The sequence below is a fragment of the Spinacia oleracea genome, chromosome 4 (assembly GCF_020520425.1).
Source record: "Spinacia oleracea cultivar Varoflay chromosome 4, BTI_SOV_V1, whole genome shotgun sequence".
Taxonomy (NCBI): Eukaryota; Viridiplantae; Streptophyta; class Magnoliopsida; order Caryophyllales; family Amaranthaceae; genus Spinacia; species Spinacia oleracea.
In genome coordinates, this window is record NC_079490.1 from 3157848 (window position 1) to 3216577 (window position 58730).

General features: G+C 35.9%; 8 protein-coding genes across 9 annotated transcripts; 4 read left to right on the forward strand and 4 right to left on the reverse strand.

Annotated features, from left to right (window-relative positions):
• Nucleotides 1-4833: 4833 nt before the first annotated feature.
• Nucleotides 4834-8729, reverse strand: LOC110783345 (early nodulin-like protein 18). The gene is made up of 2 exons (XM_021987675.2): nucleotides 8428-8729; nucleotides 4834-5953 (listed from the first exon to the last, which is right to left on the reverse strand). The coding sequence occupies exons 1-2, from the start codon at nucleotides 8609-8611 to the stop codon at nucleotides 5358-5360; spliced, it is 780 nt and encodes a 259-aa protein (XP_021843367.1). The 5' UTR covers nucleotides 8612-8729; the 3' UTR covers nucleotides 4834-5357.
• Nucleotides 8730-12915: 4186 nt separating this feature from the next.
• On the reverse strand, nucleotides 12916-17340 carry LOC110783347 (tubulin beta-5 chain). Its single transcript, XM_021987677.2, has 4 exons — nucleotides 17184-17340; nucleotides 15645-16045; nucleotides 14852-15121; nucleotides 12916-13947 (listed from the first exon to the last, which is right to left on the reverse strand). Exons 2-4 carry the CDS (start codon nucleotides 16036-16038, stop codon nucleotides 13271-13273), a joined length of 1341 nt encoding a protein of 446 aa, XP_021843369.1. The 5' UTR covers nucleotides 16039-16045; nucleotides 17184-17340; the 3' UTR covers nucleotides 12916-13270.
• A 10533-nt stretch (nucleotides 17341-27873) lies between these two features.
• On the forward strand, nucleotides 27874-31111 carry LOC110783348 (putative pentatricopeptide repeat-containing protein At1g69350, mitochondrial). Its single transcript, XM_021987678.2, has one exon. The coding sequence runs from the start codon at nucleotides 27971-27973 to the stop codon at nucleotides 30386-30388; it is 2418 nt and encodes an 805-aa protein (XP_021843370.1). The 5' UTR covers nucleotides 27874-27970; the 3' UTR covers nucleotides 30389-31111.
• A 179-nt stretch (nucleotides 31112-31290) lies between these two features.
• Nucleotides 31291-35876, reverse strand: LOC110783349 (uncharacterized). The gene is made up of 3 exons (XM_021987679.2): nucleotides 35181-35876; nucleotides 33129-33292; nucleotides 31291-32741 (listed from the first exon to the last, which is right to left on the reverse strand). Exons 1-3 carry the CDS (start codon nucleotides 35782-35784, stop codon nucleotides 31671-31673), a joined length of 1839 nt encoding a protein of 612 aa, XP_021843371.1. The 5' UTR covers nucleotides 35785-35876; the 3' UTR covers nucleotides 31291-31670.
• Nucleotides 35877-38906: 3030 nt separating this feature from the next.
• On the forward strand, nucleotides 38907-48039 carry LOC110783350 (stomatal closure-related actin-binding protein 1). Its single transcript, XM_021987681.2, has 13 exons — nucleotides 38907-39342; nucleotides 39837-40135; nucleotides 40366-40494; nucleotides 41909-42001; nucleotides 42223-42363; nucleotides 42757-42825; nucleotides 43889-43972; nucleotides 44312-44492; nucleotides 45034-45150; nucleotides 45288-45346; nucleotides 45977-46111; nucleotides 46582-46731; nucleotides 47597-48039. Exons 2-13 carry the CDS (start codon nucleotides 39857-39859, stop codon nucleotides 47630-47632), a joined length of 1473 nt encoding a protein of 490 aa, XP_021843373.1. The 5' UTR covers nucleotides 38907-39342; nucleotides 39837-39856; the 3' UTR covers nucleotides 47633-48039.
• A 506-nt stretch (nucleotides 48040-48545) lies between these two features.
• LOC110783351 (molybdopterin synthase catalytic subunit) lies at nucleotides 48546-50333 on the forward strand. 2 transcript variants are annotated; one of them, XM_056842948.1, is made up of 3 exons: nucleotides 48546-48639; nucleotides 48779-48813; nucleotides 49593-50333. In XM_056842948.1, exon 3 carries the CDS (start codon nucleotides 49622-49624, stop codon nucleotides 50249-50251), a length of 630 nt encoding a protein of 209 aa, XP_056698926.1. In that variant the 5' UTR covers nucleotides 48546-48639; nucleotides 48779-48813; nucleotides 49593-49621; the 3' UTR covers nucleotides 50252-50333. The 2 variants fall into 2 exon arrangements, with proteins under 2 accessions (XP_056698926.1, XP_021843374.1); XM_021987682.2 differs by lacking the exon at nucleotides 48546-48639 and having other exon boundaries at nucleotides 48654-48813.
• Nucleotides 50334-50475: 142 nt separating this feature from the next.
• Nucleotides 50476-51669, forward strand: LOC110783243 (molybdopterin synthase catalytic subunit-like). Its single transcript, XM_021987552.2, has one exon. It carries the CDS (start codon nucleotides 50860-50862, stop codon nucleotides 51538-51540), a length of 681 nt encoding a protein of 226 aa, XP_021843244.2. The 5' UTR covers nucleotides 50476-50859; the 3' UTR covers nucleotides 51541-51669.
• A 638-nt stretch (nucleotides 51670-52307) lies between these two features.
• Nucleotides 52308-56527, reverse strand: LOC110783352 (G2/mitotic-specific cyclin S13-7-like). The gene is made up of 7 exons (XM_021987683.2): nucleotides 56222-56527; nucleotides 55134-55224; nucleotides 54774-55044; nucleotides 53738-54112; nucleotides 53161-53322; nucleotides 52886-53067; nucleotides 52308-52779 (listed from the first exon to the last, which is right to left on the reverse strand). The coding sequence occupies exons 1-7, from the start codon at nucleotides 56268-56270 to the stop codon at nucleotides 52653-52655; spliced, it is 1257 nt and encodes a 418-aa protein (XP_021843375.1). The 5' UTR covers nucleotides 56271-56527; the 3' UTR covers nucleotides 52308-52652.
• Between the last annotated feature and the right edge of the window lie 2203 nt (nucleotides 56528-58730).

Below are 58730 nucleotides of genomic sequence, written 5' to 3' on the forward strand. Positions count from 1 at the left end.
AGCAAGCCAAGCGCGCCGCACAAACAGCCACGCCAGGCCCAGCGCAAGGCCAGGCCCAGCAGGCTGCGCAGCGCGCACAGCGCGCACAGCACGCGCAGCGCGCAGCGCGCGCGGGCGCTGCGTGGGCTGCTGCTCGCGCGCACGCATGGGGGCCCATCGTGGCTGCCGTGCGTGTGTGTGCAAGTGTTTGTGTTCGTGCACGTTTCCTAAAACATGCAGAGTTCGGTTAATGATTAAATTCCTAATTCTATTTGATAAATTAATTAAATTAGAGTTCTTGTAGGATTCTAGGTTTAATTAATTTGTATCTGAATAGGATTTCGATTCCCTTTCCATACCCCTATAAATATGAGGCTAGGGCTCACAATTTATAACAAGTTTCAAAGTATTCAAAAGTGAGTTTTTTGAGAGAAAATTAAAACACACATCTTGCTCATAAAGTGCCGAAATTTTCTAGTACCTTAAGGGCGATTCTAGTTGGTCAATCTTAAGGCGGATCCGGACGTGCTGTGGACTATCTACGGAGGGACGACACTTGGAGTCCTAAAGACTTGTTCTTGTTCGGTTCGGGCGCAGCTAGGGAGGGCACGCAACAAAGAGTATGCATCTAAATTATGCTATATGATTATGTGTAAATAATATGTTGTCCTGGGTTAATGGTTGTTTCCGCATGATCTATGTAATGTCATATGTATCATAACATAACAAAATAATGTTGCTACAAATTGTTGCTACAGATCGTTACTACATTTTGGTGGCCCAGTAGCCTCAAGGCCAAGTAAAGATGCTTTCCCACTCTCCCAGATCTGCAAACTCATTTTCAGAATAAAGAGGATTCATTTTGCTTGAGTACAGATTTTTGGAGCCAGTAACAGCTCACGCGTGAAAGTTATGAATTTGGAAATAAAGCAAGTTTCCACAACTCAGACTCAACTGAGCCCACAATCACCTTGCACGATTGGTAACAACAGCATACATTGGCATGATGGCACTACATCACTTCCGAAGTATAAATCCGAGCCGATTTTAGAAGCACGTTCTTGAACAGATCTTCGGATTTGAAGACCGAGGTTAAAAATCGCTCCGAGATTACAACTCGAACAGATGTTACAATCCGAGCCGATTTTAGAAGCACGTTCTTGAACAGATCTTCGGATTTGAAGAGCGAGGTTAAAAATCGCTCCGAGATTACAACTCGAATCGACGTTACAATCCGAGCCGAAGTAAAGAAATCGCTCCGAGATTACAACTCGAACCGATGTTACAATCCGAGCCGATTTTAGAAGCACGTTCTTGAACAGATCTCCGGATTTGAAGAACGAGGTTAAAAATCGCTCCGAGATTACAACTCGAATCGACGTTACAATCCGAGCCGAGGTAAAGAAACCGCTCCGAGATTACAACTCGAACAGATGTTACAATCCGAGCCGATTTTAGAAGCACGTTCTTAAACAGATCTCCGGATTTGAAGAACGAGGTTAAAAATCGCTCAAAGATTACAACTCGAATCGATGTTACAATCCGAGCCGAAGGAAAAAAGCCGCTCCGAGATTACAACTCGAACCGATGTTACAATCCGAGCCGATTTTAGAAGCACGTTCTTGAACAGATCTTCGGATTTGAAGAGCGAGGTTAAAAATCGCTCCGAGATTACAACTCGAATCGACGTTACAATCCGAGCCGAAGTAAAGAAATCGCTCCGAGATTACAACTCGAATCGACGTTACAATCCGAGCCGAGGTAAAGAAACCGCTCCGAGATTACAACTCGAACAGATGTTACAATCCGAGCCGATTTTAGAAGCACGTTCTTAAACAGATCTCCGGATTTGAAGAACGAGGTTAAAAATCGCTCAAAGATTACAACTCGAATCGATGTTACAATCCGAGCCGAAGGAAAAAAGCCGCTCCGAGATTACAACTCGAACCGATGTTACAATCCGAGCCGATTTTAGAAGCACGTTCTTGAACAGATCTTCGGATTTGAAGAGCGAGGTTAAAAATCGCTCCGAGTTTACAACTCGAATCGACGTTACAATCCGAGCCGAAGTAAAGAAATCGCTCCGAGATTACAACTCGAACCGATGTTACAATCCGAGCCGATTTTAGAAGCACGTTCTTGAACAGATCTCCGGATTTGAAGAACGAGGTTAAAAATCGCTCCGAGATTACAACTCGAATCGACGTTACAATCCGAGCCGAGGTAAAGAAACCGCTCCGAGATTACAACTCGAACCGATGTTACAATCCGAGCCGATTTTAGAAGCACGTTCTTGAACAGATCTCCGGATTTGAAGAACGAGGTTAAAAATCGCTCCGAGATTACAACTCGAATCGACGTTACAATCCGAGCCGAGGTAAAGAAACCGCTCCGAGATTACAACTCGAATCGATGTTACAGTCCGAGCTGAAGGTAAAATCCGAAGGTAAAAATCCGAAGGACAAAACCGAGCCGAAGGTAAAAATCCGAAGGATAAAACCGAGCCGAAGGTAAAAATCCGAAGGATAAAACCGAGCCGAAGGTAAAAATCCGAAGGATAAAACCGAGCCGAAGGTAAAAATCCGAAGGATAAAACCGAGCCGAAGGTAAAAATCCGATGTTACAAAACCGAGCCGAAGGTAAAAATCCGAAGGATAAAACCGAGCCGAAGGTAAAAATCCGAAGGATAAAACCGATCCGAAGGTAAAAATCCGAAGGACAAAACCGAGCCGAAGGTAAAAATCCGATGGACAAAACCGAGCCGAAGGTAAAAATCCGAAGGATAAAACCGATCCGAAGGTAAAAATCCGAAGGACAAAACCGAGCCGAAGGTAAAAATCCGAAGGATAAAACCGAGCCGAAGGTAAAAATCCGAAGGATAAAACCGATCCGAAGGTAAAAATCCGAAGGACAAAACCGAGCCGAAGGTAAAAAATCTGAAGGACAAAACCGAGCCGAAGGTAAAAATCCGAAGGACAAAACCGAGCCGAAGGTAAAAATCCGAAGGATAAAACCGATCCGAAGGTAAAAATCCGAAGGACAAAACCGAGTCGAAGGTAAAAATCCAAAGGATAAAACCGAGCCGAAGGTAAAAATCCGAAGGATAAAACCGATCCGAAGGTAAAAATCCGAAGGACAAAACCGAGCCGAAGGTAAAAATCCGAAGGACAAAACCGAGCCGAAGGTAAAAATCCGAAGGACAAAAATCCGAAGGTAAAACCCGAGCCGAGATTACAACTCGAACCGATGTTACAATCCGAGCCGAGGTTAAAATTCTGAGCTGAAATCGACTTTCACTTGGAAGTGATCAAAATCAAAACCCAACCCATTTTTCAAATAGAATTGGGTCTGGGGGGCATTTGTTGGGGTGTTAAAATGGGCCCACCATTTTAACCTAAAAGCCAATAAAATCCACTCAAGCCCAATATCCCTTACAAGGCCTCAAAGGTCCAACAAAGGCACTATATATACCCCTCAAAGGGCAAGGTAAAGGGGTCATTCTCTAACCCTAGAGAAGCCACCCTACTCTCTCTCCCCTAAACACCTCATTTTATACATCAATTGTACTGACTTGAGCGTCGGAGGCTCCGCCTCGGGGACCCCCCCTTGGCCCGGAGTTCATCTTGCAGGCACCGTACGTGATCGGAACTCAAGACATCAAGGACGCTCCTTCCATCGTTTCAACCCCGTAACATTATGTATTTACCATTCATCGATTTTATAATTATGGTATTTATTGATTATTATATACGTAGTACATAATTATTTTAATTCTATGCTAATTTATTTCTTTTTTAGAGATCTCTACATAATAAGTGTGTATCTTACTATAGTTGTTTTGATTTTATGCTGATTTTTTCCATAGTAGGTTAATTTACAAACATATGGAATAAGTAAGAAACTCTACAAAAAAGGTAAAATGTCAATAATTACTTCGGGAATTATACAAAATATGGAGTACGTATTAAGGTGCGTTTTATTCACCCGATTTTCACTTATTTTTTTCTGAATTATATGAACTTATCCAAATTTATTAGAACTTACTTATTTTGGTTATAAAGTTATATTTGCTCAACCCTTGTTTTTTCTGAACTTATCTTATCTGAATTTATCTGAACTTAACTAAACTTGTCTGAACTAATTTTTCCTGAAATAAGTGAAAATAAGATGAACATAACATAGCCTAATTTGAAAAATCTTATGTGTACCCATATTGGCCAGATACAAGGATTGTGGGATAACTTGTTAGTTAGAGCTTTCCTCCCGATTTCAGGCGATTTTGTGATCGATTTTCATCCCCACCATTATAGCTCATTTGCATCAAAAATAAAATATGGGCCAGGTACACCCAATCAAAGTTAAAACATTTTTAGTAACTTGGTTCTCTTTAAATGAACAACCATTAAGTCGAAAATACGTACACCACATCACAATAATAAGGTTCAGAAAACCAATTGTTTGTTGGATCAGTGGTGATTGAGGCTGAACTTGGTAGGGAGAACTCCGTATTCGATCTCCCACAACCACAATTGGGAGGGGACTGTAACCTATCCACTCAGAACTCGTTCCAAATCCGTATTAGCTCTAAGGGTGAATCGATGGTACATCCCCCCCAGAAAAAAGATAGAGTTCAGAAACGTACGTTATGTTAGCCTTTATTTTCACTTTTTCGGGAATAATAAATTCAAATAGGTTCAAATTAAATAAGTTCGAGAAAATAAGAGTTACTTACATATATTTTATAACAAAATAAATTTTGATAAGTTTTAAGCTAAGTTTAATTATATTCAGAACGCACCAATGCTTCATACACAATATTACAATAATAATAATAATCAAGCTTTACAAGAAGAATTACAAGTAAACTAGTACACTACTATATTACATGTGAATCATGAACGTATGTGTACAAAAGATCCAAATACATATGAAGAGCTTTAAATAGTGTATGAGAATGTAGTAAAAGAAGGAAAAAAAAAAGTAGGAAAATTTGGTAATATTAATCCAACCTTTTGCCGATTTTCTTTTATTAAGCCCAGCTATGACATATTTTTTAATAATCCCACCTTTACCACCCAGCGTCTTTTATTGGGCCCAACACGTCATAAACCTATTGTCGGCGGTAATATATCCCTACGTGGAAGTACTCTCTCTAGATGTATTCAGTCATCATCATCAATTCATCACCATCTCGATGATTTTTTCACCAGTTATCGGTCACTTAAGCCCAATAAAAGTCGTTGGGTAGTAAAGGTGGGATTATTAAAAAATATGTCGTAGGTGGGATTAATAAAAGAAAACCGGCCAAAGGTTGGATTAATATTACCAAATTTTCCAAAAAAGTATGGCCAACACTAAACTAGCAATCTCCTTAATAACTAAAGAATTAGCAAAAGTACACCAATCAAACTAACAAAGAACATAGGCATAAATATAGCACCATTATTGGACTTTTTAGTATCATCATCCTCCTCATCACTACCACTAGTACTATCCTCGGGAATGTTCTTGGGGTGGTTAAAATCGGAAGATATGTTGGTATCTGGCACTGATTGATCATCCCCTGAGTCGGGATTTGCATCTGGGCCGGGAGCAGAGTCTTCCGCTGAGGTGGGAGTAGACCTGGTTATCGGGCGGGTCGGGTCAGGGTCGGGGCGGGTCAAAAGAGGGTCGGGAGTGGAGCCCACGGCGAAATCAGGGTTGTCTCTAAGGCTTGGGGGCAACCCTTGACCGTGAGTCACATTGATAGAAAACTTTTGACCATTCATACATTGCTCTCCATCATAATCCCCTGAGAAAAAGTATGAAACCCCTTCTTTCATTAGGGGAACGTGTACCGTTATAGGGCGTATAACGGTAGAGTTGGGGTCGATGCTCGACCATTGCACATTGTCGTCGCCTTGAGAGTCGCAGGAATTGTATGTAGTTGAGTTGAATGTTTGGATTACTGTATGGTTGCTATCGGTGTTGAAAACTGCATGGAAATAATAGTGTTATACAATATGATGAGTAAGTTATTGTGTAGCACCGCCTTATGCTCATAAGACTGCTAATGTAATAATGTCAACATAACTTAACTATTAACAAGAAAATCATAACTATTAACACAAAAAATTCATAATTGTTAATACGAAACCTTGAAATATCAAGGCGAAATTTAACTATAAATCCAAAATTATAACTATTAAAACGAGAATCTTATTATTTTTTGTTAACTAAGTATACACATTAGTATTAGTAAATATATCTTACATTATTCACATGTTTGTTTGTCGAATGAGTCGTGGGTAAAGATGGTTGTCCGGTCCGGGCACGAAGTCGTGGGGCGTGTCTGGGCCTTGCTTTTTTGGAAAAAGCGCGACAAGGCACGACACGACTCGACCCGACACGACAAAACACGCTAAGTTTAGTAAAATTAGACTTAGGCACGACAAACCGGCACGAAAGCATGTGGGCTCGGGCCGGCCATGGGCCTTGTTTTGAACTTTCCGGCCCGTCCAGACACGGCACAATGTGGGCCTATCGTGGGCCCGCCCTGGTTAGGCCCACGACCCGTGAGCTTAGCCCAAAGCACGGTCCGACCCAGGACCATCTTTAGTCATAGGGAAATTACAAGTACAAATTATGAATGCAGGAAAGAAAAATTGAAACTGTAGAGACTATATACAGTTACACTGTCATACAGATCATCACTCTTTGACATTAACCACTATGTCAAGACTTTATCGATTTGTGCTATTCACATGTGAGGGTTGCTTCATCCATCAATTTAGAACAATACTTTTAGGCTTTTTAATTTGTATGGTCGACAACTAACATGCAAGTTGTTGGTTAATATACTCTGTATTTGGTAATGCCGACATTGGCCCAAGTGCTTAAATGGCCAACGGGACTCACAAGATCAGTACTTTCTCTTTTCTTTTCAATTAATTAGGAGTACATGATAAGTAGGTATTTATTATATATTCACCAATTTCTCTTTTTAGCATTTTATGCCATCACTTTTGAATATTTTGAGAGAAATTTCTACAATAAGTTAAATGAGGTTATGCTCTTTTAACTTATTCTAATTCCTTTTATTTATTTTTATTAAAATCAACTATATCAGAAAAAACACAATATACTCGTATACTACCTCCGTTTTAAAATGATCTTTACTTTTTCCATTTTAGTTTGTTTTATAATATTTTTTACACTTTGTTTTATTGTATTTTTGAAATGAAATTTACTACCTTATTCTTCTTACCCTACACTATTTACAATTTCCACTTACTTTCTCTTATTTTTTATTTTATTTTTCTTTCTTACACCAATCCACTTTTTACACATTTCTCTTACTTTATCCATATTTTATTTATCATATTAAATCAACTTTTTTTACTTTCTCATAATATCATGCAAATAGTAACGGTAAATATCTTTATAAAACGAAGGTAGTATTTTATAAAATATTCAGACAAATAAACCAGTAAGAATTATACCAGACTGGATTAGGGGAGGAGAACAAAAGGGTACAAAATAATAATAATAAAAACTATATTTTTTATTTTATTAGTAGTAAGTTAAGACACTTTTTATTTTTAGTTAGCTTATGTCAAAAAAAAATAAAAAAAATAAAAAAAAAGACACTTTTTATTTTCTAAATTGTGGACCTTTGGTAAATTATTTTCCAAAGGGCTTGCAATTGGTTAAGTACATACAATAATATGCTTTGCTTGTGGATTGAAACATTGATGAATCTTCTACTACTACTTGGTACATGTACTAATATAATGATGTACTTTTTAGTTTAGACCCAAAAGTTGATGAGTAAAATGGCAACCTAGTATAACTTATTAATGAGGTAATCATAACTAAAAGGTGTAATAAAAACATGTAGATGTAATCAAATCTCGTCTGTATTATTATCTTTTGCAATTTTTTTATTCACAAAAATGCAAAATATAGGATTTTCCCTTTAGTCTAATTCATTCTCATATCATACATTAATCTATGATCTTTAATTTCTAAACTTTTAGGGAATATAATAATAGTATTTTAAACATCAAAGAAATCATGAAATGACAAGATTATAAGCTAATCTCACAATCAAACAAAATAAAACCCACTCAATTCACTTTTCTTTGAAATCTCATAATAAAAAATCAATCCTTCGTTCAATATCACTTAAAATTTCCAGTTTTTGGTTATGTGATTTTGAAAATCATACAGATTGAATCATGAATTAAAAAATAGTCATATTTATACTGATTGGGCTGATTATGAGATAATCACACAAAAATTGAAAACTCTTTTTTTTTTTTTTTTTTTTACATATTTTGGTTTTTAGTTTAAAGAAAATATAACAAAAAAACTTGCCTCAAGATTTCATTTATCTTTTAGTATAAACACTAAGAAACAGGGGAAAACAGGGGAATACAGAAAGAAAAGAAGAAAAGAGAAACTTACCAAGAAAATCACCCAAAGAGAAAGATTTACCAGAAACCCATTTTTGATAATCAAGATTAGATTTAGCAAACCAACCAGAAGAATCTCCAACTGTGTAGTTTTTATAACCTTCAACACTTGGAATTTCTTGTAAAATTAAACACATTAAAGAAAACAGAGCAAAACAGAGTATTTTCTGTTTCATGATTATACTCTTTTTTATTTTATTTTAAGAACTGTTTGGTTAAAAATGGAGTTTATTGGGTTGGATATTTATAGAGAAGAGAAAGATTTGTACTGATAAGATTTGTACTGTGTTTTTTGGTATTCTCAAAGGATATAAAAGAGCATGGAATTTAGTAGCAGCTGCCACATTGCCAGATGCCAGCTTCTTAAAGGGTATGTGTTCAAACAGTCAACTTTTTCCTAATATTACCATAATGCCCTTGTTCTTCTCCCTTCCAAAATAGCAATGTTAATGATTTTTGGTTTAACTAATTGACCGAAATTAACTTATCTGGACTTATTTTGGCTAAAATAAACTTATTTGTGTGTGTAAACTATGTGGAAAACTTTATTTTGCTGACTTGAACTTTGAACTTATTTTTGCTGAAATGAGTTGAAACAAACAAACTTTTAAAGAATGTTTTTGTTCATGAGATCCCCAAATGAGCAAATAAATAAACTTGGATGGTAGTTTAAGGTAGGAGTATAACCAATTGTATAATAGAAATCGATAGAGAATGAAAGATGTTTTTTTTATTATTATTTGTTGACGAAAACGATCCAGGCCCTCGAACTTTTATTAACCAGCTAAGCAGAAATCACGCTTCATACTACTAATAGAGTTTGAACACATCCTACTAGTAGAAATCACGCTACTAATAGAGTTTGAACACCCTTCCACCCGCACCTTTGTAATAAAATCTAAAGGGTTGAGGTGAGCTATCGTATAGGCTGCCTCATTAACTTCCCTAAATATACGAATATAACTAACATTATCAAATAAAATTGTAAACAATCCTATACCCAAATTCGAATTTTGATTATCTTTTAAGTATTCAATCTCAATTGAAAATTAGCCGATAATAAGGTCATATTCCGTATGTCTATGGTGAAATTTGCTATAAATGGGGTAGAAATAGAGTTTTCATATCATAACCATAGTTTTTACATTCAAAAATACATCAATATTCGTTAGGAAAGGTTTCATCTACTCGACATATTTGTATTATCCGTAATAAATCTTGATATTTTTAAATAGAAAGCATTGAATTTTGTTGAAGTGGGTCATTTTTCATTGAAATTGTAGCTAATATACATTGTTGAGGAGTAATAAGGACAAGGTACTTACTATCTCTTTCAAAAAAAAAAAAAAAAAACGAGTGTGATAAGTTGTCGAGTAGGGTGGCCTAGGACAATTATGTATTATCAGCTTATGGGGGTTGTTTATGCATTTTAATTTATTTAAACTTATTTTTGCTGAAATGAGTTGAAACAAACAAACTTTTAAAAAATGTTTTTGCAGAGATTTGCTATCATATCATAATCAGAGTTTATCCATTAAAAAATACATCAATATTCGTTAGGAAAACTTTTATCTGCTCCACATATTTGTATTATCCGTAACAAATCTTGATATTTTTAAAGTGGGTCATTTTTCATTGAAATTGTAGCTAATATACAGTGCTAAGGAGTAATAAGGACAAGGTACTTACTATCTCTTTCAAAAAAAAAAAAAAATGAGTTTGATAAGTTGTCGAGTAGGGTGGCCTAGGACAATTATGTATATCAGCTTATAGTGGTGTTTATGCATTTTAAGTAGAAAAAAAAGCTGGCAACAGAGATTTATTAACTAATAATTGGTATTATGGTGGGATCAGGTAACATAATCCCAATCATTGAAGATCAAGATGAGAGCATCTTGCTCATGTGAACAACAACCCATACATATTCTCTTATTCGTTTGTTGTACTTGTTTTCAAGTCTATTGAAAGATTTGATTTTAAGGGTGCGTTTTCTTTGCTGGATGAAAACTAAATTTATTATAACTGAATTTTTCAAAATTTATTATAACTGATTAAATTTGATTGAAATTTATTGGACTTATATGACAAAGTTGGAACTATACGGCCTGATATGACCTAATTATAAGTTAATTGAACTTGTTGAATCTAAAACCTTTTTTTAATGGTGGAGAGACTACACCCTTACAGGTACACGGGCAGATTAGTAATAGTTACTCTCATCCCCCAAGTGTCATTGCAGGGTTCGATTCTCACTAGAAACTCAAGGGTCTCACGTAAGAGTTTATTAATTGAAGGTGATCCATGAAAACAGAAGACTTAGATTTGAATACCCATAAAAACTCATAAATTGGCGGTGTGAGATTGGATTATCGGTGGTTCATCGGCATTCCAAAATAGAAGTCAAAACTATAGAAACTTGTTGATCTTGCTAGTTTTCCTCGCTTTACAATATTATTATATTGATTGTCAACATCCCAGTTTTAAAATCTTGACTTCGTTATCATAAATTGTAATAATTTTACTAAAGTATTGTAATGGTATTGTGATTTTTTGAGGGAATAATCCGTCAAATAGTGTGCAATACAAGCTAAGAACCCGACCCACTAGGCTAGGTTGATAAGACTTGAAATGAATTAATCCGAGATTGAAATCGAATTTCGTCTATATTTCTGGCCGTAACGGCTATCTCTACACAAAAGAACCTGAGGGCGGAGAGGCCAATATCAAATATGTATTTTAAGATACATATCACCCCACTAAATGACAAAAAATCCTTTAACGTTTGTCTTTTCCCTATTTTGTCGTTTAATAAATAATATGTATTTGTGAAATACATATCAAATATTGATTTATGCTTCCTCAAAAAACCTATATAGACACTATGGAAGTGCCAACAAGACAAAGATGAAAAGCGTCGGTGGTGGAGTGGAAATGATGATTGTTAGTACAAGTGGTAGAGAAGAAAGAATGAACTTTATAATGTGACAATAATTTGATACAAAACGCTGGATTCCTTGTTGGTTGACGCTTTTGCTCCCCCCAAATACACGTGCATTGTTGCCTCTCACTTCCCATCTTTATTCCCTTTCAAAAAACCAAAAATTAACAAAGTAAAAAATGGCTCGGGTCAAACAATTAGGGACGGAGAGAGTGTATAAACTTGAGATTTCACTTTATATTTCACAATGCATAAGACTGACTATCCGTCTCTGAACGCGTCGTGATGAAATTTAATAGACATATAGAGAACTAAAGCAATCTTTCCTACACCTCTAGCTTATCCGAGGAAGACATATACTCGTCTAATCGTCTGCCTCCACTGCTACAACCACCACCACTCCGGCAAGAACTCGTGGCCTCGTGGGTTGCAATCTTCCTGGCCAAGGTTGTGATTGGGGTGACTTGGACGACTTTGAAATTCATCATCGGGCAAACAACTTATGAAGAAGATAATGGGTTTGTTTGACAATTGCCTGTTTCGCTTGGCCTGATTGACTGGTTGTTACTTGTTTGTGTTGACTATAAACTTTCAAAAACGGTGTTTGGTAAAGTTGGTTGTTTGTTACTAGATGTTTCATACAAAATGTGATTAGTAAAATGAAAAACCAGCCGTCAATGAGGAAATCTTGGCATCAAGTGGCTTGTGTCCATATGGACTCAAGTGAGTACTCCAAAATTTAGTACCAATACATAATATTTCAGTACCAATAACGCAAAATGACTTGTATTGGTTCTTCTAAGCAATTTTGTGTTAATGGTACTAAAATATTAGTATTGGTACTCACTTGTGTCCATATGGACACAAGCCACTTGAGGTTTAGAAATCCTCAGCCATCGATGGTTGTGAGTTTTAGTGGAAAAGTCAGCTTTTTAGCCAAGGAAAAAAAAACAATTGTCAACCATGTATATTGGCTATTTGACCGCTCTAAAAAGCCAATAAAAAACCAATTACCGAACTATGGTTATGAATTTATGATTCATCCACCTTAATTTCTACTTGATGGGGCAGATTCAGGACTAGCTTATTGCCATAATATATAAGCCATGTACATGTGCAACCCACAAAAATGCGCAGGAATGCAGCATACAAGTCCATGTGCAACACTCAACCATGTGCAGACACATGTGGAATTGATTAATGAATGTACTTACATAACCTGATCTCTTCACTTCTTCAGTACAAGTCCAGGTCCCATGAATGAATAATACCAGTACATAACTGCTATGGTAATTTTTACCAGTAATAGAAAAACTGATAACAGTAGTAGCAGAAAACAGCACTTACAGCATCATTTACGGTAGACGAGTCCCATGAATGAATAATACCAGTACATAACTGCTAGGTAGTTATTACCAGTAAATCAGCAATAGAAAAACTGATTACAATAGTAGTAGAAAAGAGCACTTACAGAGTTACAGCATCATTTACGGTAGACGAGTTGCATATACTCTTAACTGGTACTGCAGAAAAAAGAGGGTCTTAAACTACAAACGAATTCCTTCGATACAATGGCCAGAAAACAAACTGCCAGAATCAACCATAAAAAAAATGCACATCACTTATCACACAACTATATCCATGCCATATAAAAATGCACAGAGCCTAACAAACCAGCTCTAAATCCCAAGAATAACGTCGGCAATAATAGAACATCACATTTTCAGTAAATATCTCCAAACTACTAATAAAAACCTGCTAATATAACTAATAATAGGGGAATGTGAAGGGGAAGGGGGGAAAACAGGGCATTTTTCCAACTTGAAAAAAACCTCAGAAAATTTATATAAAAATCACTGAGATTTGTATAAAAAGCTCACAAAATATCCCCACACTTCTACTGCTGGTAATCCTCTTCTTCCTCCTCGTCATACTCAAGTTCTTCGTCAGCCGTAGCATCCTGGTACTGCTGGTACTCCGAAACGAGATCGTTCATGTTACTCTCGGCCTCGGTGAATTCCATCTCATCCATACCTTCACCGGTATACCAATGCAAGAAAGCCTTTCTCCTAAACATAGCGGTAAACTGCTCGCTCACACGCCTAAACATCTCTTGGATCGAAGTCGAGTTACCGATAAAAGTGGAAGCCATCGAGAGTCCGATGGGGGGGATGTCACAGACGCTGGACTTCACGTTGTTGGGGATCCACTCGACAAAGTAGGAAGAGTTCTTGTTTTGGACGTTGATCATCTGCTCGTCGACTTCCTTGGTGCTCATCTTGCCACGGAACATGGCTGAGGCGGTGAGGTAACGGCCGTGACGGGGGTCGGCGGCGCACATCATGTTCTTTGAGTCCCACATTTGTTGGGTGAGCTCGGGGACTGTGAGGGCGCGGTACTGCTGGGACCCACGAGAGGTGAGTGGGGCAAACCCGACCATGAAGAAGTGGAGACGAGGGAAGGGGATGAGGTTAACGGCAAGTTTTCGGAGGTCGGAGTTTAGCTGACCAGGGAACCTTAGACAGCAGGTGACGCCGCTCATTGTAGCAGAGATCAAATGATTGAGATCACCAACTGCAAACATAAATATTTGTCAATCAGTACACCATTAATACATTGTTAATTAAAAGAAGTCAATTCACTCATCACTAGAACGTTACGCCTAAATAACACAAACCCAAGTTAAGGCGACAAAGTTATTTGCCAAAAGGAATGTTTCAATCGCAATCAACTTGAAAATGCTAATAATCCTCTTGAGAAATGAGAAAAACACAGCAAGGACTCATAAGCTGATCGAACTTTAAAAAATAGTAAAGCTATATACGAAAAGGAATGTTTCAACAACATTCAACTTGAAAATGTTAATAATCCTCTTGAAAATTGAGGAAAAACAACAAGGACTTAAAACTGATCCAACTTTTAAAAAATAGAAAAGTTATTTGCCAAAAGGAATGTTTCAACCACAATATACTTGACAATGTTATTAATCCCCTTGAAAATTGAGAAAAAACAAGAAGGACTCAAAAACTGATCCAACTTTTAAAAAAATAGTGAAGTTTTTTGCCAAAAGGAATGTTTCAACCACAATCAACTTGAAGATGTCAATAATCCTCTTAAAAATTAAGATAAAAAAAACAGCAAGACTAGCAGGTTTAAAATTTTCTCCTACACTCTGGCAGATCTGAAACTTTGAAATCTTAATCACATATCTACATTTCAAAACGTTTAACCAAATACATAGCCAATGAAACAAATGCTACGGTAAGTTTGAAGGTACATGAAAGTTCCACACCCTCGCACTCATCTTAGTTAATTACTAGAGATTTCAAAAATAACCTTTTGCAAGTTTGCATAGTTTTCAAAACAATATTCCATGTGCTTGGAAAACACTCAAGATAAAGAAAAATGTTGCAACTAACAATACATCTAAAATAATCAACAGCAATATCAAACAAAAAGTAGGTCAAGGTATACTCACAGCTAGGAGTTGTCAGCTTGAGAGTCCTGAAGCAAATGTCATAAAGAGCCTCATTATCAAGTACCATACACTCATCAGCGTTCTCAACGAGCTGATGAACAGAGAGGGTAGCATTGTAGGGCTCAACCACTGTATCGGAAACCTTAGGTGACGGGAACACCGAGAAAGTAAGCATCATACGGTCAGGGTACTCCTCCCTGATCTTTGAAATAAGCAATGTACCCATCCCAGAACCAGTTCCACCTCCGAGCGAGTGGCAAACTTGGAAACCTACAAGAATACAAACAAAAACATGGTTAAAACTTCTAAGTTAATAGACTTCACCATGTTTTATTATTTACCTATGCACAAGAAGAAGTCCCAACATTACAAAATGGAATTTTTCATATTTACTACCATTTAAGTTTAAGGTTTTTGTATTTACAATCTTATAAATTGTAAGTTCATATTTACCACCTTAATTTTATGAAATGTTTTGAATTCACCACTTTTCAAAGGTTTTTTTATTAAATATTCCGTCCAAGTACACTCCATTTAACCAACTTATTTAACTTTCCTCCTCTTTCATTAGGTTTCCAATCAAAGAAGTTAGTTAAGTAGGGTTCACATAAACGGAAACCTGGAAAAAAAATCCATTAAGAGGTGCTGAATATAAAATGTTTCATATTATGAAATTACATCTTATAAGGTGGTAAATACAAACCCTGAAACTTAAAGGTGGTAAATATCAAAATAGGCTTAAAAAATTTTGCAATTCACATCATAATAATAAGTAATGATCAAACTTTTATACCTTGAAGGCAGTCACAATTCTCAGCTTCTTTCCTCACAACGTCAAGAACTGAATCAATGAGCTCAGCACCCTCAGTGTAATGCCCCTTGGCCCAGTTATTTCCAGCACCAGACTGACCAAACACAAAGTTATCAGGGCGAAAGATCTGACCATATGGACCAGTCCTCACACTGTCCATGGTACCAGGCTCAAGATCCATGAGCACAGCACGAGGGACGAATCGCCCACAAGAGGCCTCGTTGTAGTAAACATTGACCCTCTCGAGTTGAAGATCGGAAGTTCCGTTGTACTTTCCGGTTGGATCAATGCCGTGTTCGGCACAAACAACCTCCCAGAACTTAGATCCGATTTGGTTTCCACATTGTCCTCCCTGAATGTGAAGGATTTCTCTCATCTTTAATCTGCAACCAAAAGTATCTCACACTTCAGCAAATGTAAATAGGAAGTCTACCTAACCAATGACTAATTATAAATATTCTACAAGAAACCGCTTGAATGTATCCACTAATCACTATATCAAGTATTAAAATCCGCTAATAAGGTAGTTTTGCTAATCCTAGCGACTCAAACCTACATTAATCAAAAGGTTAATACTAAATCTTGATCAAACAATAAAACAGATACAACTAGTACACAATTATGTGGTCCCATTTATCTGATCTAAATACCTGAAACACTTGACATATTAAGTATACTACATGTCATCAAATCAATCCCAAATTTCTAATTATTTTCCAGATAAATCCACAGAGTATGCTTGATCTTAAGCTCTAACTATCCACAAACTCAGCAGAATTAAAATGTTCGCCACAAAAATTTCGATCTAGTTGATCTGAAGCTCGACATTACCATTTCCAATAACCGATTCAATAATCAATCATCCAAATAACCTCATCGCAACTTACAGACAAATTAGCGACATCGAAGCTTTTAATCAAAATAGATCTGGCATTTAAACTCGTATACAATCAAATATCACACTCTATCTCGCATTTTAATCTTTCGACAATGTTCAGATAATTTTCACGCCATTTTCGGAAACAAATTGACCAGAAAATGAGTTCAAAAATACAAAATGACGAACAGAAAATGTTATTAGCAGAGATTTTCAAAATGTTGAAGCTCAAAACAAATCGGAACAAAATTACTAAGAGAAATTCAAATCAAAATGCAATCAATTCCAAGCAACGATGAACAATCAAGATAGATCTGGCATTTCAACTCGTATACAATCAAATATCCACACTCTATCTCGCATTTTAATCTTACGACAATGTTCAGATAATTTTCACGTCGTTTTTGGAAACAAATTGACCAGAAAATGAGTTTAAAAATTTAAAATGACGAACAAAAAATGTTACTAGCTGAGATTTTCAGAATGTTGAAGCTCGAAACAAATCGGAACAAGATAACTAACAGAAATTCAAATCAAATGCAAACAGCAGTTTCAAGCAACGATGAAAAATCAAACCGATTCAAATCCAAATCAAATCCAGAAAAATTCAAAAAAAAAATACAAAATCAACGCAGAAAACTTACAGAGAATGTCGCCGACGATTGACGCTGAAAATGCGAGACCGATGAGAGAGAAATTTTAAGGAGAGAGGGAGGAAGTGAGGACTGAAGCAGAGGATGAACCCTAGATATATGGCTAAATAAGAGATTTTGGATTTATGTTATTTTTGAATTATTTTTGAAAAAGAGAGAGAGATTTGGAGTAAGTAACTGATAGATCTGACGGTCTGAGATGTTTCCCTCCTTTTTCGTGAACCGCCGTTGGATGCCGTTTGATTGTTTGGGATGGACGGTCAGGATTCGATTCAAGGTGGGAAGTTTGATTTTTTTATTATTTATGTGGGTCCCACACTGTACTGGTGATCAGTTCAAAAATTAAAAATTGAGAGTGAAATGACGGAAAAGCCATTGTGAGTTTTCCCGTTTGATGTTGACGTTTGTGGGACCCAGTGCGTTTAATCGGCTCCCTAGCTACAATCGTGCAGTGTTGTTAAGTGGGCTTTTTCACAATCACCTGTATTTTTTGAATTTTTCATGGATTTTTCATAAATTTTTAATTAGATCTTTCGAATTATTCAATTTATACACTTCATTTTCATAAAAATGTCAAATTTTTGTCCACATAATTAATAAATCGGTCCATTTTCATTTAATGAATTAGCAGATGACCGTGAATCTCCAATTGAGTTGGCAATTTATGAGTTAATGAATCGTCATCTGACATTCTCATATCCTCGACTATTTGCGATTTCTTCTCTTAAATCGCTAATTGACCGACGATGTTGCTTGAAATAAAGTCATCATTAGTTGGTGATTTTTTGGGAAACAGACACAAAAATACTAACTAACACTTTTATAAACTTGCGCTAACATGGGCGGTAAATTAATATTTTTTTTTCGAAAATTATGTACTTGTATTTGAAAATCTTGACATTTTCTAGCATTTTAGCCACAAATCGTTTTCAATAACAACATTCTGTTTCTTAAAAAAAAAGACAAGTATATTTAGGTGGATGCGAAAACTTGAGAAATTGATGTTGATCAAAGTATTCAAGTATCATTAGTGGTCCTTTGGTTACATGTAACTATGTAAGAAGAACTACTCCGTACACAACTTCTTATGAAACTCCAGTGTCCATGAAAATTTATAACATTAAGAACGCTAAGGTGTATTTGGATTAAAAGTAGAAATTACAATTCGCATGAGAGTTTTTGTAATTACTTGTGGAGGATGATCGAGAATCTTTATCATGTACAAGCCGTTATTGTACCTTGCAACGTCTGATAAAGAATGTTTGTTGTCTATGTGCTCACAAGGTACAAGCACATACATAAAACAGATAGTCCTACCTTACTAGGTGTTTCAACATATCATGCACAAGGTACAACCACTTACAAGTTACAAACAGTAATGTTTGTTGCCACATGCTCACAAGGTACAAGCACATAGACAACATATAGTCCTATCTTCCTAGGTGTATCAATGTATCATGCACAAGGTGCAACCACTTACAAGTTGCGAACAATGATATTTATAGTCCACGTGCTCACAAGATACAATCACATAAACGAATATAAATAGTCCAATGGTCCTACCCTCTTAGGTGCACAAATTATTAGGTACACCCGGTTGTATGTAGCTCTACATGCAACCGGATCGTTTTGTATTTTCTAATCCCTCAAAAAAAGCACATTTTTCAGTTTAAATCACATTTTTACAATTTTTATGCACATTTATTTTTCAAATATTATGATATTGAATATCTTCTTCCAATTGGGAAAAAGCATAAACTTAAAAGGTGAGCAACCAACATCAGTTTACATATCCTCTCAAATTCTTCGCGCTCGTATGTTCTTTTGTACTAACAATGTGTTATTTTGAAATGTATATGCTTTTAAGCTATAAAAATGTACTTTAACCTGTAAAAATGTGCTTTAAACTATAAAATTGTGCTTTTTGAGGGGTTAAAAATCATAACTACCCGGTTGCATGTAGAGCTACATACAACCGGGTGTACCATTTACCAATTGCTCTTAGGTGTATCAGTGTATCATGCTCAAGGTGCAACCACTTGAAGTTCCCTATATATGATCATGGATTCATGGCAGTGCTACGTCGTGTTTAGTCCGAAGTTACTCGTTGTTATAGTGGTGATACCTTAATCAGATGTACGTATGCATGTTTCTAATAATCCTTGTTACCTCTGATTTAGTTTTTGATCGTGTGCATATAAGACCAATGCTCCACTTACCATTTACATGGATGGACCACAATCATGATACACCAAGCTCCTTGAAAGGGCACCAAAGGAAATTCGTATCAATGCTCATGGAAGAGTTTGCTTGTTACAATGGCAAAATGTGGGCATCACTCGACCCTTCAACATCTTTTAAATAAAAAATATAGGTCGCAAGTTGCGACAACATTTAGTTGTCGCAATCTTACATGTCGGAGTTTAATTGGTACATATAGGCGCCACGTAGGATATGAGTCATCATAATATTTTTACTATCAATGCAAAAATTTTACTATGAAAATATGTAAATAAGGTAATCGTTATAAAAAAAGAAACAAATTAGAATATTAAGATTTTCCTACCTTTATTTTAAACATGTATAATAGGATATATAAGTTAAATATTTTAGATTCCAATTTAAATCATGACACATAAGCATGCCATGTCATCATTGTGACACGGCTTAAAGGTCGCATGTTGCGACCTTTATCATTTTCGAAAAATAAATTGTTGTTTTTTTGTTTGTTTGCTTTTTAATTAAACTTAAGGAATGGGAAAAGGGAACAAAAAAAAAGGTTAGAAAAGGAAGTCACATGACATAGCAACGTTGTTCCATGTGACATGCCAGCTTACAAAGTTACAAGTAAGTACCTCTTTCACTAGTTCGAGTGTTGTTCGATCTATTTCTTACACCAAAATCTAAATCTTTTCCACTTATTTATTAAAGCACACACTCATTACTCATTAGTCATTATGATTGCTCACCTTATAGGTCAAGTATCCTTTTCAATATTATTACCAAGGACAAAAGGACCAGAGTCTATACGTACTCCGTTTCGGAAATACTACACCATTGGTTTATTATACTATTTACATTATGACTTTGGTAATTTTTTGTGATGTACGTAAGAAAATTTTAGTCATGTAGGATCATGTTAGATTCGTATCGATATATATACTTTCTAAATATTAATTTTTTATACTTCCTTCGTCCCATAATTATCTTTTGACCAAAAACACGAATTTTAAGAAAAGTGGAATATAGTACATGAAAAAGTGGAATAAAGTACAAATGATGATTGAGTTGTATGAAAAAGTGGAATAAAGTACATGTGAAAGAGAACATAGTACATGGGAAAAGTGGAATATAGTACATGGGTAGAGTTTTCAATTCAATTTTGATTAATATAGTACATGAGAAAGTGGGGACCTTAGTAGCCAAAATTAGAAACAGGAAGATAATTTTGGGACGCTCGTTTAGGAAAGCAGGAAGATAATTTTGGGACGGAGGGAGTAATTTTTACTTGCATACGATTTGAGATATTAAGAGTCAAAGTAATTGTTAGAAGATTAAAAGTCAACCATGGTACGATATTTCCGAATCGGAAAAAATATATGATTTTCGAAGTGTATAGCCCGCTAACATATGTCGTGTTAACCTGATAGAGGTTTTTGGACGAAAGGACCTTCATTTTACCTTTAAAAAAAATGAATACTCGATGTCATAGAAGCACGTACAACTCTATGTATATGAGTATATTTATGCATCTCTAATGGTGTTAGCTATTTAAACAAACTTTAATTTGGATCAAAAAAATTATTAAATTGAAACCGGTAATTTTTTTTGTTAGCAATATAGATGCCTAAAACTAATTATTTACTCCTTATATAACTTTTTGTTTTATAGAATCTTTACTGTACAACCGGTTATATCAATTAAGCTTATTTTAGCCCCACCGCACACGTGCTTACAAGATTCAATCACACGGCAAATAAATAAACTCCTTAGTTGAGCTACTTAATTTCAATGTCAATCGTTTTTTCTTATGCCAAAAATCAAGGCAACAAGCAATTATCACTACACCTATTAAGGGAGATAATTAAGCCTTAGAAGGCAAGAACAATAAGATACGGATACTAGTAGAAAAAACTCTTATTGCAGCGGGCTTTTAGACCCCTGTTGCAGCGTACATCGTATGCTGCAACTGGGGGGCATGCAACAAGTCTGAACTTGTTGCAGCGTACATTGTTCACTGCGAAAAGTGCTTTTTTACAGCGTACATTTATATGTACGCTGTAACAAGTGTGTAAAATTTAGCCAAAATCTAGACTTGTTACAGCGTACAAATTGGTGTACGCTGCAAAAAACCCATTCTGTTGCAGCGAACATCTCTTTGTACGCTGCAACAGGTAATGATTTTTGCTAAATTTTACACCCTTGTTGCAGCGTACATATATATGTACGCTGCAACAAAGAGCTTTAGGCGGAAATTTTTTAATTTATTTAGGGATATCTGGAGTGCCTTGCACACAAATATAGAAACCTGTCACAACAATAATAATATCGCTAATAATATCGCAACCTGTATAACAATTATAAAAACAATAACTGGTGTTTTGTATATTATATATCCCAAAACAAAGTGCATGTAGTACATTCAAAAATATGTACGTTCCAATTTCAACGTACGCATACATTTTAATATAAAAGATTGTTCTATAACATCTAAGCCAACTCGATCAAACGCGCTCAGGCCAATAATAAATACTTGCTGGTAAAAAACTTAGCCCATTGCTCAGGAACCACATCAATTTCCTCGCTAGCATAAGGCGCATTCCTCGTAGTATAGACCTTCAAAAACAAAAATTTCATAGGAGCATTAGATTAAATGTCATTTTAGTCTAAATATGACATATAAGGACCCAATGAGCCTTAAATGTGCATAAATATATTGGAATGAGTATTGAAAACTTTAAAACTAAGCATATTAATCATGTAATAAGTTTGAAATAAGTCCTTAGGTTCTTTAGTTCAAAATTGGAACGAAAATGTCATTTTAGTCTAAATATGACCTATAACGACCCAATGAGACTTAAATGTGCGTAAATAGATTGGAAAGAGTCTTGAAAACTTAAAACTAACCATATTAATCATGTAAAGGGTTTAAAATGAGTTTTTAGGTTCCTTAGTACAAGGTTAGGAGCGAAAATGTCTCATTTTAGCCTAAATATGACCTATAACGACCAAACAAGTCTCAAATGTGCATAAATAGATCGGATTGAGTCTTGAAAAGTTCAAAATAATCATATGAATCATATAATAAGTTGGAAATTAGTTCCTAAGTTCGTTAGTTCAAAGTTGGGAGCGAAAATGTCATTTTAGCCTAAATATGACCTATAACGGCCAAAGAAGTCTCAAATGCGCATAAATAGATTGGATTAAGTCTTGGAAAGTTGAAACTAATCATATGAATCATGTATTTAAGTTTGACATGAGTTTTTAGGTTCGTTAGTTCAAAGTTGGGAACGAAAGTGACATTTTAGCCTATATATGACCTATAACAGCAAAAGAAGTCTCGAATGTGCAGAGATAAATTGGAACGAGTGTTGGAAATTTAAAATTAATCATATTAATCATGTAATAAGTTTGAAATGAATCCTTAGGTTATCTAGTTATGAATTGGGAGCGAAAATGACTTATTTTAGCCTAACTATGACCTATAACGACCAAAGTCTCAAATGTGCATAAATAGATTGGATTGGGTCTTGGAAACTTAAAACTAATCATATGAATCATGTTATAAGTTTGAAATTAGTTCTTAAGTTCGTTAGTTCAAAGTTGGGAGCGAAAATGTCATTTTAGCCTAAATATGACCTATAACGGCCAAAGAAGTCTCGATTGTGCATAAATAGAATGGATTAAGTCTTGGAAAGTTAAAACTAATCATATGAATCATGTAGTAAGTTTGAAATGAGTTCTTAGGTTCGTTAGTTCAAAGTTGGGAGCGAAAATGTCATTTTAGCCTAAATATGACCTATAACGATCCAATTATCCTTAAATGTGAATAAATAGATTGAAACGAGTATTGAAAACTTAAAACTAAGCATATTAATCATGTAATACGTTTGACATGAATCATTAGCTTATCTAGTTCAAAATTGGGAGCGAAAATGCCTTATTTTAGCCTAAATATGACCTATAACGACCAAACAAGTCTCAAATGTGCATAGATAGATTGGATTGAGTCTTGGAAACTTAAAAATAATCATATGAATCATGTTATAAGTTTGAAATTAGTTCTTAAGTTCGTTAGTTCAAAGTTGGGAGCGAAAATGCCATTTTAGCCTAAATATGACCTATAACGGCCAAAGAAGTCTCGAATGTGCATAAATAGATTGGATTAAGTCTTGGAAAGTTAAAACTAATCATATGAATCATGTAGTAAGTTTGAAATGAGTTCTTAGGTTCGTTAGTTCAAAGTTGGGAGCGAAAAAATGTCATTTTAGCCTAAATATGACCTATAACGATCCAATTATCTTTAACTGTGCATAAATAGATTGAAAAGAGTATTGAAAACTTAAAACTAAGCATATTAATCATGTAATAAGTTTGAAATTAGTACTTAGGTTATCTAGTTCAAAATTGGGAGCGAAAATGCCTTATTTTAGCCTAAATATGACCTATAACGACCAAACAAGTCTCAAATGTGCATAGATAGATTGGATTGAGTCTTGGAAACTTAAAACTAATCATATGAATCATGTTATTAATTTGAAATGAGTTCGTAAGTTCGTTAGATCAAAGTTGTGAGTGAAAATGTCATTTTAGCCTAAATATGACCTATAACGGCCAAAGAAGTCTCGAATGTGCATAAATAGATTGGATTAAGTCTTGGAAAGTTAAAACTAATCATATGAATCATGTAGTAAGTTTGAAATGAGTTCTTAGGTTCGTTAGTTCAAAGTTGGGAGCGAAAATGTCATTTTAGCCTAAATATGACCTATAACGATCCAATTATCCTTAAATTTGCATAAATAGATTGGAACGAGTATTGAAAACTTAAAACTAAGCATATTAATCATGTAATAAGTTTGAAATGAGTCCTTAGGTTATCTAGCTCAAAATTGGGAGCGAAAATGCCTTATTTTAGCCTAAATATGACCTATACCGACCAAACAAGTCTCAAATGTGAATAAATAGATTGGATTGAGTCTTGGAAACTTAAAACTAATCATATGAATTATGTTATAAGTTTGAAATGAGAAAACTCTACATAGAAAACTCAAACTCCACATAGAAATAAAATCAGTTTAATAATTGTGTTTGCGAGGGGGTATTTCACAAGCAGGAGATGACTAGTTTGCATGATGTATAAGGCTAATTATAATTATGGTAAATAAAAAGCAATTTAAAGACATACCAAGTCATCTGTCAGCATGTCCACCTTTTTCACTTCCTTGGAAAAAAACCAACGGTGACTGCATATTTTAAGCAAATTACAATTAGTACATGAAAGCTATTGACGGATAGACATACAACGACACTGTAAGTGCGAATAAAATTAGTTATTAGTGTCACTGATGTATTCGCCTAGCTAAGGAGATGCAAGACGGACAGCAAACCACCATAGGGTTATAGGGGAAATAGCATAAAGTAGCAAGAATATAAGCACGCACTTACTGTTCATCTTTGTAAACACGGTAATATTTCTCTACATGCTGCCGTTGACCAATAACTTGAGCGATTTATATACTAATCAGTTGAGTCGTCCAATAAATCTCAACAAGAAGAGAATAAAGTGGAAAACCACTTTTGAAATCCAGACAAGCACGATGATAGATTCCTGCAGGCAGCTACAATCTTCAAAAATTAAGTGCAATGACTTGAACAACTAAGTAAAATTAAGAGGAAAAAGAGAAAATTCTGAATATAATTAGAACGAATTGAACAACTAGCAAAAGAAAAAAAATTGTACAAACCCTAATTCTGAAAACGAAAATCAAAAGGGGACAGGAAGAGAATTACTTGTTGTGGCGATTAGATTGACGGCCGAGCAAGCACCGAAGAACAGATCGTTCTTTCTTGGAACCACCGGCCGAGCTAGCTGAGTTTTCAGCGACTATGTCAGTCATGGTTCAGCGCGGAGAACGTACAGGACGCGACGGGTGGCGAGGAAGCGAGGAAAGACACTCACCGACGAGGAGAGTGACGGCGGATCCGAGCAAGCTGAGTTCGACGGCGGCGCAGGACCGGGCAAGCTCTAAGTTCGACGACGACGGAGGGAATTGAAAACTGAGGGAAGAGTTGAGCGCGGGGAACTCCAAAGTTTTGAGAGAGACATTTTGGTTAAATGAAATCATTAATCAACAATAATATTATTGCAGCAAATAAATTTTGTTACACAGACTTATTGCAGGGTACAATGACATGTACGCTGCAACAATATCTAGCTATTGCAGGGGGCTTTTAATATGTACGCTGCAAAAATCTCTTTTGCAGGGGGCATTTAATTTGTACGCTACAATAACCCTTTAAAGGGTTTGACCCGCGTTGACCTACTGCTTGTTGAAGCGTATTAATACATGTACGCTGCAACAAGGGGGTTGCAACAGGGGTTTTTTCTACTAGTGGGAGTACTACGTAAGATCTAAAGATGGGACACCAAACGTTGGTTTTAGCCAATCTTGTGTTGATCCAACATACGCAAAGTAGGATCAATTATAATTCACAATCATATACGGATTATGTTACCTTTTCTGTTAACACTTTTAGCGTTTATCGGTAGTAGTAGAGTCTGTCCTACGTGTTTGCCACCCCCTTATTAATTTTAAGACTTCATATATATATTATTAAAGTAAATGGGCCGCTAAGCGAGTAGGCTTGTCGTATTGGTATTGGGATATGCCAATTTCTAAAATAATGTCCATGCACAACTCGTGACTCATCGACGAACTCTCATGTCGCGGTAGACTTACAACGTCTCATGCCGCATAGCGGCATGGGTCGATTTCTTGCTAAGCTTGGCCAACTCGCTTGTCGGACCAAAGCTCTGTTCTGTTCGACTTATTTTGACTTATTTCAGACAAAGTAAGTTCAGTTAAGTTCAGATAAGTTCATATAATATAAGTTCAGTAAAAATAAGTTTTTTCAGACATTTTCATACACAAATAAGTTTATTTCAGACAAAATAAGTGATTTTCAGATAAAATAACTTCAGATAAGTTCAATTAATTTCATATAAGTTCAGTCAAAATAAGTCAAATAGAACAGAGCCCAACCTATGGCCCAATCTAAAGTACGGAGTAGCAAAATTGCAAAATATATTTATATAAACAAAAGTAATAACAATATGCATGTCATCATGTGACTTGTGAATCACTAGATAGTGTAATGTACTTGTCCTTAAGTTAGATTAGATTCCCATTTGCAAAATTCATATGAATATAGTTGGGACTAGCTCTCGGAGTCATCATTTTTACAAGGATCACATGTAATGGCAATATAAGTCAAATTATCATAGATTTTGAGAGTTTTATACAAGGATCACTTTGCTTAACATATCCAATCTTGCTCACCTTGAAATTGACCTTTGAATACTCTCAATAATTCATGTAATTTCAATTCATAGGTTTCTTTCCAATGATTTATAGAAATAGAACAAGTAGATGATTGTTGTTATTTTGAGGGAAAAACAAAGTTAATGCATTAAATAAGGGACAATCTGTCTGAAAGTACATAGGGAGAAATCTCTGGAGAACAATGATTTTCCCACATTTGTTCTACACCAAATGACATTAACTTAGCAAGGTGATGCACAACAAAATTGCCACCCCTTTTAACAAGAGACCAACCAATTGACTGATTGAGTTAAAAGTACTACTCAACGACAACATATCCTCTAGAACACTATCCAAATTTGAAAAATAAACTGGATGATTGTTGTTAAACTTCAAATTAAGAGTCTATTTGAAACATGAAACAACTTTCATACCTTCTACACAATATTATTATGTGAATTTGTAGCCAATGACCTCTTGCTTCCAAAAAATGGCCCTCGCGTTCTCATTTACTCGAGTACTAACTAACGCGAACTTAGTGATGTATTAAGCATTAAGCAACCGCTATATCTTGGTTTGTGGAGGTTGAATCACCTAATTACTAACCTACCCTCAACTCACCCTCACAAATGACTACCCCTATTCAAACACTACCTTTGGTTCTAATTTACTACCTATTGTGACTTTGATGACGGATTATTTGTTAAACCGCGGTTAAATCGTGATTATGATTTATATAGAAAAAATCTTCAAAATAATTACGCTGATTCATAAATGAATATAACTGGCGCATATAATACACGCTGCTTTTTCCAGCCCCCTTGCCCAGTTATGTGAATGCCCATGGGCCATGGCTTTCGTGCCGGACAGAAAAGTTCAAAACAACACTCAGACCCGACCCAGGCCCACGGGATTTCGTGCCGAACCGTCGTGCCCAAACCTAATTTTACTAAATTTAGCATGTTTTTTTGTGCCGGGTCAATTCGTGCCGTGCTTTGTTGCGTTTTTCCCAAAAACTCGGTCTGGCCCACAAATTCGTGCTCGTGCCCGACTTTTTCCGTGTCGGGCCTCGGGCCAGACCGGCCCACAGCCGAAGCACGATAACAAAAGAACCGAAGTACAAAGAAATCATCGTCCTCCTTTTCAATTAATTTCAACTCATCCTCTGGTTTCCCTCCAAAACCATCCACCACAATCTCACCTTCTTCTTCTTCTTCTTCTTCTTCTTCTTCTTCTATGTTCAACCATGTTCGTCACCTCCCTCTGATCTCCCCTTTCTCCAACCCCAAACCACTCTCTTTCTCTCTCCTCTCAACATCCGCCATTAAAGCTCTTCCTTCCTCACCACACCATTTCCTCTCTCCAAACTCCATCGACTTCCTCCCCCTCCTCTCCTCTCTGCAATCCCTTCATCAAACCAAGCAATCCCACGCCCTCGCTCTCGTCTTCGGTTTCCTCCCTTCCAGCGTCTCTCTCTGCGCTTCCCTCATTCTAAACTATGCGAAATTCGGAAACCCAGTTTCCTGCAAATCCCTCTTCGAGAAATCCGTGTTTTACTGTAAAACCCCATTCTTATGGAACACCCTTTTGCGAGGCTATTCGAATTCTGGGGTTTATGATGTTTTTTATGTTTATAATCATATGATTCGAACTCATGTTAGGCCTGATGATCATACATTTCCCTGTGTTATCAAAGCTTGTGCTGATCACTGTGAGAATAAGAAGGGTAGAGAGATTCATGGGTTTTCGATAAAGGTTGGATTTGATAACCTTGTGTACGTGGGGAATACCCTCTTGTCTTTCTACAGTAGCTGCTGTGATTTGGTAGGTGCACAGAATGTGTTTGATGAAATGCCTGACAGAGATGTTGTTTCATGGAATACTATGATTGGTGTGTTTTCTGCTAATGGGTGGTCTAATGAAGCTGTTGAAGTGTTTTTACAGATGAAGATATGGTCCGAGTTCTTGCCAAATGCGGTCAGTGTTGTGAGTGTTTTACCGGCATGTGCTGAGCTTAAGGACGAGGTGGTGGCGAGGGTGATACATGGCTATGTGGTTAAGGTTGGGTTGATTAATCAAGTAAGAGTTGGTAATGCATTGGTTGATGGGTATGGGAAGTGTGGAGAATTGTGTAGTTCTAAACAAGTTTTCAATGAAATTATTGAGAAGAATGGTGTGTCTTGGAATACTGTTATTTCGAGCTTTGCTCATGCTAAGTGCTATAGTGATGCATTATACATGTTTATGTTGATGATTGACTCAAAGGAGAAACCAAATGGTATTACTCTGTCAAGTTTGTTACCAATTCTTGTAGAATTGGAGTGTTTTGATGCAGGGAAAGAGGTTCATGGACTTAGCATTAAAACGGGTCTTGATTCTGATGTCTTTATCTCGAATTCTTTGATTGACATGTATGCAAAAGCAAGGAATTTCACCAAAGCTTCTATCATATTTCAGAACACAAGTGTGAAGAATGTTGTCACATGGAATGCCATGGTTGCTAATCTTGCTCAAAATAGTCAAGAGTTAGCTGCAATAGGACTCGTCAGAAAAATGCAATCTTTTGGTGAAGAACCGAATGCTGTAACCTTCACAAATGTTTTACCAGCTTGTGCTCGAATTGGAGCACTTCTCTCAGGTAAAGAAATACATGGAAGATGCATCCGAAAGGGAATTTCTCCTGATATATTTCTTTCAAATTCATTGATTGACATGTATGCGAAATGTGGTTTGGTTGATCTTGCACAAAATGTGTTCAATGTCTCAAATAGAGATCAAATATCATACAACACATTGATAGTAGGCTATTCACAAACAACTGAATGTTTGAAGTCTTTAACCTTGTTTAAAGAAATGGGGTTAATTGGTATGGAGATGGATACAATATCCTTTGTTGGTGCTATTTCAGCTTGTGCAAATTCTGCGGCACTGAAACCGGGGAAGGAAATTCATGCGTTTATCACAAGACGTTTGTTTCACACACACAGTTTCATTTCAAATTCACTCTTGGATCTGTACATGAAGTGTGGAAAGATTGGCCTTGCTCAAAACATCTTCAATCGAGCTCATAAAAAGGATGTTGCATCATGGAACACGATGATTTTAGGGTACGGAATGGTTGGTGATTTTGAAACAGCAATCTCTATGTTCGAAGCTATGAGGGAAGATGGTGTGAAACATGATTCTGTATCATTTATAGCTGTTTTATCAGCTTGTAGTCATGGAGGATTGGTTGAAAAAGGGAGGAAATACTTTGAAGAGATGAAGAGTTTAAGCATTGTGGTAAAAAATATGCACTACACTTGTATGATTGATCTTTTGGGTAGAGCAGGATTAATGGAAGAAGCTGTTGAGTTGATTAAAGAACTTCCATTTGAACCAGATGCTAATATTTGGGGTGCTTTATTAGGTGCTAGTCGAATCCATGGAAATATAGAGGTGGCGAAATTGGCGGCTGAAAATCTGTTTGTACTGAAACCTGAACATTCTGGGTATTATGTATTGCTGTCAAATATGCTTGCAGAAGCAGGAAGGTGGGATGAGGCAACAAGAGTTAGGGAACTTATGAAATCAAGAGGGGTTAAGAAAGATCCTGCTTATAGCTGGGTTCAGAATCGTGATCAAGTTCGTGCTTTTCTGGTTGGGGAATCGTGATCAGAATCTGCATATAATCATATGAAGAAGTGCTATTTTGGGATGTTTGGGTAAAGCCACCACCTTTCCTAAATTAGGCCGGGAGCTAACTTTGGACGGAGGGACTGTGCACATAGAGCTGGCAATGGGTTGGGTTAGATCGAAATCAGGTCGACCCATTTATAAATGGGTTGAGATTTACCCAACCCGACCTGTTTGCTTAAACGGGTTGAGATTTTCAGCCCAACCCAACCCGACTATAAATAGGTTGAGTCATTTTTTGCCAGCTCTATGTGCTCACTCCAAATGGAGCATAAGATAGGCTAGATTTTGCTAGAATCAGCCCCCTTATGATCAAGGTATTTCATTCACGAAGGGATCGAACAAGTAATTGGTTTATACGAAGTATAACATTTGAATATTTGATGTTTGTGTCATTTGAGGCTAGATTGCCTGTGACCTTCACTGATTTTGCTGAGATTTTGGTTCTGAAGTATAACCTTATGGCTGTATTGCAGCAATTCTTGACAATCAGGCTTCTTCTGTCAATTTCGGTTTTCTTTTGAGTTAAAAGGTTGGCATGTAGGCTAGTGAAAGTGGATTCTTGCTTAAACTATTTACTCAGTATGATAGATTACTCTGGATACTGTAAGAAATGTGATCTTGAATTCTTGAAGTTGAATGGAAATTATAAAGGCTATCATGATTGACATGATGACTGAATTGCTGATAATCACCGATTAAGGGCTTTGTTTGTTTCGACTTATTTCAACTTATCTTGATTTGTTTCGGCAAAATATAAGTTTATATAAGTTTAGTTCAACAAAAATAAGTCAGATAAGTTAATTTCAGTTAAACCAAACAGAGCCTAAAAGAAGGTAATTGCTCACTATATTCTAAGCCGTCCCAAAATACATGTCACCTTCAAGTTCAACCCCAAATTTCCCTTAATATATATCCTTGATGATACAATCTTTAACAAACAAAGAAATTCAAAAACAATTGTTTGGTATGATTTAGGTGACTAAAGACTTTTAGTTGAGAAGACTCATTCATATGATGTATGTTTTCATAAGAACATCTTTAACCAAACATGGCCTATTCTAGGGACGAAAACAACAGTAAGGAGATTTCAAGGAATGCATAATTTCCTTCAATTTCCAGCTAACCTAATTTCTAATGCAAGTAGATTCTGTATACAACCAGATAAACAAAAAAAAATATATATAATCACAATACAAAACTACATACAGAGCACAATTTACCTAGGCTAACCTAAGACGAACAAAAACTGACCGTTTTGTCATGATTGATGACAGACCACAGCTTTGCAAGCAGAATCACCGTCTATGATCCACATTCCTAATTCTTCAAGCTGTTTATGAACCAAATCTGTATCCATCTCCGTTGACCACGATATCATCTTCGTATTTGTTGGTAGCGATTGACTTCCATTGACTTTCCCGGGTTTCAAACTAAAGTTCATGTCATCAACACTCTTCAATCTAAGCATATGAACAAGTCCTGCAAACTTTTCTACAACATCAATAAAATCTGCATTCAATCTCAGTGATGAATCTTGAGTAACAGTAGCAGCAAACTTCTGCACAAATTTTTCATCCCAAATTCCCCGAGAAGATGATGAACTCCTTGCAAAGAAGAATCTGGAGTTTTTACCAACATAGAAATCGCCGTTTAAGGAATCAGTGGAGTCGAGTTCTGGGTTACTGCTGAGTGGCAGCATGTTGGAAGAAATAACCCAATTATCAAACCCAGATTCCAAACATATTTTTATCACATAAGCTTTCACCACCATTTCCTTGATCATTTCCGAACTAGTTTTCTTCTTACTTCTTCTGATGCTGTCAAATACTTCATCTGTGATAATCACAGGATGGCCCCTCCTTTGCAGATCATCTGATTCCGAGTTAGGGACCATAAAAATGTAGTTCTGAATGTTAAGCCTCTCAAAATGGCATATCAGATTCCTTACAATTGTCTCAGATGACTTCAATAAACTGACCAAAAAGATAGGTTTTTGTTTCTTCATGCTATGAAGAATTGGGGTAACATCATCGAGTTTCTTTGCAATTCTTCCAGGAAGTACTCTTCTGAAGCAGAAATCATACCATGGTAAACTACTCAAAGGTTGCATGTCCAGTAAATTGATATCACGGGAGTTCTCGTTCAACAGTTGTGAATCTGGGCCCGCAGTTTTCCCGTAATTAACACCAGGGTCTCTGTGAGAGACGCTGAGAGCCCTTTCATGGAGAAAATTCGCGTAGATGTTAAAATAGCCACGTGAATGAATGAATTTAATGAACCACGGGGTCCATATCTTCTCTCCCATTCTTTTGTACCATCCTGTTGTCACCTGCATGTAAACGGATTAAGTTGACTTTATAATGGTATCGAATTCGATGGTCCTAAGATGAAGGACAAGGTGGATTAGGAAACACAAATTCTTATTTAAAAGTGGTGTACACCGGTGTAAAAGTTTACTCAAAACGCTCAAAAGTTAACCCGATATATGGAAAAGTTATCTTTTTTTTAGTGATAAATTTTTTTCATTTATTATTCATTTAACCCCTGAAAATCTATATCAGATAACTTTTTTTTCATAATATAAAAGTTAATCAAAACATATTAAAAGTTAAAAAAAAAACACGGTAAAAGTTATCCTGATGTACAATAAACAATAAATTTACTGTACACCGCGTGCGTGCAAGACCTTTTGATTAAGAAAACGGCAGTAAATTACCATGCCTTCAAGAATCGGCTTGATGCCCTTGGCCTTGTGGTCATCATACCAAAGGCGGAATTCCTTCCAGGGCTTTGGAAAGAGAAGCTGACCCCAGGTTCCAACCAACGGGTAGAGAAAGAGTCTGGTTTCACTATCCAAGTTCATTTTGTTCCCATGTTTACCTGAGTTCAATAAGCAGCGTGTTAAATAATGAATCTGAATCTATTGAAGATTGATGGTAACATGGTAACAGAAGCTTGAACATCAATCTTTTTATCTATAGAAAATTGTATGCTTAATATCCATGATCGCTTTACAAAGGTGCTAACAAAAACAAGAAAATGTATACAAGGGGATTAGGAAGACATGAGGATTGAGGATTACATTTCAAAGCATAAAGTCGGCACAGAAACATCAATTTGATTTCTCGAAGTAAATAAAACAAAGATGGAAATCACATAATGAATATATTTTGAGTACCAGGCGGGGTAACCACTTCTATATATGTCTAGGACTCATAAATTATATTTACTCACAACTAATAAAGAACTACTTGGACTTTGTATGAACAGAAGAATGCATCAGTTATTCTTCTGTTCAACTTATCAGATTTACTGGGATTCTTGAACACAAATCATTTATCACCCCAAACAAAGTCCGTCAATAGTCATTTGTCAACAGTGACACTCCCAGGCTCCCAGCTAGTTCAAAAGATAATAACTACAGAAGAATCTATTGCATGCAAAAGATCTTCCTGCAGTAATTCTCCCCCCTTATTCAATTCTCTCTCCCCCCAGAATAAGTTGTCACATTATCTCGTTCCCTCATTACTAAAAGTACGACGCGATTTTTCAAAAAGAACCCTTTTTTTTTTCTTATATTCGGCGATCATTTAGTTTACATATTGACATGTTGGTTTAATCATAAACCATTACGGAGTATTAAATAGGAAAATGTTGCGACTATACCTTAACATTCCAAATAATACTATTAGTACAAGTGACTATTAATTTCACTTCCTTGGATTACAATTGATCCCTAATATTCAGTTCCGTAACTTTTGAACACTTCTTCGTGCTTCAAATATAATATGGATCTATTCCTAGTTTCCTACTAAGTCAAACAACCACCACACCACAATCCAACAGATGAACAGAGGTTCTACCACCAGGGTTTAGGGAAGTTAATTTATGGAGAAAACTTCTAATCCAATCATTCTTAATCCCCAAAGAAGCTTACTTTCTCACTCTGACAACCCAAAGCAGATTGACCAATTGACATCACTTGATACAACAGCTTTAAAAAAACTTATTCGGCTTCACTAAAGGAGAAAAAAAACTTCACCAGATCGACTCACTTGAGTTCTTAACACATAGTTTAGCTCGAATTGTCACCCTAGTCTTCAAACCTATAGTTTCCGTAAATGATAAGGAAGGGCTTCAAATTTCCTCCCTCCAAATCAACTAGTGATATTCCGCTCTAAACATTAAAATCCATTTTAGTACGAGCCTCCACTCTCACTATAGCCACTACCCGATATTTGTCTCAATCCAACCAAGACTAGTCCTAAGGAGGCTCAAATATATACAACCCAATGCCAAAACATCAGAAACTCATAGTACTTGCAAGTTACAACCCAATGCCAAAACATCAGACACTCATAGTACTTACAACCCAATGCCAAAACATCAGAAACTCGTAGCTTGAATCATATTTTCAGCTACTTGTTAACAAATACAATAACCAAACCAATTGTAGCCAACTTCCATTCATTCAATTGAACAAATCCACATTATTTCATACAAGAATCAACACAAAATTAGCTAATTTCAACTCAAGTTAACAAACAAGCCCACAATAATGTATTATTTCATACAAGAATCAACCCAAAATTAACTAATTTTAACTCAAGTTAACCAACAAGCCCACAATAATGTCCACCAATAAATAAATGTTAATCATATTCTAGCATACTTTCTCATTTACATAACTATAACTCCCAGTAATGTACCAAAACAATTCCAATAGAATTCAAATAAATCAATTAATCAAAAACAAAGTAGGAGGTACCTGGGACAAACCTTGGTCTCTGAAGTGAAGCACCAAAAATCAAAGGGCTAAAATTGGATGGATTATAGTAATAATTCAAGATCAAACCCTTAATAAATCGATAATAAAGAGGGGAAACCTCCAAATCATCTTCAACAACAAACACAAACTCATCATCAGAGGAAGGCCACCAAGCTTCCAACCACTGAGCCTGCAATCCCACATTGAGAGTCCTATAATGAACCAATTTCCGCCCATAATCCCACTTAAACCCATCAACAAAACCCAGGATTTCATGCGAATTTTCCAGATTCCGCCCCAAATCAGTGGCGGAGGAATTGGGGAAGTGATCAATGAAGATGTGGAGGTCGACGGTGTCGCCGTAGTAGTGGGCGGCAGAGAGGGAGTTGAGGCAGCGGGAGAGGGAGGAGAGACGGTCGTAGGCTAGGACTTTGAGGGTGAATGTGAAGGGGGTGGAGGGGTTTTGAGGAGAGAGAAAGTGGGTGGTTGGGTTAGAGAGAGAGGGTGATGATGGAGGAGAGAGAAAGTGGTGAGAGAAGATGAAGAGGGCGAAGAGAGAGAGGAGGAGAAGAAGGGAGAGGTAGCGTTTTCTGGGTGGTGCCATTGATGGAGGAGAGTGTGAGTGAGATGGGATCACAGTGTTGTAATGAGGGAGAAGAGAGGATGAAGAAGGAAAGGGTGTTGATTTGGGGGGAATGGAATGGAAAGGAAAGGAAAGGAATGGAATTGGGTTGGGTTTGGGTTGTTTGTTGGATTTGCAAATGTGAATTTGTGTTGGGCTTATTGTTAAGCCTCATTTTCACAGAAGTTGTTAAATGCATGTTGTCCTAATTTTACTTTTTTACATGCGTAAAGATGGCCGTGGACGGTGCCGGTGCCGAACAATGTTACATGCCGAGCTCTCGTGCCTTGGGTTTAAATGGGCTCAATCAACACCAAGCCCACTTGTTTTACGCATGTTCATATCGTGCCGAATTCAAAAGGGAGGCTCAGTCGCTCATATATGACCCAAAATCGCATGCTCCCGTGTGGATCATGTCGTATCGTGTTGTGTCTAAGCATAACTTCGCTCAACTTAACATGTTTTATCTTGTCTATTCGTGCTTTTTCAAAAAGTTATTGTCGGAACTCGGAACCCAACTCACAACTTCGTTCGTGGTGAGTCGCACCTCGGCTTGGCACAACCTTGTGCCATATTCAACCAGACGTCATCGTAATTTTTCTCTAACAACGTTTTTCCTTCGTTTGTGTTTTTTTGAGGGAAACCTTTGTTTGTTTTCTAGTAATAAGGTCCAATTAGTTTAAATCAATTCTAATAAGTTTATAATATTCAGTTCAAATATATGTGGGATGACTATTATTCTACTAGTGTGTCAAGTTTATTTTTATGCTAAGGAGCCATGAGGGTAGTACAAATTTCGAATCAAGGAGGGTAGATTCGGAGAAGTGGTACATTGAACATACGCCCTTATTCTTTACCACTAGGTCAAGATATTATTAATTACAGTAATACTCTACTATATGTAATGAGTTCTTATTTGTGTCAAATTGTCTATAGGCGTCGTTTAAATTTACCAATACAAACATCACACAATCAATGTCAAATCCTTATTTGTTGTGTTTCATGTGCAGGAGTATTAAAAATCACACGTTCCCCTTTCTTCATTTCCGATCAAATGTATTTTATATGATACTTTTTACTTTTCTCGTATAGCAATATTTTGACGGGGTTTTTATAGAGTCCGGATCCTCTAGAGTTTTAATAAAACTCTACAAGGTAGAGTTGTATCTAAACCACACATTTTATAAGCAATGGCTCGTATTAGTGGGAATGGAAAATCAGTAAGTGGATATTAATGAGAAAAAATAAGGGAGATTTTAGAATTGAAAGATAATATATGAGTCATTGATTTTTCATCTAATGGTCGATATTGCTCAAACTTTACCTTGTAGAGTTATTATAGAACTCTAGAGGATCCAAAACCGTTTCATGGACTACCAGGGTATCTAATCCTGTTCGCTCCCCATGCTTTCGCACCCCAGCGTCAGTAGGGGATCCAAAACCCTTTTTATAATACCATTTGGCTAATTGGCCATTTAAATTCAAATTATATTAAAAAAAAATTTAAAAAAAATGAAAGAGAAAACAAATAATGAAGGAAACCTTTGAAAAAAGTCACCCCACTAATTATTTTCAAAATACTTGGTATAACAGCTCTGATTTGATAGCATCCAAATGAAAATGTGAAAAGGACAATATGATAACCACCAAATTCTACAAATTTTGAATTAAAAAACTCTAAGAAAATGTGGTAACCAGTTGTGAATTTGAATTGATGTAATAACAGCCATATTGACATTTTCAACCAACGATTGCTTTCTTGAACATGATACCCTAATAGGCGTAGTTGATAATTTGATATTTTGTTCACCCTATTTTTAACTTTGTAGAAAAATAAGTTGACATAACTTTATGTATAATAAGATAAGTTTAGAAAAGAAATAGAGTTATCGAGTTACAATTTATAACTAAAATAAGTTTGGTGTTCATATAGTTTCAGGTAAGTTCATTTTATTAAAAAAAAAAATAGGTAAGTTCATTTAAATTCAAAAAAATAAATGAAATTCGGGGAATTGAGCACACACCCCTTTAACTTATCTAAACCTATTTAAACTTATATAACTTAACTAAACTTATCTCAGTTATAAATTGTAGTTCAAATCCTTAGAACGTGTTAGGATCCGAAGATCTCTGCCTGGGTTCAAACTGCTATGTTCCAATTATGGCAGAAATTGAAATTTCTCAAGGCTCTTCGAGCTTTTGAGCTTAAGCGAAGCTTTCGGTATTGGAAGATTCTCCCTCTATCCGATGGGACTTTGAGTCCTTTGATTTTTTTTAAAAGACCCAACTGCCAAAGAGCGGATGTATGGAATATATAACAAAGGTCGAATGTTGGAGTACTTTAGTATCTCTTAGTTTTTTGAACTTATATTATATGAATCTAACTGGACTTATTTGATCTTACTAAACCTAGTATAATTGGAAATAAGGTGAAAAAAAATTAAATGAGGCTTTATTGTAAATTTGTTTCAACTTATTTTAATTTACTCCGGATAAATCAAATACATTTAAGTTCATAAAGTTTTCTGTAAAACAAAATAAATCCAAACACAATAATTCCAGTCAAAATAAGTTGAGCCAAACAGAGCTTTAGAGACGTTTGATGGTAAGGCTCTATTTGTTTTACCTTATAATATTTATACACGATAAGAAAGTTATTTATCTAAACTTATTTTGGGCAAAACCCCTATGTTGTTGTCAAAAACAAAATCCTATATTCTGAAAAAAAAAAAATTACTTGATTTTTTTTTATCTTAATTTTACTCGTGTAAAATAAAATAAGTCAAAATAAGTTGAAACAAATAAACCCGACAAGACAAAATATCTAACATGATGCATCCAACCAATAAAATTTAATGCAAAGAAAAGGACAAACAATTAGTTAAACTTATTGATTTCACACTTCAAGAACATTCTTTCTCTCTGAACACCTGAAAACCCAATTAACACCCTAACTAGTCAACTGTTAATTAGGGGCATTTCCGTCATAAACAGCTCCTAATCACCACCTAAATCAAGCTTAATGTACTCTTAATCACAAACAAACAGTAATAATTATTGAACAGTAAACTAAATTAGTTAAATCCGTGAGTTCATCAACAACACCATCAACAACATCAAGAATCAAGTCACGTGGGCCCCACTTCCATGGAATTTTTGAAGTTTCAATTCAAGCAATTTTGATTCAGACAGATTTTCCCAGACAAACAAAGTTTTCGAAGTAGAGAGAGAAAGTAGTAGAGAGAGAAAGTAGTAGAGAGAGAAAGTGGGGTAAGAGAAAACAAGGAGAAGAAGAAGGTTTGTGTTGTGTGAGCTGAGAGCGGCCCTTTTGCTTTGCTTTTATTTTGCCCCTTTTTCAAAAAGCAAACATCTTTTCTTTCACACCCCTTCTTCAAACCCTATACATCCCTTCTCTCTCATAATCTTATTGGATTTTTTTTGCTAATTCAAGTTGAAGGTACCTGGTTGGATTTTGACTTTGGTGGGTAGAATCTCAAAAACCCAGAAAACCCCATTTTTTCTTCTGCATTCTCATGATCTGTAAGTTTCAAAATCCTTTCTTTTCCTTTTTAAGTTTGTTTTTTTGTTGAATTTATGCTGTTTGTCTCACTAGAAAAGGTAATTAGCTTAGGGTTTAAGCAGGTTTTCTTACATTGATTAAGAAATGTGACTACTTTATTGGGATTTCTGATGTTTGAATTTGGTATCAGCCTGAATTTCTTCAATTTAGATACTTGTAAAGCTGGGATTCATGCTTTTGGAGCTCTATTGAATTGGGTTTGTCTCATTAATTTGTGGGAAAAAGGGAAAGAAATGATGGGGGTAAATTGGGTGATGTTTGGGAATTGGGGTGGTTGTCTTTTTACTTTAGGGTTTGAGTTTGGTGAACTGAACATTGACCTACATTTTTAGAGCATTAGGTTAGGAAGTCCTTGTAATAATACATTTAGTTGGTTGTTTGCATAGTAACCAGCAATGGGTTTGCTGAGAGGGTTTTCATGTTGTTACTTGTTTTTGTGCTTGATGAACATCAGGATTGTTGTAATCCGGCACCATGACGAGGATGACTCGTGAATTTGTGACTATGCAAAAGGAGAATGTCCCAGCTGTTTCAGCGGACGTGACATTCCTGTCAAGCCGGTTTCCTAATTACAGGATTGGGGCTGATAATCAGGTTTTGGAGGTTAAGGACGAGCCTAAAATGGTATCAATGAAGGAGATTGTTGCCCGAGAAACTGCAATGTTGCTAGAACAGCAGAAACGCCTGTCAGTTCGTGATCTTGCTCACAAATTCGAGAAGGGATTGGCAGCTGCTGCTAAGTTGTCAGTAGAGGTTCAACATTGCTTTTATATACCTCTCATATTCTTGTCTTTTCCAGTTCTTTGTACCTTAAATGTTTGTTTGTATCAGTTGTTTAAATAAAGCTTCATATTCAATATTCAAAATGTAAAGATAATCAATTTAATTTACCTTTGCATCAACTCAGAAGTGAAGTTTCACAAAGATGGTAATCTATGATTTCAATATGGATTATGGACCTAAATTATGCTACTGGAATACAGGACAAACTCAAGGAAGCTGCTTCTTTGGAGAAACATGTTCTTTTGAGGAAGCTTAGAGATGCCTTGGAATCCTTAAGAGGTCGTGTGACTGGTAAAAACAAGGGTGATGTAGAGGAAGCCATTTCCATGGTAAGTCTGATCTAATAAGGCTCTTATGCTTGTACAGCTGTACTCCCTCCTCTTGCCTTTTAACTGTTCTATTCTACTGAAACGTAATTGCTTGTTCCAGTAAAAAATGATGTTACATTGTAGAGACAGGTTAGAAATCTTGCCTTTATGAAGCACCTTGAATAATTTGTATGGTTGCAGTAAGACAAAATTCAGACGTTTCAATTATCATTTCTTGGAAATAACTGCCCGGGAATATTGAGTGAGTTGTGCTAAGTAGCGGGGGGTATAATTACTTCTATCTCGAGATGGTTAACTTGTTAATGAGTTTTGTTCGTTACTCCTGAACACCTCAAGAATTGTGTACAAACTAGTAGGCTTTCTAGTAAACAGGTGCGATGTAACTGAGTTTATAAGGAGGATGAAATGGTTGACTAAAGTAAATCTTGATTGCAATCCAGAAGTAATTATATTCGTAGTTGGCTTACTTTTTGGTAAGAGTATATTTGAGGGAAGATCTGCATCATCTCACAAGTTCTGATGTATGCTACATTTTTGGCTTACCTGGCCTATTGTGAACCTTTGCTGGTCTAGGGCTGACTGATGTTCCTGAAAGTTCTCGTAAGAAATCAATTAGATACGGGCTAGTGATTTGCTTAACTGTTGCAATTCCTCTTAACCATGTAAGATTGTTGACTGCAAAAGAAGAAATGGATAGCACCAAATCATCCATCGTAGAAAGTGACGAACAAAATTGTTAGTTTGAATGCGGTTATTGCTTCAGTTGCTAGGAAACTGTTGTCAGTTGCAATAAATTAATTGCATTCCTTGTTTGAATAGTTGATATTTTGTGGAAAATGGAGGAAATTCAATGTGTCTTGAACTCAGTGGTGATTTAAATGCCTTGACAACACATAAAGCTGGCTGATGATGCAGCGAGCCTGCAAGAAACGAGCACTATGCTTCTCACACCTTCTTTCCCAATACAAAACAGGTTTTTCCAACTCGAATATCCAGAGTACTTGGTTTTCTTCATTGGAAAATAAGCAGGGACACTGCCTGACTCATCTCAGGCACGCACCACATATTTTGTTGTATTTTACCCCCTAGCATTTGGAGCATTTTAGCACCACAAGTGCGGTATCTTAGGACCAAACCGCAGACCTTCTGTTTGCAAAGTCCCAGTGATGCTGTTGATCTAAGTGTTCTTTGGTGATATAATGATTTGTGTTTATCGAGGAGAAACTGAAAATTATTGTGGAATCAGTGTCCATGAATGATAATGAGTGGATCTAGCATAACTCTGTGATAAAATGTTTTTGTTATAGAAAGGAATTGACATGTCAACCATCTGGAGTATAAGGAATCAGTAAAGATCTATTTTGCACCAATAAGTTGCATATTTTGTGTTAACTGAGCCTTTATCGTAACTCAGGTTGAGGCTTTAGCTGTTCAGTTAGCCAAAAGGGAAGGAGAATTACTTCATGAAAAGGAGGAGGTGAAAAGGCTAGCACACTTTTTGAAGCAGGTATGCTATCATATTCTAGAACTCGGTATTCTGAATACGAAAAGAGTTGTGGGTTTTTTGGATTTGCTAAATATTGTGTTCCACTTGTTTTTGTATGATGAGTTTATTCTTAAATCTTTTTTCTGAACAAACTTGAACTTGTGTTAATTTTCTTTTTCACAAAAAGAAGTATAGTCAACTAATGTGCTTAAAGTCCATTATATTTGTTGCTTGTCAATTAGGCATCTGAAGAAGCAAAAAGACTTGTTGAGGAGGAAAGATCTATTGCTCGCTCTGAAATCGAAAACGCAAGAGCAGCTGTTCAGCGTGTGGAAGAAGCCATTCAGGAACACGAGCAAATGTCCCGAGCTTCAGGAAAGCAGGTTGATAAAATGTTATTGGTTTCAATGCTCTAAATTCCCTCTTCACCCTTGTTGTCTATGGCGTTGGGTTGAGGGATTTTTACATTTATCCAACGTAGGAGTAGTGTACTATTACGTAGCTGTGATCTCACACCTCATCTTCTTTGGCATGGTTAACTCTCTCCTCAAATTGGCGCTGACGTAGCATTGAGCATTTTCACTGTGTATTCCTCTGTATCATTTGTTTGAGGGGTTTTAGGGGATATTTTTAATTGAGCTAGACCTGTTAAGCATCTTTATTACGTTGACATAATTCAATTTATGAGCCATTAGGAATCATAGTGGTGTGTGTTTATGCTGCTAGCCTGCTAGAAACTTTTTTCTCTTCTCTAAAATTTCCATGTGCATGATCAGGACTATGAAGAATTAATGAAGGAAGTTCAAGAGGCTAGACGCATCAAAATGCTCCATCAGCCTAGCAAGGTTAGTGTTCTTGAACATTTCTGCTTATACCTGTAAATTTGCAGTCTTTTTAGCCTTCTTTTTATGTCCTACATATGTTTGTTATATGTCATATATAATTATATAAACATCTGGCTTTTTAAAGGGAATAAACTCATCCTTAGTTGTCATTTTATATCCATTTAAATTTGGAAAAATGCAACAATATTTTAGGTAAATCTACTAAACCATGGTTCAGTGCATTTGTGCATGTGATTATGCTCTATCCCTTTATAAGAGTAATTATTTTTGACCATATTAAAGATCCCTTGTACACTAAAACGTTATTTGACTAGTACTCCGTATATCTGTGCATTGTAAATTGTTTCTGTGCTTAAATTGGAATGGCGGAATGATACAAAATGGGTATCTTGCCAAGTAGAAACTATATTGTTTATGGATTGTGACTTCAACTATCATCTTGTACTGCATAAAGTTTTGATCATTTTACATGACAATGGACATATCGATTGCCACGTAACACATATAACCACTGTTTTGGTTATGGGATTCTATGTGGCATACCATTCCCTTTCATTTGTCTTCCCATTGCTAGTGATGATCAATAAGCCCTTGAAATTAAGACTAACAGAGCCTTCACATTTAGTTACTCCCTCCGTCCCAAATTAATCGTTACACTTACCTTTGCACAAAGTTTTAGGTGATAAGTGGTTGTTTGGTTATCAATTGTTTTTTTATTGAAAAAGTAGATGGGATAGGAGTTATTGGGGTATTTTTTTAATTGAATGAGAGAGGGTGTGGGGACAAAAAAAAAATAGTGGGAAGAAAGAGACAATATAATAATTGTGGGGTCATTCCTAATTTAGAAGTGTAACAACTAATTTGGGACGGACGAAAAAGGAAAGTAATTGACAACTAATCTGGGACGGAGGGAGTAATTGACAATGCCTTCATGCATGTATGCCCACTATGCCTGAACACTTGGCTATTTGTCTATGTAATGGTTGCTTCTTTATATTGATTGTATATTATTGTATCCTTATGGGTGAACTGAAATAACTCTATCAATCATCACCTTTTGCAGGTAATGGACATGGAATATGAACTTCGAGCATTAAGAACTCAACTCGTGGAAAAGTCTAAGCATTCTATTCTCCTTCAAAAGGAGGTATTATTATAGTGTTCTTTTTCTCGTGTTATCTTCCCATTTCGGAATGTGTATGACACCTTATTACTTGATTCAATCAAAGTAATATGCAATTTAGATTGCACTTGCTTTTCTTACAGTTGTGGGTTTTGTGTCTGGTTTCTGTTTTCTGGTGGAGTTAGTACTCATAGACTATATTCGGCAGTAATGCTGTCAAGTGGACTTCTGTTAGTTACTTCTTTATTGCTATATATTGGACCTTTGATATTATTCAGGATCTAAGTATAGGAGGAACTCTAATGGTGGTCACAACCTGTTTATGTTCTCTGTCATAATATTTTATTTTTCTACTTTTTGCAGCTGATAATGAAAAAAAAGAACGAGGATGAACTGGCCCATTTATATGAAATCGAAGGGCAAGAGCTGTTAGGGTCTTTTTTGCGGGTCAAAAAACGTTCCGATGAGGCTAAAGAGCTCTTTGAATGCTCAATTCAGTGGTACAGGATAACGTCTGATAGTGAGAAAAAGGAGCTTATATCAGGTACCAATTGGTAGCATGTTGTAGATGAGCAGTGATAGACTGATAGGTTTATCTTGCTTCTTTTTGTCTATTTGCCACTCGTGTCATTTCTTATCATAAGATTTGACCCTTTTGCATATCTTTGAGATAAACATATTGTTTCTCATTGTAGAAAAAGAAAACACTTGCTCTATTGCTTCAATGATTATACTCATGTTATGCTATACTTTGATTGATTCCATGCTCCATTTACTGTTTTGGGAGATTTGTGGGTCAGTGGGTGCTAATGTAAATTTCAGTTTTTAGAACACATAAACAACCAACTCGAGAAACTGACCATCTCTGAACTCCCCTTCCTAACCCTCTTTTTTTTTTTTAAATGTGTGTATGTTTTCCTTTTAATCCTTCCTAGTTTTTAGGGTTTTATTTGGGGTGGGTGTGTATTGTATTTTCAATTCAATAGTATTGAGGGTAATTCAGAACTCAAGAACCAAAAGTTGGAGAAGATTGATCACAGCTTTTCTTTCTTGTTAACTGGATTTATTGTTGAATGTTATATCAGGGGCCAATAAACAAATTTACGCACCGGAGCCATTTGATGTTGGAAGAACCTTGCACGCAGAAATCACCTTCGACGGTGGAAAAGCCATGGTGTCCACCACCGGTCCAATTGATCCTGGTTAGTCCATGATCCCGAATAATTGTATTTTTTGAACCCGACTTGCTGATGGAGTTCATTAATTACATTTCTTAGTCAAGTCTTGTAGAAAACCAAAAGGTACAATTCTAAATATGAATGCATTTTTTGCTTATCAGCACCAGGTTTGGGAAGCTATGTTGAGGCTCTTGTTCGTAGACATGATACGGAATTCAATGTAAGTTGCTTCCATGCACATCAAATTGAAATATCGAGTCACCTCTTAGGCAGTTTTGTATGTACTTTAAATTTCAAAACTTCCATATTTTATCTGTTTCTTTCTGTCAATAAATCATTGCAAAGTTAATGATAAGAATTAAGAACCTATCCTTTCATTCATCCCCCCCCCCCCCCCCCCCCAAAAAAAAGAAAAAAAAAGATGGTTGTGGGCTAGACCGGGCTGTGCTTTGGGCTGACCCCACGTGCCTTGGGCCTGAATAGGGACGACCTGGGTCGAAATTTTTAAAAGTGCGGCCCAAACCCACATGCCCTCGTGTCGGGCCGTTCCATCATGCCTAAGCCTAATTTCACTCAAATCATCGTGATTTGTCATGCTTTTCCCCAAAAAAATGTGGCCCGGGCCCACTTCTTCGTGCTTGTTTTGGCCTGTCGGGTTGTGTCCTGCCTCAGCCCGGTCCAGTGCATCTTTACACCCCCCCTCCCTTTTCAAGTATAGAGCTACACACTTTTTTGTTTCAGAAATTAGAAGGATTAAGGACAAACAAGTCCCTTTTCAAGGACTATTCTATGATTGCGAACTTGGGTTTTCGGATTTTGTCATTTGATTTCAATATTATTTATTTAACAGGTAGTAATCACTCAGATGAATGGCGTAGATCAACCATCACAATCCATCCATGCTCTGCATATTAGAAAGATGAGGATGAAGCTTTGTAAGGGCAAGACAACAATCGCCAAAGAGTACTATTCCTCTGCAATGCAGGTGCACTTAACAAACTCTCAACTAAGGTTTCCTAGTAAATTTTCTTATAACTAAGAAGTGAGTACGTTATTGTCTAAAATATGATTGCATCTATTTCCAATGAAGTCGAAAGTTCTTTCTTCATTGACTTTTGAATTATACAAGACTTCTTGTTCATTTTGGAAGTAGCAAACCTCTGTTGTAATCAAAGGTCTTTTGAAACACTTCGTTCTCTTTTAGTTGCATAGTTACTATTTTTGGTAACTTTTGCTACCCAATTTTACCAAAATAGCATAACTTGTTCTCATTAACCTACCCACTTACACTACTCATATCTAAAAGTGGGGTCAGCCAAGTATGTAAATTCCCTTGTATCCACTTGAAATTGAAAAATCAAGGTGAACAGTAAACGTTGCAGCTATTTCGAACAGAGGAAGTACTTTGTCTTTTTTCGAACGGGTGTAATTTGTTTTTATTTCTGTTTTCTTCAGCTTTGTGGGGTTAGAGGTGGTGGAAACGCAGCAGCACAGGCAGTATTCTTCCAAGCAAAGCCGGGTTTGAGCTTCATTATAGCATTTGAATCAGAAAGGGATAGAAATGCCGCGATTATGCTTGCCAGGAGGTTTGCTTTCGACTGTAACGTAAGTTAAATCTTCTAGTCATATTATATTCATCATGAACCATGAACTTAGGCTCCGTTTGGTTTGGGTAAAACGTTTTCAGTGTAAAATAATTTTTTCCATGGAAAAATACAATTCCAAACTAATTTTCCTTTGTTTGGTTCCTTACAAAAAAAATTACTCCGTAATAGAAAAAGGAAAATGGGAGAATATAGGTGAAGATTGATGGGAAGAAGGAAGGTGGAGGTAAGGAGGAAAGATGGAAAAGTGGTTTCCCTTCCTTTCAAATGGAAAACGTTTTTTCCACCTTTGAAGGAGTTATGGAAAATTGTTTTCCATCCGTTGTCAAACCAAACAACGTAAATCCCAAACCTTTAAAATGTATGCATTGAAAATACTATGCTTATCAATAGTGTTTTGGGTGTTAAAACCTTGAAATTCACTATTCACAAGGGATTGAAAATTGAAACCATTCCCTTTAGAAGCTCTATATTGACATTTGCAAAGGTCTTGAGTTCATACCCCCTAACTTACATATTCTTCTTCCTCTTTCCCCAAACCTTTAAACTTACAAAATTGTTCTACGAGTTGACATTATTGGAATAACGAGTTGACATTATTTTAAATAGCAGGGTATTTCAATTGTGACTATTATTAGTAACTAAGTTACATTCTACATTCGTTAAATTAATTCTTAATTACTTAATTAGGCAACATAATTACCCAACTTATTTTGCAAATTGATCCAACAACTAGTTGATTGAAAAGGGGAAAATCATTTTCCATGAAAACGTTTTACACCCTACCAAACGGAGCCGAACTAAAACTATGCTAGAAAATTCACGTTTGGCAAATTCTAAACAAGTTTGTGTCTTTTTATTGGCAGATTATGCTTGCTGGTCCTGGTGATAGAGCGCCCTAATCTCTCGGTTAAATGTATATTATCAAAGATCAGGAACGTGTCGTGTATATTACTCCGTAAGTTTGTACTAATAGAGAGGTTTTAGAAGAGGGCTTCGACAATGTCGCTGTGTAACGTATTATCTAGTGTGCAACCACCCCACCATCTTCTCTTCCTAACCACAGAGGCATCCATTTTTTTTTTCTGGGTTTGCCATTTTATCTGGTTTATTCATTGGAATCACCCTGAGTTGTATTTTTTTTTATTAGAATGTCTTTTTTGTCATTTTTTTTTGTATCCCTGTAAAAGAGATTAAGGCAGGGCTTGACTAGCCTCTGATTGATTTATTTATTTGCTCATTTGGGAGTGGTTTTGTTGATTTACTTATATAGAAAAGAAAAGAAAAAAAAGAGAAAGTTTAACTTTCATTCTTTTGTATACTATTTCATTTTGGTTTATTTTTTAAAAATGGCTTTGTTTATTTTGTTTTGCGCGTCACGAAGGCATCACAAATTACAAACGGAAGAGCTAAACTCACACATGTGATCTATCGTACATAAGCCCTTAATCTTTGCCACTAAATAGACTCCAAATAAATGTTACCTCTATACAAGTAGGTTTTATCAATGTAACCAAAAAATTATTACAAACTCCAAATCAAAAGTTTATAACTAATCATATCCAAAAAATAATTGTAGGGTTTGGTTTGAAATGGAAATTACAATGTTGAGTTGTATTGTAAACATTCACCCAAATTTAAAACTATAATCAAATAATCAAGCATAATCCCTATTTACATCCAAGGTACAAACTTAGCTTCTTTGTCCCTTTTTTTTATTTTTTCAAAGAGAAATAACTGGTTGTACCCTTTTTTTTAAGGAAAATAGCCGGTTGTACCTTGTAAAGTACTCCCTCCGTCCCATAATATAGTGCCCGTTTGACTAATATAGTACATTATTTTTTTTATTTTTTTTTGCATTGCTTTTGGAATCATTTGGTGCTTCCATATACCTTGTTGTATGATGAAGGTGAAGACTCCCCTATTTTCGTATAATTTATTTTATTTTTGTGTGTTTTTTATTGAATTTGTTTTCTTTGGATGTGTGAGGAATCTTTTTAGGTGTGTTTGGTATTCTCCATTTCTCCTCCTCTCTTCTTTGTTTTCAGGTTCGTGGACAAACTGCCAAGCAAATTCAATCCAGGTCTCTCTACCTAAACCTACTTTGATGTTTCAGTTTTCTTTCTTATCCAATTTGTTTCATTTTCTAAGTTGATTATTAATCATGGGGTATTATAAAGTTTTCATCTTTTTAATCTAATTATTGCACTATGTTACTCAATCTTAATTGATTGTTAGAGGATTCATATATCCATCTTGTAGTTAATTGAGTGATAAAATCCAGTAGAAAATCAGATTCATGAATTGATTATATTTACTACTCCGTACAATATTGTATACATCGGGTGTATATTATAGGAATCCGTATGTACAATAAGCTTAATCACCCCAAATTACGTAAAATTCAATTTCGCAATTTTTTCAACTGTGTGTAAGGCTGTGAGCCAATTTGGGCAAATTGAAAGCTGATCTTAAATGCAGTTAGTCACATAGAATCCTGAAATTTTGGTGATTAAATTTCTTAAAATGAAAGAAATATACAACCTCTAAGCTCAGTGTTATGTTACTCGGACTCGGGTACCCATGTCAAACACGGGTTCGTGTCTGCTGTTTTGTGAAAAAATTCCATGGTTTTGGTCTAAAATGAAGTGTTCGGTGTCCAAAACTCCAAACCCGTGTCCAATTATCGAGGAGCCGACATGGGTACTTAAGATAAACTGAAGAGTCCAAGTACCATAGGCTTATTTTTTAGGATAATCTTTTGAATATCATTAGTAGAGAATATGCATGAGAATAAGCTTAAATTTTCCAGAAATTAGAAAGTTGTTTGCTATACCAAACCTGAACTTGATTTCTTCATAGGTGAAAAACGCGAAAATCAAGCTTTTCTGATGTCTGAGGAGGACAAAACTCTTATCGAAATACTCGAGGAGAACAACCCAATTGACATTATAAAGTACATAAACTTTGTACGTGCTCCAAAATGTGGCGCTATAGCGACTTTCTCTGGTACAACGCGTGACACTTTTGATGGAAAAGCCGTTGTAGAACTGAGATACGAAGCATATGTTCCTATGGCAATCCGCTGTATCAAGTCCATATGTACTTCAGCTCGGGAAACATGGAATCTGAACTTAATTGCCGTGGCTCACTGTCTCGGTCCTGTTCCTGTTGGTGGAACAAGCGTTTTTATTGCCACGTCATCAGTTCATCGGGTTGATGCATTGGATGCGTGTCAGTACTTGATTGATGAATTGAAGGCAACGGTGCCAATTTGGAAGAAGGAAGTTTATGCAAATGGTGAGGTTTGGAAGGAGAATTCGGAGTTTTTGGAGAGGAGGACTGAAATTGGTGAGAACTTCCAGCCCGGCCCGTTTAATTCCAGCCGGCCTCGGGCCAGCCCTAAGCCTGGCCCGTTGAACAGGTCTAGTGAGAAGAAGGGTTGTTGTGGTAACAAGGTTAGGGTGGATGAAGAAAGAAGTAACAAGAAAAATGATGATAATACAGGAATACACCAGTAGAAATGTCACTTAGCAATTATTTTCTTGAACTGATTTAATCAGTAACTATTGATATGATCAATAAATTAATTTCTTTCTGGAATCTTTCGTTGTTGGCTTCTCTTATGTTTCATCTTTGTGGTGATTGATTTGTGCGAGATCCAAGTTTACTTCCTGATAAAATGAATGCGGAAGTCAGCCTAAATTTGTCAGAAATTAGGAAATTGTTTGCACAAAGCTGAATAATCTGATATCAATAAATTTCTTTCTTTCTGGAGTCATTTGTTGTTGGTTTTCTCTTATGTTTCATTTTTCGTTGTGATTGATTTGATACTATATAATGTAAACACGGCGAGATCCAAGTTTCGTTCCTGATAGAATGAAAGCAGAAGTCAGCCTAAATTTGTCAGAAATCAGAACATTGTTTGCACAAAGCAAAACTAGTTAGTTTCCTTCCTAATAGAATGCAAAAGATCTGCGAGATTTGAAAGAAACCAGAACATAAATGTGAGAGATTCAAGTTAGAAAATTGAGTTTGATCCTGATAGAATGCAGAAATCAGTCATAAACTTGTCAGAAATCAGAAAATTGTTTGCACATAGCTGAACTAGTTAGTTTCCTCCTGATAAATGCAGAACATAAAAGCTGCAATAGGGTTTTACATGCCAAAATCCATTCATCATTATCCAGCAAACTTTGTACGTGCGAATTTCAAGCTCTTTCAAATGTCTGAGGAAAAAACACTTATCGAAATACTCGAGGAGAACAACCCAATTGACATAGTTAAGTACATGAACTTTGTACGTGCTCCTGAATGTGGCGCTATAGCGACTTTTTCTGGTACAACGCGTGACACATTTGACGGAAAAACCGTTGTAACACTAAGATACGAAGCATATGTTCCTATGGCAATCCGCTGTATCAAATCCATATGTACTTCAGCTCGAGAAATATGGAATTTAAACTTAATTGTTGTGGCTCACTGTTTAGGCCCTGTCCCCGTTGGTGAAACAAGCGTTTTTATTGCCACGTCATCTGTTCATCGGGTTGATGCATTAGATGCTTGTCAGTACTTGATTGATGAACTTAAGGCAACAGTACCAATTTGGAAGAAGGAAGTTTATGCAAATGGTGAGGTTTGGAAGGAGAATTCGGAGTTCTTGGAGAGGAGGTCCGAGCTTAGTGAGAACTTCCGGCCCCGCCCGTTGAACAGGTCTAGTGAGAAGAAGGGTTGTTGTGGTACCAAGGTTAGGGTGGATGAAGAAAGAAGTAACAAGAAAAGTAATGAAAATACAGGAATAAACCAGTAGAGATATCACTTGGAAGTTGTTTTCTTGAAGAAATGAAGAAATTTAATCAGTAAGTTTTTGTTTCGCAAGGTAAGACAAATTCAGTTGTAAACTTGTACTATACTCTATTGATCTGATCAATAAATTTCTTTCTTCTTGGAATCATTATGTTGTTGGTTTCTCTTATGGTTCACTTTTGTTGTGATTGATTTGATGTTATAATGGAAACACAACTCCAAGTTTAGAAAATTGAGTTGATCCTGATAGAATGCAGAAGTCAGCCTAAATTTGTCAGAAAATAGAAAATTGTTTGCACAAAGAAAAATAATGGTGATACAGGAATACAAATTCAGATGTATAAGTTCTTTTCTTGAACCAATTTGATCTTTAAGTTCTTGTTTCACAAGGTAAGACTCAGATGTAAACTTGTACTATACTCTATTGATCTGATCAATAAATTTCTTTATGGAATCATTTTGTTGTTGAACTAGTTTCGTTCCTGATAAATGAATGCAGAAGTCAGCCTAAATTTGTCAGAAATTAGAAAATTGTTTGCACAAAGCTGAACTAGTTTAGTTTCCTTCCTGATAAAATGCAAAAGATCTGTGAGATGCGAAAGAAACCATTACATAAATTCGAGATCCAAGTTAAAAAACTGAGTTGATCCTGATAGAATGAATGCAGAAGTCAGCCTAAATGTAGAAGTCAAGTCTAAATTTGTCAGAAATTAGAAATTTGTTTGCACAAAAGCTGAACTAGTTTTTCTTCCTGATAGAATGCAAAAGGTCTGCAAAATGTGAAAGAAACCATTACATAAAAGCTGCAATAGGATTTTACATGCCGAAATCCATTTCATGATCCAGATACATTGTCAAAAACATTCAGAATCTAGATACAATAATAAGCCCTAATTTGCAAGCCTGAATGACACTACTAACATAAAAGCTGTGATAGGTTTTACACAGAAAACCATTAATTTGCATACAATAAGCCACTAATTTGCAAGCCCTACCGATGATCATGATATACCATGATCTGATTACTACTGTCCAACAAAAGAACATTTAAATCAACTTCCAACAAAAGAACACAATCAGAATCGAAACAATCCATCTCACTGCCTGTTCAGAACTTCAGATGTATACAGGTGGAAGCAGAGAAACAGCACTCCTGTCAACACTCGAAAACTTCCGAAGAACTCCTTTTAGTTTGTTTTCTTTGGCGGCTATTTGAAATTTGATTAACATCTTTGCACATTCCCTGCAGAAAAGAGCAACAGCAGCAGAACTCAGTCAGAAAAAAGGTCTAAAACATCATATAAACTGAAAAAAGAATGCTCAAAATACAAGAGCAGTAATAAATTTACATGAGTTGTTCTTCTGAGTAGCCTGTATAGTGCTGAAGTGTTTCATTCCAAATACGAATTCTTCCCAAATTATGAAGAGCAGCATAAACAGAAGCAGCAGCGATTAGAGACGGGGGAAATGAGACTACTAACTGATACTGCATCAGACCATTTTCTGCCAAGTAAAAGGCCATGTTTTCCATCTGCAATGCCAGAAAAATGACACAATTTTTAGTAAGTTTTCTTTTATAATAATGTCAATATTTGCATCCCTATGTAAGTAAATGTGTAGTTACCTCTTTATCGGAAGGAATGGTAGCTTTGATGAACCTAACAAGGAAGACATAAGGAGTAGCAACTGTGAGATTCCACTCTAACTTCCCTAATATCTCTTTCTCCATGGAAAGGATTTGTTCTTGGGTATATGCATTATCAGAAATAGACATGAAATCATTCACCTGCAAGAATATTCATCATTAACAACAAGCATATACATGGACAGTATCATTAAGGCCCATTTGGTTTGGTGTAAAACCTTTTTAGTGAAAAATGATTTTCCAAGGAAAACATTTTCTAAGGGAAAACACAATTCCAAACTAGTTTTCCTTTGTTTGGTTCCTTGAAAGAAAATAGGAGAAGATGGTAAAGATTGGGGGGAAGAAGGGAGAGGGAGGTAAAGAGGAAAGGTAGAAAGTGGTTTTGATGGAGAAGGTTTTTCCACCTTTAAGGGAGTTACGGAAAATTGTTTTCATTCCTTGCCAACCAAACAACGTAAAATGATTGAAAAGGGGAAAATTATTTTCCATGAAAACGTTTTACACCCTACCAAACGGAGCCTAAAAGACCGACAAGAAAAGGGGTCGAAAATATCACCTCAGGTGCCCAAATCTCTTCATATTTACAGGCTAACAGCATTGAACTGAGGCCTACCAACTGAAGTTCCTTCCTCGAAACAACCTTTGTACAAAGATACCTATCCACTAGGTCTATAGTCAGGTAAAGAGTTTCAGGCAGAAGTTCAAACTTGTTATGAACTTCAACCAGCCAATCAATGAGAATCATCCTCATCTTTTCATTAATATGGTGCTGCAACGACATATAATCAATCAAACGGTACTCGTTTTCTGTGATCCTGTAAAACTTGTATATTTCTTCCACATATTCAACTACTGCTAACTCATTATCAGCATCTGCAGCATCAATGTCAGCCACCAGCTCTCTAGGCCTAGTTGTAAGTCCACAAGCTGCCTGTAAAATCACCCCAATTTTCAGAAATGACAGAAAAAATTAGACAGAATTCAGAACAAATTTCTACATGATCACTACACAAGCTGCCTGTAAAATCACCCAATTTTGAGTACCAGAAATGACCAAAAACATTAGACAGAACTCAGAACAATTTTCTATATGATCACTACTGAAGCTGCCTGTAAAATCACCCAATTTTGAGTACCAGAAATGACAGAAAACATTCGACAGAGAATTCAGAACAATTTTATATATGATCACTACACAAGCTGCCTGTAAAATCAATCACCCAATTTTCAGCACCAGAAATGACCTAAAACATTAGACAGAATAATTTAGAACAATTTTCTACATGATCACTACACAAGCTGCATGTAAATCACCCAATTTCCAGCACTAGAAATGACAGAAAACATTAGACAGAATTCATAACAATTTTCTATATAAGAAATGACTGAAAACATTAAACAGAAAACAACTTTTTATAAGATCACTACAAAATCACCCAATTTTCAGCATTATAAATGACTGAAAACATTACACAGAACAACTCAGAACAACTTTTTATAAGATCACTACAAAATCACCCAATTTACAGCATTAGAAATGACTGAAAACATTAAACAGAACAATTCAGAACAACTTTTTATATGATCATTACCTTGCTTCTGGCTGTCAGTACTGAAGTAAGACTGTATTTCTTCTTCCTTGAACTTCTTTTACCACTAAGAACCCTTTTCTTTTTTAGTAGCCTTTTATCATCAACTTCTTCTTCTTCATCAGAGCTTATTATAATAACTGTTTCGGGTTTTGGCTTGTATGTAACCTTCTTCTGCGCTCGCGCCTCGTGTTCTCTTACCATTCCTTCTTCTGCCTTCTTCTTCTTTTCTGCTGCTCCTTCATCAGGTACAAGTGATAATGCTCCTAGACTCCTGAAACAATTGATTAATTATATGAGAAAAAAGCACTTATGATTGTAATTAAGATAGCTAAAACACAATTAAAAGAGGGAGATTATTACTTGATAATTGGAACATTCTGGAATTTAACTGTATTCCCAATTTCTTGAAGAGGTCTACGATTTCCAGCTTCTTTCTTCTGCTTCTGTTCTTCTGAATTTCACCAAAAAGATTAAAAAAAATCCCCCAGAAGTTAGAAAATCGATATTGGAAATCCGAAACACGGAATATAACATGGGAAAGATCCTCAATACGAGTTCAAAATCCCAAAAACGAGTACAAGAATCAGATAATACGGGAGTAAAAACCCTAATTAAAGCTCAATTAGTAAGGTTTAACTTTCCAATAATAATACGGAATAAGACTTCCCCAAGAAGCTTCTAATTAATCCATCTAATTCCAAGTATTAATACAATTAAACTGATGCATCTTGGATTATAATTACTTAATTAATTAAACAAGGAGTAATTAGAAAAATCAAAAGTTGGATTTTGGGATAAAACCCAATATCATTCCATTTGTTGGTACACAATTCATCAATGATAGAACAAGAACACAAATTTCTGGGAAAATTGAATATTTTTTTCAGAAAGCAGAGGAATTAATTGGTACCCAGTAATCTAGATTGAATTCAATGAATTAAAATCAAACAAATCTTTACCAAATTAAGAGAAAAACAGAGGAATTGAAATACCCAATAAACCAATGATGATAAATAAATAAAAATATGACAAGAGCACGAGTTTCTGGGATAATTGAATCTTTTTTCGGAAAACAGAGGAATTAATTGGTACTCAGACTGAGTTCAATGAACTTAAAATCATACCAAATCGAAAAGAAAAAACCAGAGGAATTAATTAATACCTAACGAATCAATGATGACCTTATTAAACTTATGTACCTAAATAAGATAACTATTTGTCAAGTTAATAAAGGGGAAAAGAAATCAAATGCCCAAAAAAAAATTCCCAATAATTTCGAAGAAAAAACCAATTAAATTCAGAAATGAAAAAATTATACCAGGAGCTTTAATGGGGAGATGAGGAGGGAGACCAAATTAATAAAGGGGAAAAGAAATCAAATGCCCAGAAAATATTTCCAAATAATTTCAAAGAAAAAATCAATTAAATTCAGAAATGAAAATTTATACCAGGAGCTTTAATAGGAAGATGAGGAGGAAGACCAACTCTGGAATCCATATCAAGAGATTGTCCAAAAACGCCACCAATACTTGAAATTAGCGACGATAAAAAGCTATGGAGACGGCTATTATTGCCTGTATCTCCTTCTTCTTCCTTTTCCCAAGCCACCGCGAATTAACTTTCTGTTAATGTTTTTCTCTCTTGAATTGTATTGAATTGAATTGAATTTCTGGGTTTCTCTGCAATTTGTTGAAGAAGAATCGGGTTTTGCTGAAGGAAGGAGAAGAAGATGATGAGTGGAAGTAAAGGTGGTGTTCTGCTTTTTGTGGGGGAGACTGAAGAGGGAAAAACGCTCCAACGGTATTCTTTGTTTGTTTTGAATCTCCACCGTTGGATGACTTTGTGTTAAATCACAGCCGTTGGATGCCTTTGTGTTATCATCTAACGGATGGGAAGTTTAAGGTTTTTGAGAAGTGGGAAAAAAAAAAAGTTACCGTTTGGGATTTTCGTTTTGCCTTTCAAATTTATGGTTCAAAAATTATTTCCATGTTGGTATATTCTGATGGGTTAATAAGGGGTTTTTTATTTTTTTATTTTACTTTTTTTAATGGCATTATGGAGCTCTTAATATTTGTATTTGGTGTATGAGTATGCATTCTGAACCACTTTTTGCTGTATTTAATTTGACTCGAGAAATAAAGTATTTAAATTTTGAGTTACGATTTCTTATGGAAATCGATCAAAGTAAATCTCACATTTCTATAATAGTCTAATACGTGTTATTGTGTTACATACTTACATTTCATGTAGTCATGAAATATGCTTCCTCCTTTTAATAATTATCCTTTTAGTTTCATAACCTATGAAATCGGTAACATTCCGTACTCGATATTACTTGTATTTGTTTAAAAAGGAAGTCACATAAGACAATGATTTATATAAGACTCGATGTAACCATCGCTATGAAAATTCAATGTCTAATTTTTTTACACGATCATGAAACCTATATAGTATAGTGAGTAACATTCAAATGCGTGCGTAGTATTTACTATTTAGCACATAGCTTAATACTTATGCATTTGAATTTTACTCTCCTTACTATAGAGGCTTTGTGCTCGTGTCAACAATTAATTATTTGGTCTTAATTTAACTTTTGATTTGTGTCGAATTATCGCATCGGGTTAAATTTTGCTAGATTCATATCAACTCAAAGAAAAGCAACGAGGTTACGAGGTATCAGTTGTGTTGTTAAATCAAGTCATCAGTCGGTTACAGATCGAGTATAATCGGCTCGAAATATTCTGATACTGTTTTGTGTTGTATCATTGTGCTCATAGGAATTGAATGTGTGAATTTCTTATTCGGGGCAGCTTTAATGTTTGTCGGATATCGAACGGATTAGATCAGGCTTTGACAACGTCGTGACAGTATATTTTATCATTATCCAAAACCAAAACTTGTAGCTTGCCAAGCAAGCTGGACTTTGGAAGACATGGGCTATGGATTGGGCTTTGGGCCCAGTCTAGCCCATTATTGGTCTTTTATGAATTTGTCTGAACATAGTCTTCAAACTCTCAAATCTCAATGGGGGTGGGGACAAGCACAAGAATGGAGTTGCCTAGGAACCTTTCTCCCCACACTTTCATTTGTCGTCTACAAGAAGAGTCACATGCACTTGTTTTTTGAGCTATCATAGAGTCACGTGCCTTTTTCACGCATAATCATGTTTCTTGTTTTTTTTTTTTTTTTTTTTTTTTTTTTCCGGTGATCAAAATTCGGTCGGGACAGGCTTTAACCCAAAAAATTCAAGCTCAAATTTATAAATTTGGTATGGGCTTTTCGAGTCGGGTTTTAGTCTAAAAATGCATATATTAGGCTGTCCAAACCCACACTTTTTTGGGCCGGTTTGGGTCAAGCCAACAGGTCAGGCTATATTCGATCAGGTCTAGCTCGGGGATATATTAGTTCCATTTAGTCTGGCGGAAAACGATTCTAATGGAAGATACAGTGCCGAACTATTTTTCCTTTGTTTGGTTCCTTATAAGAAATCCATAGAAAAAAGTAAAGTAAAAGTTGATAGCTGAAGATTGATGGGAGAGAAAGGCAAAGGAGAAAATGTGAGAGAGGTTCCTTCATTTCAAATGGAAAATATTTTCCCTCATTAGGATAATTGTTGGAAAATTTGTTTACACCCTTGCCAAAATAAACAATGGAAAACCATGTACCAAGAAAACGTTTTACACAAAACCAAATACTTCCATACTACAGAATATGTAAAAAAAATTGTCCTCTATCAAACCATAGTAATAATATGTATCCACTTATACTACTCCGCTCCATATTAATAACGTCCCTAGTCTTAGGGCCAGCGCGATAGCTTATGTCATTACTATAACATAAATAAATTATGCTTAAAAAAAATTAAAAAACTTTAATCTTAATACTTTTGTTTAAATAATTTTTAAACGTTTAAATAATGTTAATAATAGTACACGGTCCAAAATTATAATTTGAAGT

Excerpts from the sequence above, each read along its gene's own strand:
- LOC110783345 (XM_021987675.2), bottom strand. The coding sequence starts at position 8,611 with ATGAAACAGAAAATACTCTGTTTTGCTCTGTTTTCTTTAATGTGTTTA. Across the intron at positions 5,954-8,427 it reads CTCTTTGGGTGATTTTCTTG|TTTTCAACACCGATAGCAAC; the intron begins GTAAGTTTCTCT and ends ATTTCCATGCAG.
- LOC110783347 (XM_021987677.2), bottom strand. The coding sequence starts at position 16,038 with ATGAGAGAAATCCTTCACATTCAGGGAGGACAATGTGGAAACCAAATC. Across the intron at positions 15,122-15,644 it reads GAATTGTGACTGCCTTCAAG|GTTTCCAAGTTTGCCACTCG; the intron begins GTATAAAAGTTT and ends GTATTCTTGTAG. Across the intron at positions 13,948-14,851 it reads CAAGCTGACAACTCCTAGCT|TTGGTGATCTCAATCATTTG; the intron begins GTGAGTATACCT and ends TTATGTTTGCAG.
- LOC110783348 (XM_021987678.2), top strand. The coding sequence starts at position 27,971 with ATGTTCAACCATGTTCGTCACCTCCCTCTGATCTCCCCTTTCTCCAAC.
- LOC110783349 (XM_021987679.2), bottom strand. The coding sequence starts at position 35,784 with ATGGCACCACCCAGAAAACGCTACCTCTCCCTTCTTCTCCTCCTCTCT. Across the intron at positions 33,293-35,180 it reads GAGACCAAGGTTTGTCCCAG|GTAAACATGGGAACAAAATG; the intron begins GTACCTCCTACT and ends TATTGAACTCAG. Across the intron at positions 32,742-33,128 it reads AGCCGATTCTTGAAGGCATG|GTGACAACAGGATGGTACAA; the intron begins GTAATTTACTGC and ends GTTTACATGCAG.
- LOC110783350 (XM_021987681.2), top strand. The coding sequence starts at position 39,857 with ATGACGAGGATGACTCGTGAATTTGTGACTATGCAAAAGGAGAATGTC. Across the intron at positions 42,826-43,888 it reads TGCTCCATCAGCCTAGCAAG|GTAATGGACATGGAATATGA; the intron begins GTTAGTGTTCTT and ends CACCTTTTGCAG. Across the intron at positions 46,112-46,581 it reads ACTATTCCTCTGCAATGCAG|CTTTGTGGGGTTAGAGGTGG; the intron begins GTGCACTTAACA and ends TGTTTTCTTCAG.
- LOC110783351 (XM_056842948.1), top strand. The coding sequence starts at position 49,622 with ATGTCTGAGGAGGACAAAACTCTTATCGAAATACTCGAGGAGAACAAC.
- LOC110783243 (XM_021987552.2), top strand. The coding sequence starts at position 50,860 with ATGCAGAACATAAAAGCTGCAATAGGGTTTTACATGCCAAAATCCATT.
- LOC110783352 (XM_021987683.2), bottom strand. The coding sequence starts at position 56,270 with ATGGATTCCAGAGTTGGTCTTCCTCCTCATCTTCCTATTAAAGCTCCT. Across the intron at positions 55,225-56,221 it reads TCTTCCTATTAAAGCTCCTG|AAGAACAGAAGCAGAAGAAA; the intron begins GTATAAATTTTC and ends GGTGAAATTCAG. Across the intron at positions 52,780-52,885 it reads TACTCAGAAGAACAACTCAT|GGAATGTGCAAAGATGTTAA; the intron begins GTAAATTTATTA and ends TCTTTTCTGCAG.